Below are 72,089 nucleotides of genomic sequence, written 5' to 3' on the forward strand. Positions count from 1 at the left end.
AAACTGTGTAACATTTCAACAGACTCCATCGACCCTAGTCACTGAAACAGAAAACATTACAATCAGTTGTAGCCATGATGACAATAACTTAGATCGTATGTATTGGTATCAGCAAAACAGCCGTACAGAAATGGCACTGATCGGATATACCATTACAGCTACGAGTGATCCAAAGTATGAGGACAAATTTAACCATCGGTTCAAACTGAGCAGACAGAGCACACTTGCAGGAAGTCTGACCATCTCTAATCTTCATCAGTCAGACTCTGCTGTTTATTACTGTGCAGCCAGTAAGCACAGTGCTGCACACTTACACAACAGCCTTACTAAAACATCACACACATCAGAGGTTTGTTATCTGAAGTGTTTTTTTCTATTACCATCTGGTGTTTTATATGCATATGGTTACTGAGCTCCACTATAATTATTTTAATTTTAATACAAATGAAGCTAATGATGTTATCTTGTAAACAATTGTAGATCTTGTTTTTTTTTTTATTCTCTGACTTTAATTGCTTAGTTCTTTAATCCTGAATGGGCAAATCCCAACAGCCATGCTCCAAAATCTAGTGGAAAGCCTTTCCAGAATAGTGGAGGCTGTTATAACAGCACAGGGGCAACAACATATAATTAATGCCCATGATTTTAAAATGTTCAATAAGCACATGAGTGGGATGGTCAGATGTCCGCATACTTTTGGGCATACAGTGTACATGTTTTCCAAATATTATGTGTAAAGGGAATCTTGTTCATTCATAGTCCACTGTATTTACCATGCAGTGCAGTATAAAGGTCACATTAATTAATGAACATCATATTCCATGCTGGCTTACAAAATGGTATATGTGGCATATGAAGATCCACATATACCATTTATTTAAGATCCACATATATCCACATATATAAAATATATATCATTTGACAGTCACTGGAATGTCAACATATGAATATATTTAGGACTACTAAGCCTATACAGCCTAGCTGAACCATGAGTGTTACATAACTGACCATATGAAAATGCTCTTAAAACTGCATAAATAAGCTGTATGTAAATGTTTTGTCGATGTGACAAAGTTGGTTTCAGGATTGTTAATACACAGGTTCCCAACTCTCGTCTTAGAGTACCCACTCCTGCACCTCATGTTTTCTCTGGTCTCAACACACCTAATCAGCTGATTGACAGCCCTGTGTGAGTTGAAGTAGGTGTGTTAAAGCAGGAAAACACTAAAAATGCAGGACAGGAGGTTCTCCAAGTCCACAGTCAGAAAACATAGTGTTAACAGTTTTATTACCATTTAGTGTTTTTATTCAATAAAACTCAGCACCATTTTAAAATGTTGTTTTAAGTAATTACTCAAGTTATTTAGAGAGTCCTTGTCATTTGAGTCTTAATCAGTTATTCTGTAGGTAATGAATTTTGAAAAGGTTCACTTGCACGTCTCTAGTATAAATGTAGTTTTAGGTCAATAGGGGGAGATGTTTCTCAGAATACTGGGATCTACTCTCTATCTCTCCTCTCTTTCTCTCTTACTCTCTTTCTCTCTCTCTCTCTCTCTCTCTCTCTCTCTCTGTTTTTTATATAATTTCAACAGTGAACAAAGTTCTTGTTCTTAAATGAACTGCCTCCTCCTGCTTCATGTAAATAGTTCACTATTTTTAATAGCTCTTTTAAAACTATAATATATTCAGAGTCTTAAAAAATTGATTTTTGTTGCTTTTTGAGGACTTCCTGGTTTAAATGTGGAAGCTTTTCAAATCGGCACACCCCACCCACTTGTAGTAGTGTAAAGGAAATGCTCTAATTAAATGCTCTAAAATGAGACAGACTCACTCAGGCTCTACATCAGAAGGATGTATTGTACTTGTGGACTCTGCGTGTTCTTCATTTTGTTTTTCGGTAGGACATTTTTAAAAAGGCATATAACCACAACTCAGAAGAAGATAAAGCAGTTACTGAAATTGAATTAATGAATAAATATCAGATAATATTGACTCTAATCCATTGAAATTATAGTGTTTATCTTTTTTGACAACTGTTTCTTTTTTGCTTCAACAGGGAAGACAAACTGTGTGACATTTCAACAGACTCCATCGACCCTAGTCACTGAAACAGAAAACATTACAATCAGTTGTAGACATGATGACACTAACTTACCTCGCATGTATTGGTATCAGCAAAACAGCCGTACAGAAATGGCACTGATCGGATATACCATTACAGCTACGAGTGATCCAAAGTACGAGGACGAATTTAAAGATCGGTTCAAACTGAGCAGAAAGAGCATGACTGAAGGAAGTCTGATCATCTATAATCTCCATCAGTCAGACTCTGCTGTTTATTACTGTGCAGCCAGTAAGCACAGTGCTGCACACTTACACAACAGCCTTACTAAAACATCACACACATCAGAAGTTTGTTATCTGAAGTGGTTTTTCTACTACCATCTGGTGTTTTGTACGCATATGGTACCTGGTACCTGAACACCATTATGATTACACCTTTTATTTTTTTACACCTATGAACCTAATGATGTTATGTTGGAGATAACAGTAGAACTTTTTTTTATTCTCTGACTTTAATCCTTCTCAAAAATGTAGGTCTGCAAGCACACCTCCTAAACAAAAACTTACATGAGCTGGACATCAATTACAATGATAATAGCTCCTAACATCCCAATATTTATCCTTGCAATGTATTACATTTTTAGATAGACATCAGACTTTAAGTTCCTCTGCTTCAAAAGTTAATACTTAGAAATCTAAAGAATACAGAGACATTGCAAGAACTGCATGCTAATTTTAACAAAATTATAATTTAAATACTATGATTTTGTAGAGACCTCAAAATGTTTTGCCTTTAATGCTTTCAGAGGATTTCCTGGTTTGTATGTGGAAGCTGTACACACCCCACCCCTCTGTAATGGTATAAAGTCTCATATCAGTGTGCTCACTCAAGCTGTGCCTCATAAGGATGGATGGTTCTTGTGAACTCTGTGTGTTCTTCATTTTGATTGTTGGTAGGACATTTTAAAAATGCTGCATCACATTGATTTTTGTCTTTGATTTGGATTCTTATTGAAGATTGACAACTATTTCCTTTTTTCAACAGGGAGAGTAAACTGTGTAAATTTTCAACAGATCCCATCACTGCTAGTCAATGAAACAGAAAAAGTAATTATCCAGTGTAGTCATGATGACACTAACTTATATAATATGTTATGGTATCAGCAAAAAAGCATCACTGCCATGGGTCTAATCGGTTACATCTATGGGGAAACCGGGGATCCAAACTATGAGGATGGATTTAAAGATCGGTTCAAATTGAGCAGAAAAAGCATGACTGAAGGAAGCCTGACCATCTCTAAACTCCTCCAGTCAGACTCTGCTGTTTATTACTGTGCAGCCAGTAAGCACAGTGCTGCACACTTACACAACCACCTTACTAAAACCTCAAACCCTGCTTCAAACTGTGTGCTGTTCACGTAAGACTTAGGTAGAGATAACCAGACTGTGGCATGCTCTGGAGAGCTTATGAAACAGAAAACAGCCAATCTTGTCCTTGTTCTTTTTTTTAGTTCTCTGATTTGGTTTTGATCTCCTGAAAAAGTTATATGAGAGGGACCTACATTATATTAGAAATAATCTCCTATCAGTGTAATAATTTCACTATTTCATGCATTTTTTGTATTTATTTTGAAGAGATGTGTTTTTCACACCCTTTCAAAAGCCTTTTTATCTGATGAAGATTTATATTCCCATCTGGTGTTTCATATGGAAACAAATGACATCAAGCTCAAGCAAATATTATGAACAGCTTTTTCTGAAACTTTTCCTTGAATACGATGTCTCTGCTCAAACTCTAAAGTTTAGAGAGTAGAATAACCTACTCTAGTGTTCTACTACTAGATGTTAGGATATTAGATGTAATGTGTTCTAACCAGATTTAAATACAGGTATGAATGCAAATGTTTTAATGTAAACTTGCCAGAAAGGTTCACACGGCATCTGTTTAATATTAGATATCATCTTTATGTAAACGCCACACCCACATCCCCCTACCACTAATTGCTACAACTCTATGAATAACCCACAGAGCTAATGTCCCTGACACCCAAAAATAACCCTCACAGGTGAAAATTCCCATATCCACCAATTATCCCAATAGCCAGTTGCCCTTACACCTACAAATACCCCATTCCTTATGCCTGGAACACCACAGCAACAACCAAGCACCCCTAGCAATCACACACACAATATACTGTGCATCTTTGTTGTTCTTCCTCTTTCAGCTGCTCCTGTTAGGGATCACCGCTGCAGATCACTGGTCCACATATTTGATTTGGCACAGTTTTTACCCCAGATGCCCTTCCTGACGCAACCCTCCCCAATTTTATCCGGGCTTGGGACCATTACTCAGAGCGCATTGTTGCACACCGCCCCAGTGGCCAGGGTTGGTTCCCTGGCCGGGAATCGAACCTGGGTCACAGCACTCTCAGCGCTGTGGCCTAACCACTAGTCGGGACCCGACACAATACACTGTGTATAATTTTCTAAAATTTTGTTTAAAGGGAGTTTTGTATGCAGTGCACTATGAAATTTGCAGTAATTAATGCAGTTTTTCAGGTAAGGTTTCACAGTTTTTTTTCTTGAACCTGTTAGTGGATGGCAGTGGATAAAATGTTGGTATGGCAGTGTAGGGGAAGATCAGGTAAAGCCACCTAAGCTATACGTAATGTCTTTTCTTTTCTTTTTTTTTTCTATGTGACAGAGTTGGCTTCTGGTTCGTTAATATAAAAGTTCCCAACCCTGATCCTAGAGTACCCCCTGTCCTGCATATTTTAGTGTTTTCCCTGCTCTCAACACACCAGATTCAGCTAATCAACTAATTAGCACTCCTTCTTGAGTTGAAGTGAGTGTGTTAGAACAGAGAAAAGACAGTGCAGGACAGGGGCTTGCACCAGGGGTCCAAATCAGGTTTTCCATAAGCAATTGATTTTGGTATATCTTCAGGTTCAGTTACACTTTTCTAAGGATCAGTGCAGTTTGGGGTCAATAGGGGGAGATGTTTCTTAACCAGAACACTGAAAGTCTCTTCCTCTCTTCTGAGGACTTCCTGGTTTATTAAATGTGGAAGCTCATCCCATCATCATACCCCGCCCACCTTTAATAGTGTAAAATAGTGCAAATGAAATGTAAATGCTCTAAAATGTCAGACTCACTCAGGCTGTGCATCAGAAGGATGTATGGTACTTACGGACTCTGTGTTGTCTTCATTCTGTTTTTCGGTAGGACATTTTTAAAAAATGCATATCACCCTGAACAAGATAAAGCAGTTACTGTAGTTGACTGAATAACTGAATTAATAATCCACTCACATTGACTTTAATACATTAAAATTATATTATAACTATTATAACTTTTTTTTTTTTTTTTTGCTTTAACAGGGAGGGCAAACTGTGTGACATTTCAACAGACTTCATTCATCCTAGTCAATGAAACAGGAGACATAACAATCAATTGTAGCCATGATGCTAGCAGCTTACAAACAATGTTATGGTATCAGCAAAAAACCCAAACGGTTATGGATCTAATTGGATATACTGCTGGACGGACAAGTGAGCCACAGTATGAGGATGGATTTAAAGATCGGTTCAAACAGAGCAGAAAGAGCATGACTAAGGGAAGTCTGATCATCTCTAATCTCCTTCAGTCAGACTCTGCTGTTTATTACTGTGCAGCCAGTAAGCACAGTGCTGCACATTTACACAACAGCCTTACTAAAACATCACACACATCAGAAGTTTGTTATCTGATGAGGTTTTAAATTACTTTCTGGTGTTTTATATGGATAAGGTGGCTGAACTTTACTATGATTATTTGAGTTTTTTTACAAATGAAGCAACTCTTGCTCTTTGCATTTGTTCAGAAAAGGTCTATGGATTTATTTCTAGGCTGATCATTATGTGATCTTTTTTTTTCTTTAATGAAAATAGTTAATTATGCCTATTTTCAAATGGTTTTATTTGTATTATAGTCATATGTTCCAGTATCTGCACTGGCTAGTCAGCTAAACCACCAATCAAAGATCTCATGTATCTCTTTGTATTCATGGCATTTTGAATCGTTATTATTCTGTTTTGTTGCAAGACATTCTGCAGATGTGGTACAAATAGGAATAACTGCACATCTCTAATCTGCTTCAGGGTTTTCAAAGACACATTCAATATTTTGGCTAAAAAGATTATTATTATTATTATTATTAATAACTTAATAAAAAAAGTAATTGGATAACTGGCTGCTCAACTGTTCCATGGCCAAATGTGTTTTATTCTCTCATTATTTTACTTACATAAGCAGGTAAGTTGATTTCAGGTGTGGCATTTGGACTTGGAATCTGTTGCTGTTAAGAATATGAAGTCCAAAAACAAATCCATCAGAGAGATAGCAAAAACATCAGGTGTGGCCAAATCTAGTATGTTCTTAAAAAGTAAGAATTCACTGGTGAGCTCAGGAACACCAAAAGGCCAGAATGACCACAGAAAACAACTGTAGTAAATGACAGAAAAATTCACAGTGCAGATGGACCCAAAGTATACTATGAAAGCAGCCCCAGACTTTTTTAAGGCAAAGAAGTGGACTGCAGTGGCCAGATCAATCACCTGACTTGAATCCAATTGAGCATGCATTTGCTGAAAGCAAAACTGAAGGGAAAACACACCAAGAGCAAGCAGGAACTGAAGACAACTGCAGTAAAGGCCTGGCAGAGCAACATCGTGGAAGAAACCCAGTGGCTGGTGATGTCTGTTCCAGACTTCAGGCAGTCATTGACTGCAAAGGATGTGCCCCCAGGAAGTAAAAATGACCATTTATTTATTTATTCACCAATTATTTTTGGTCCCGTAAAAATTGGGGGACCACTTATAAAAAGTGCTATAAAAATGCTACAGCGTTTTGGATGTAAATACCCTCAAATTAAAGCTGAACATCTGCACTTTGAGCTCGTATTCATTATTTAATTTCAGCTCCAATATACTGTGGGTTAAAATGTAAAAAACAGTTACAATAACAATAACTTTTTCAATGTCCAAATATTTATCGAGCTAACTGTATCTGTCTAGAGTGGGGAAGTAACCAAATATGAATACATTATTCAGAATGAAGAGATAATGTGTTCTAAATAGATACAGATGTGAATAAATTATTTTATGTAAACTTGCCAGAAACCTGACTACTGTAAAACTACAGTAATTTGGGGACTTCCAAAATTTGACTTATATATACTTTTTGAAAACCTCCTGATTTACTTGTGGAAGCTCATCACATCATCATACCCCACCCACCTTTAATAGTGTAAAGGAAATGTAACTGTTTTAAGATGAGTCAGACTCACTCAGGCTGTGCATCAGAAGAATGTACTGTACTTGTGGACTCTGTGTTTTCTTCATTTTGCTTTTTGGTAAGGCATTTTTCAGAAAGCATATCACTCTGGCCCTGAACAAGATAAAGCAGTTACTGAAGTTAACTGAATATCTGAATTAATGAATGAATATTGACTCATATTTACTTTTATCCATTGAAATTATAGACTGATTTGTTTTCAATTTTGACAGCTTCTTTTTTTTGCTTCAACAGGGAAGGCAAACTGTGTTAAATTTCAAGAGACTACATCACTCCTAGTCACTGAAAAAAGTGATGTAACAATCCATTGTAATCATGATGATAGTATCTTACTATATATGTATTGGTATCAGCAAAACAGCCGTACAGTTATGGCACTAATCGGATATACCGCTGGAGCATCAAGTGATCCAAACTACGAAGATGGATATAAAGATCGGTTTAATCTGAACAGAAAGAGCGTAACTGATGGAAGTCTGACCATCTCTAGTCTCCGCCAGTCAGACTCTGCTGTTTATTTCTGTGCAGCCAGTATGCACAGTGCTGCACACTTACACAACAGCCTTACTAAAACATAACACACATGCACCAGAGGCTTGTTATCTGATGAGGTTTTGGACAAAAATAACATCTGGTATTTTATATGTATATGTTGACTGAACTTGATGATGATTATTTGAGTTTTTATACAAATCAAACTACTAAAGATTTTAACAGCTATTTGAATTTGTTCAAAAAAGCTGTGAGGGTTTATGGCCAAAAGTGTATGGATACCTGACCATCACACCCATAGCATGTGTCCATTCCAAAACCATGAACATTAACACAGAGTTGGTTATAGCACAAAGCTGTTATAATAACCTCCACTCTTCTGGGAAGGCCTTCCACTAGATTTTGGAGCGTGGCTGGGGGGATTTGTGTTCATTCAGCTACAAAAGCATTAGTGAGGTTGGGTGAGGAGGTCTGGGGTGCAGTTGGGGTCAGGGTTCTGTGCAGGACATTCGACTTCTTCCACTCCAGCCTTCGAAACTCATGACTTCATGGACTTTGCTTTGTTCATAGGGGCTTTGTCATGCTGGAACATGTTTGAGCCTTTTAGTTCCAGTGTTTTATCAAACCCCTCCATGAGTTTCCTAAGTTAGAAATACTTTTATAGCATATAACTTTTACAATTTAATGTAAATCATATTCACCTTATATACCTTATATCAGTGTATTTATCTTTGGATGGTTGGAGTCTGTCTGCTGCAAGTGTACTTGGACAGTAAATCACAATTCAAATTCTGATTGCACATAAAGTCACTCTAATAACAGCATAGTAATAAATCTGAAGTTACATAACTGAAAGATCAATAATAACAATATTAAACAAAAATTACATAAAAACACAAGTTTTTATAGAGTTTAAAAAAGATTGTCAAGCTAAAGCTAAAATGACAGACATGACCTCAAGCTACTTCAGCTGTCATTATGTCATTAAGTCATGTTGAACGTACCAGAAAAATGATACTTAATTACAAATCTACAAAATATTAGCTAAATTCCACTACCCACTAGCCCACTACCGACAATAACTATTAATATTAGCTAAGAACATAACTGGCATAACTCCAGAATATTGTCAAAGCTTTATCGTCACCTGTAAAAATTGATTAATGTCTTAATGCTGCCGAGGTGTCACATTCTTACATTAAGAAAAAAAATCATTGGTCCAATAAATGTGCAAATGAGCAAACATAATCTAAAAGATAATAATTGCCAAAAACCTATCATTAATAAGAGAGTCACAAAGTTTGTTTTAATTGTTTTTAGAGAGTTTAACCCCGCCCCATGATAGTATTAAGGCAATGTGAATGCTACGGAACAAGGCAGACCCACTCATGCTGGTTAACAGAAAGATGATTGGCACTTATGAGCTTTTTGTGTTGTTTATTTTGTTATTTGGTAAGAAATATTGAACATACATTCATTGACTTTCCACGATTTGGAATTAAAGTAACAGCTTTGACAAATATTTTCTTTTTTTGTGTGTGTTTTTTTTTAACAGGGAGGGCAAACTGTGTCAAATTTCAACAGATCTCCTTGCTCCTAGCCAACGAAACAGGCGAAGTAACAATCCAGTGCAACCATGATGACACTAACTTAGCAGTAATGTTATGGTATGTGCAAAACAGCCGCATGGCACTGATTGGATATACATTTACTGCTACAGGTAAACCAAATTACGAGGACAAATTTAAAGATTGATTCAACCTTACAGGAAAAGCATGACTGAAGGAAATCTGACCATCTCTAAACTCCTCCAGTCAGACTCTGCTGTTTATTACTGTGCAGCCAGGAAGCACAGTGCTGTATATTCACACAAACTCATTACTAAAACCTCCAATACACTGAAGCACAAATGCAACATCTGTTTCGACCTCAGTTTTTTTTTTTTTTATCAGATAAGGTTTTATATTACCATCTGGTGTTTCATAAGGAAATGGTAACAATGCACTCCAGTGATGATTATTACAGCATCTCCCATAGTTTTAATAACTATTTTGAAACCTTTTCCTTGGTTATAATGTCTCTGTTCAAACTCTAAAGATCTATGTAAAGTAATAGACTGTTGTGTAGTAGGTAGTATTTTAGCCTCAAATCACCATGGGCTGGGGTTGGATCCCGGTACTGATACTGGCCTCCGTTTTCTGTGCTACCCTCTGTAACCTCTTCTACTATTATGGCCTCTTCAATTTTTCTCCCTTGACATTCTCAGTGCCTCAAGTTCCAGATTTATACCTGACTTCTTGGCTGCCACCTTTGCTGGGTCAGACCAGCCACTGATATCATCTTTTCTCATTTAATCCTAATCTGTCTGCTGCTTCTACTGTTGCTCTATTCAGACTTTTGGCATTTTAATGTAATCTATTATACATATGTATCCTTACTATTACAGTTAACAGTGTATCTAACTTAAAAACCATTTGTACAGTATAATTTGGTGTCTGTTTCTTACCAGTAGGGGGAGATCTGATCCTGAGGATCTTCACACTCTATAAATGCAACATATACTACAAAAAAATCAGTCACACAGCTAAATTTTACCCTACCCTGAGAATATCACTATACTCAGAGGGTTTTAGACTTGAAATTGTAATATCCAGTATATTATTGTATCTGTATTGTCATTTTTAGAAATCCTACAATTAAATCCTACAGTTTATGGTTATGCCTTATCATAATACATTTATAAGCACTATATACATTTATAAAGTAATGTGGTAGGATTTGTGTAATATATGTGTAAGATTTAGGTACGATCTATATCGAGTGAGAGTTATGTGGCTATTATACAAAAGAGAAAAACACTACAATTATTATTATACAGTATATGGCCAAAAGCTTGTGGACACCTGACCATCATACCCATATATGCTTTTTGAACATCCCATTCTAGATTTAGTTCCTCCACTCTTCTGGGAAGATTTCCCAATAGATTTTGGAGCTCGGCTGTGGGGATTGGCCCCTTCAGTCTCAAGAGCATTAGTGAGGTCTGGCACTGATGTTGGGCTCATACCAAAGGTGTTCAGTGGGGTTGAGGTCAGGGCTCTGTGCAGGACACTCGAGGTCTTCAACTCCAGCTTTGCCAAACCATGTCTTCATGGACCTCGCTTTGTGCCCAGGAACATTGTCATGCTGGAACAGGTTTGGGCCCCTTAGTTCCAGTGAAGGGAAATTGTAATGCTACAGCATACAAAGACATCTTATACAATTGTGTGCTTCCAATTTTTGTGGCAACAGTTTGGAGATGGACCACATATGGGTGTGATGGTCAGGTGTCCACAAACGTTTGGTCATATAGTGTATGTTGACTGTTGTAGACTGTTGTATATGTAATTTCTTATCCTTATATTACATGCTTATATTACATGCTAAGTTTGTTTTGCACATTCACAAAGTGTGGATGAGGAATGTTCAATAAGTTTCCACATCTTACCTTCTAGTGTATTTACATTATCTGCATCATAAAGAAGCAGAATAGGATGTTCATCGACTGAACTGTTGGTGATTGATTTGCATTAAATCTATTAATAAGCACAATTTCAATGCTGTTTTACTTATATAAAGCCCATATCTCAGCCAGGTGAGTGCATTTTATGCCTTCAGAGTAAAGTGATAATCAACTTCTACAACTGTACTTATTTAAGAAGTTCTTCTCTCATACTACAGAAAACCTCAAATGTCACCTTATGAGTTTCGTCATAACATGAGATTAGTCTGCCATTCATACTTCACCCAGATAGAATAAATGAATGGTCATGATAAGCCTTTCTTAAATCATCCAGCATTACTTTACGAAGGATAAAATATATATTTTATATAATGCTTATGAATGTGTTATGAAGGCCTGTTGCAGGTAGCCTTCAAATAAAGCATTACACAAATTTTAGTGCAGATAACAGTATGACTGAACATATATTCTGAACAGACAACAGATGGTTAATGGTATACGCATATATTTGTTTAAACAAACAAACAAAAAACATATTAACAATTAATAAAACATCTAACCAAGGTATACTATGATAATTAAAGATGTGAAACACATTCACTGAACAGTGCACTAAAGATGGCCATTGGCATATTCTCTACCCTAGTTCCTTCTAATAAATGGCTTTATCAGGTTATGAAGAGACAGATTTTATAGTTGAATGCACATCATAAACAGACCGAAATGAATATTCCTTCACAATGAAGCATGAACACGGAGTCAGATCAGTGTCGCGTGTAAGGGACCTCCTCTCCATCCATGCAGTGCCTGAGTCTGTGACTTTACTTCTTGCTTCTGTCTATGCTAAAAAGGATGTTCAGAGAAAAGAAGTGAAGAGCTGAAAAATGTTGTCACTGGGCGTGCTGGTGTTGCTGCTTCTGGGCACTTGTGCGTGTTTGTTTATTATTTTTTTTTTTTTTACTTTTTTAGACTGCTTCACTGGAGAAAAGAATTGAAATCTGCAATTATATACTAATAATCTGATTTGTATTTCAAGCTGTGCACAGATGATTAAAATATATGTAAGGACTTTTTACTGTTAAATAAATTTCACACTCTTTTGAATAGGTGAGACTTCAACTGTACAAGTGCTCCAGGAAAAATCCTCAGCGATGGCTCATGCTGGGAGTTCCATGTCCTTTCACTGCACTATAGAGGCAAGGTTTGGCATGAGCAGCTACACTATGCAATGGTACAAGCAAGCTTATTATGGCGCACCTGTACAGTTCCTTATGATGGAGTACGAACAGGCTACAAAGAAAATGAACATTGTCCTTGTCAAAGCCGAGAATAAGTTCAGCTTGCACATTTCAGACCTGACGCTGCAGGACAGTGCCATTTATTACTGTGCTGCCAGACACAGTGGAGCAAAAGTTGGGTTCAGTCTTACAAGAACCCAAATCTGATGTTTGTGATTCCTCTGATTTAGTTTTTACAACACAGCATAATGCACTGGATCAATTGTTTTTTTCTGAACCACTTTTTGATTTGTAAAGACACTTTAATTGAGAACTCCATGTCACATCATGTAAATGTCATGTCTCTATCAGCTCCTGTCTCAACTTCCAAGTCCCAAAATTCTCAGTGTGCTGCATCGGCCAACACAGTGAGCTACCATGAACTCAATATCTCACACAATAAAGCCAGAGAAGATCATTTAAAGATACTACATGTATATATCCCTCAAATGAATAGCAAAATTCTAAAAAAGTTATTTTGGATGCAGCTTTTGTCAAGTAGAATTACTGTATCATCATTTTATTGGTTTTGTCTGTAGATTTGTAAGGCTTTTTGATTTTCTTTGCAAAGAAATTACATACAAATTATTATTTAAAGTTTGATGTAATATTCTACTTCTCATATAAAGAGTCGAATAGTCCATTGTAAAATTCTGAAATTACTGAGTAAATATGTAACTGCAAATTTTTTAACATTATTAAAATTATGTTAACATTATTAATGTCACATTATGTTTTCTTTTACAAATTGTATGTAGTTATTATAGAGTGTACGTGGACATGGTGTACGTTTGGGCTTCACTGAAATTTATTTCTGTCATCCTTGTTCACTTTTTTCTGCTATTTGTAACTTATCTATCTGTAAATCAGTATTTGTTGTCTTTAATATAAAAACAACTCCATAGCTATGATTTTATGCATTGTGTTACAGATACATTATCAGAAGATTGCATGAATGACAAGGTGCAGGTGTTCCTATTAAAGTGGACAGTGAATGTATCTTCTTGTGGTCCTAGTGAATAAGGAGCGTGTGTGTGGGTGTGTGTATGTGTGGTGCAAAAGGCTCTTCTAAAAAAATTCTGTAAAGCTCACATTGCTTTATGAATATTTTTTTTATTATCAAATTAATTATTATATGGAGCAGTAAACACTAAAACAATAAAAAAAATTGTATCAAATTGCAATTTGCTTTTGCATTTAACAGCATAAAGCCTCTTACATATAGTATATACAGTACGTACTCTCTGTATATATGGTAGAGAAAAATGTATGACTGATCAAGAATGAAGATCTAACTCTGCTGTGTTTTTTTCAACAGATTAGTGATGTCATTTCCTGTTGCTGATGAGAACTGATAAAATGAGAAAGTGAAGGAAAGAAACAGAAAGGCTATCAATTTCCCAAATATCATGGAGCAGGTATATATGCCCTACTCATCATTGCAAGTATGATATTTATGAATTAATGAACAGGCTATTAGATCTGTATTAAATGAAGTATGAATCATGATTTAAGTGATGTAACAGGATTTAAGGACGTGACAGGACATTTTAAGTAAGAAATGTTATTCTTTCTCTTACAGAATCTTTACATGGAGTAAGCATTATTCAAAATCCAACTTTACTTATCAAGAAAGGTGGTGATTCAGTGGAAATTGGATGTCAGCATGATGACGACACTCATTACTACATGTACTGGTACAGGCAGAGAAGTTTGGGTGAAATGGACATGATCACTATGTCTGTTGGGAAAGATATGGCTCAAACAGTTGAACCATTTAACAAGAGTAAATACTCTATGATCCGTCCTGAGGTGCGACACGCGACCCTGCAGCTAAAGGGACTAGAAGTGAATGATTCAGCTGTGTACTTCTGCACATCAAGTAGCACAGTGTTTTAGCTGAGCTACACACATGAGCAATAACCTCAGCATTCACGTCCCTGAAGTGTCAAAGCATGCAGCAGGGGGATGTAATTAAAGCTGTTTATTTTCTAAATTAATTTTCCTTCTTCCCATTACAGCACAGCCTGGAAGAAATAAATATCTTGTAATTACCAGAAATATAATCAACATAATTACTGAAATCTGGTGTTCATATCTAACTTCTATAGTGTTCCTAACTGACGTTACTCTAAGATGTCTATGTGGTTACTAAGCGAGAGTGATGTAATTACAGTGCCATAAAGTGGATTATAGATCATATGCTGACCTCTGCAGGATGAAATGAGGAAATCAGCAACATTTACAGTAACCTACAGCAGAGAAATACATGAGCCAACTGAATCACATGTTCTAAACTTACTATAGTATTAGCAAATTAAAGACTATTCAATCAAAACATAAAAATATTTTTATTTGTGATATATTTAGATCTTTTGAAATTACAATATTTCTGTTACTTGCGGTTACACTGTTATATAAAGTATACATTGGGTTGAGAAATAATGCAAAGTTATAACAGAGAACTTTGCTGTATTTTTCTTTAGATCTTTCAGACCTAAGACTTTATATATATGTATTAATATCTTATTAACTTATTCTGTTAATTATAATACCATATAATTATAATAATTATAATAATACCATGACTTGTCCATGACACTAAAAATAAGTCCACAAAAATTAGCAAAAAATTTATTACAACCTAAACATTCCTAAATGTTCAGAATTTATTGATATCTGGGCTCCAGGTGTAAATATTGGAACTTGCTATTCAGCCTCAGTTTTCAATTTTATCATTTAACTTTAAAATTAATTAAACTTATTATAGATTTAATTTTTTTCACTGATGATATGAACATTGATTAATGAAGACATTGATTATTTAATTTATTTATTTTTAAAATTCGTTAAGTCAGGCAGCAGAAACAGTGACAGTTGCAGGTTAAGATTCTTTAATTGAGCACAGGCAAACAAATCCAAAACACAGAGCAGAATCAGTGTCAGAAACCAGGCAGAAGTCAGGTGATATGCAAACAGAGTTACTTGGGCAAAAGACAAAGACATAAACCAGGAACCAGAAACGTAGTCATAACCATAAACACAATAACTGTAGAACATAAGGCTTGTTATTGAGAGGGACGTAACACTGAGCATACACTTCAGACTAAACCATTGTAAAGTGAGTCCTTATATACTGTGGCAGTGATAGAACAAATGACTCCAGGTGTGAATGAAGGTGAATGTGAACGTGAGAGAGTCTGTGATGGCTGTTGGGTGCTGTAGTCCTCGGTGGCCATGTTTGTAGGCTGCTCTTTGGTCTGGGAGTTGTAGTTGGTGGCCATGTTTGTAAGCTGCTCTGTGTTACCTGGTGTGGGAAGCAAGGTTGTTTCTGATCCTACAGAAAATCCCCATCTCAGACATCTCTACTCATGAAAAATCTGGAAATTTTGGAGTTGTAATCTAAACCCAAGTGATTTTATAAGGGATTGCCAAGAAAATCAACTTGCATAAACCAACTAAGAATACGAGGAACATTCCCTGCATAAAAGTAAAGTTGATTGTGCTTAACTGAGACACAAATCTGTTTTTGAAAAACTGTAACTGATACTTTTCTAGAACTTTGTCCTGGACTTGTTTTCATAGCTTCATGCTTCTGTTTGTTTAGCTATTTTCTCTAACAAATCCTGAGTCTTTCCAGGAACAGGCCGTGATAGAATGAAAAATTCGGAGGCTCTGACGGCAGGGTGAGGCAGGGGGCTCTATGGGACAGGAAGGAGGCGATTAACAAGGCAAAACTATATCACCTAAAAAAAGTTATTGATACGCACGTGTGTTTTTTGCACATTTATAATTTTTTGCTAATGTTCGAAGTCCAGTTGCATGATGATTACATGCATGATGGTTCATTTTTTGTGTCCTACACTGAACCCTCTCCCCCTCCCAACACACGTCTCCAACCCATAGTGCATGTCTTGCATGCTCCTCCCGTATGCCACTGGGAACAGGTTTATTAATATTGATACCATATTCAAATTTGATTGCACACCTGTGAACTCCAACTAATTATGTGACTTCTGATGATAACTGATTGCTTTAGGAAAAAATAGGTGTTTCACAGCAAGGAGGGTGAATACTTTTGCAATCACAACTTTCACATTTGTTCTTTGTTATTGTTAGTGGTTGGAATTTTGGGTGGAAGGGGCAGAGTGGCCCAGGAGGGTTTCATTGTCCATCAATATGCAGAATAAGGGTGTATGAACAAAAATCTGTTTGATCAAACTATAATGCTCAAAAATATAGGCATACTCACCTTTTGCAATTCATCAGCTATAATATTACTCCTATTTTAATAGGGAGTGTGTGGTATAATTCTTAAAGCAATATTAAATATTGCACTAGAGTAATTAGTCCCGGGCCTGGGAAATATGCGTGGCAGACATGTTCATGACAAAATCTCAATTATGTTCATTTCAGTTAGATTTTTTTATGCTACAAAATGTGGAAAAGTCCAAGGGGGTGAATACTTATGCAAACCACTGTACATCATCAGTATTTCAGGGCTTTTTCAGCATCAGTAGGTAAATGAATATTTGTAATATAAGGCTTCTGTGTCTCCATCTCCTGGTGCAGTTACAGTGAAGGCAGCAGAGCCTGTAATCGGTCATACTTTGATACAGTTACAGGAGGATGTGGGTGGGGGTTATGACACAGGAAGATTTTTTTTTTTGATACAATGCACCTGCTCAATTTCTTGGTACTCACAGAAATAGCAACATTCAGTTTAGATTGCACTGCCTGCTAAAACACCTGACAAAATTATAATAGTGTGCGAAGTGTCCGATGAGAAGTAAAGATAAAGTGAGGTGTGGGAGGGGTACGGGTTAGAGGCAGAATACACAATTTTGTTTTTGTTTAATGCTTTAACACCGTGGGGACAGGGGGCCACGATGATACATTTCCATAGAGCCGCCGTACAAAAACCTCCCTGCTATTACTGGTAGTGTCAGTGGATCCGTGAACAGGAACGTGTGGTTTATTTCACAGTGATTTAAAGCTCCAGACTCTACATATCCTTTTCAATATGCAACTTTCTTTTTCTACTCATTACTGATCATTTTATTTTTTTTTTTCCTTCATGGAAATGCACACTGTTGCATCTCAGCTCTTCATAATTTTTGTAACGACACATCACTTAAAACTTTGCACCAAAGTGCCTTTAAATTGGAAATCATTCTGGATATGCCTGGTTTCGTGTTTTTATCTTTTATTATGGAATACTATGGGGACTGGATGCATATTTTGAAGCACTGCTTTACAACGTGACACTGGCACTCAAGCATATTTTGGAAATGGGACAAAACTGACCGTTTTAGGTAAGTCCACTAGATTCACATTTTAACATGAAGCTTGTGACTAGATTTTTTAAATCTATTTTTATGCGTTTGTAACTCTACAATGCGTTTTTATTGAGCCACATCAGCCGTAAGTAGGTTTATTAATGCAATTATGCCAGGTTGTTAAAACTAGCATTAGATAGATCTAAGAAATTTGTCTGCACAAGTGTACTGTGCCAACGCCTATCAAGCATACTTTGGAGCTGGAACAAAACTCACAGTTTTAGGTAAGAAGGTTTTGGCTCTGTAATTGTCCTCAATTTTTAATTAATGTAAATGCATGAAGAGATCATGTATTAGGTAGTGGGGAAAATAACTTTACTTTGATTTAATGGATGCAGATTGTTTCTTTAAGTGCCAATGACCCTATCTAAGTCAGTAATGTTCTCTATTTAATGTACCATTTCACTTAGCCATAGAAGCACCCAGGAGAAATTATGTAGTTATATAATTTACAGAGTAGAGGAAAAATTAGCATTGGAAAGATCTAGGAAATTTGTTTGCACAAGTATACTGTGCCAATGCCAATCCAGCATACTTTGGAGCTGGAACAAAACTGACTGTTTTAGGTAAGAAAGTTTTGTTCTTGAAATGTTGATCAGTGTTAAATTTATTTTACTGGTAGTGAAAATTCTGAACTATTCAGGATGTTACGATCTAATTAACTGATTTCAGACCTTCACTGTGCTAGTGGTTCAAATCTAGGTTATTTCCTACATCTAAAGTGCTGTATCACCAAGCCATTGGGGCACTCAAGATGGTTTTTCTTCCCAAAGTTATAAACTCGCAAATACAATGCGAATGTATGAGAAATGTTGTCATGCTAGGTCCACAGTATTAGCATTAGAGAGATCTGGGAAAATTGTTCACACAATCATACTGTGACAGCGGTTATCAAGCATACTTTGGAGATGGAACAAAATTAACTGTTTTAGGTAAGAATATTTTGATCTTGTAATTATCACCAATATAAAATTGTAAAAATGCATTGTTAATTGGAAATCTGAAGTGTTCATCCATTAGGCATTGCAGAAAAACATTGTTTTGACTTAACTCTTAGAGAACTTTTCTTTAAGTAAAAATGGTTTCTGTCTAAGTTTGTAATTTTCTATTCACTCAGCCTTAGCAGAACCCAGGTGATCTTATTTTTCTATTTTATTCTATAAAAACTAGAGAGTTGATGCAAACATACTGACAATTAGCATTAGAGAGAGCTGAAAAATTTGTTTACACAATCATACCGTGATAACCGTGATCAAGCATACTTTGGAGATGGAACAAAACTCACAGTTTTAGGTAAGAAAGATTTGGTCTTAAAATCATAGCAGTCAGGTTTTATTTAGAGTTAAGGCTAATATATGAAAAATTTGGTCATGTCAGGTTGACACAGTTAGCATTAGAGAGATCTGGGAAAATAGTTCATGTGATCAGACTGTGACCTTCAGTGATCCAGCATACTTTGGATATGGAACAAAACTCACAGTTTTAGGTAAGAAAGTGCTTTGACTTGAAATTATATGACAAAAAAATACAAAAAATCTACTAAGCAGACAGCAGTATAAAAGTTTTATCTAGTGGCATGCATAACTGTAATTATATAAATAGTCATTAGAGCATGAATCTAGATACACTTTTTGATATGACAACCAAATGCTGTGCCAATTATGAAGCCTATTTCGGCAGCGGCACAAAATTGACCGTTCTTGGTAAGTATTGCTTATATTTTGTTTGAAATATTTCTAGCCGTTCTTACTGTAGGAAGTGTACAAGTGGTATTACGAGAACTCTTGAAGGAAAGCAGGTAAATCTGATCATGTTCAAAACCAAGTAAGCCAGTTAGACAGTAAAGACCCTGTATTTAAGTCATTTTCACCACAAGCTTTCACCTTGTGCCTGTGGAAATCCAGCTCACTTTGGTGAAGGGACAATAACTGTTCTAGGTCAAAAATATAAACTTACTCTATAAATGCTCTGGATTGTTAAGGTTCACTGTGTTGATTATACGAAAATGTGTGACGTACAAACATAGAGTGCATTAAATAGAGATTAGAAAAGCAAAGCAGGCAGTAATTCTCTAAGATAAGGTGTAGACATTTAAGATACAGCCCTGAAACTCTGTGCTCATATTCAGAATCATATTTTGGAGCAGGCACCAAACTCACCGTTTTAGGTAAGAAAAAATCCAATACATTGTGTACTTATTGTATAACAGCAGGGTTACATTGAGGGTCACATTCATTTTGCACAAAGACTGGAGGTTTTTCAATAGCTTAGTGTCAGTGTGACGAACTACAATCCTGCATTCTTTGGCAGTGGGACTAAACTCACAGTAAGAGGTGAGAAAATTTGATTAAACTTATAAAAAGCATGATTATGGTTTCTTAGAAGACTTAAAGCAATCTGAAAAAAATTATCTTAGATTCAAAATTATATAGGGGTTTTGTGCTGTAATATTATGTCCTTTCTTGGATTATTTATGATAAACTTCTGCTACAGTATCATATATCCATTTGTCACAGTGTACAATAATATTATAGTAAATTTTATAACACTATAGAGGTAAGTGGAAGTTTTTCAGTAGCTTAGTGTCAGTGTGATAACTATGAACCTGCTTTCTTTGGCAGTGGAACTAAACTGACAGTCAGAGGTGAGAAAGCTTAATTATATATATATATATTTTTTTAAAGTATGATATATATAAAGAGTTAAATTTCATTGAGACTATTTATTATGTTTCTTGAAAGAGGATGTTCATTTGAGCTGCATTTTTAGAAATCTATCTTGGGTGATTTCATTAGTGAGTTTGTACGCTGTGCCACTGGTGGCAATCCAGCTTACTTTGGTGGAGGAACCAAGTTAACAGTTCTTGGTAAGAAATATCATGTTACTAATCAGTTGCAATTAGTCTTTAATATTATCAGCATTAAGCTTTGCTGATCTATGAAAAAAAGGATGAATATACAGTTGGTAATCCTTTTTTAGGGCATAGGTTCTTATCAGTTTTATTTATTATTATCAGTAAATCAGTAAATTATGTTCAGTAAAAGTAAAAATGTTCAGTCCTTAAGTACTTTTTCAGTAGCTGAGTGTCAGTGTGACAGGCAGCTATCCTGTTTTCTTTGGCAGTGGAACTAAACTGACAGTCAGAGGTGAGAAAACTTAACTATATATATGTAATTATGTATTTTTTAAAGTATGTTATATAAAGGATTAGATTTCACTGAGACTATTTATTATGTTTCTTGAAAGAGGTTGTTCATTTGAGCTGCATTTTTAGAGCTCTATAATTGAAAAGCTGTTCAGAGGAGTTAGCTTCTTTATAGATTTGATAAACTTGCTATAAATATATACACAGGATGTAAATGTGCTGCACAAAAATAATTAAGCAATAGGCAGATGATGGATGGTATGGACTGTTTGGCACATGATGGTTGGGTGATTTCATTAGTGAGTTTGTATGCTGTGCCTATGGGACCAGTCAAGCTTACTTTGGTGGAGGAACCAAGTTAACAGTCCTTGGTAAGAAATATCATGTTATTAATCAATTGCAATTACTCTTTAATTTTATCACTGTATAGCTTTGCTGATTGTGAAAAAGAAAGAAAGATATACAGTTGGTAATCCTTTTTTAGGGCATAGAAAAATATTCAGTCCTTAGGGAGTTTTTCAGTAGCTAACTGACAATCAGAGGTGAGAAATCTTAATTGCACAAAAATAAGTAAGCAATAGAGAAACAATAGATTGTATAGACTATATGGCACATGGTTGGGTGATTTCATTAGTGAGCTTGTATGCTGTGGCTCTGGGGTCAATCCAGCTTACTTCGGTGGAGGAACCAAGTTAACAGTTCTTGGTAAGAAATATCATATTACTAGTCAATTGCAATTACTCTTTAATATCATTAGCATTTGGCTTTGGTGATCTGTGAAAAGAAGGAAGAATATACAGCTGGTAGTCCTTTTAGGGCATAGAAAAATATTCAGTCCTTCAGGAGTTATTCAGTAGCTTAGTATCAGTGTGACAGGCAGTTATCCTGCTCTCTTTGGAAGTGGAACTAAGCTTACAGTAAGAGGTGAGAAAGTTTCATTGACTATTTTAAAAAGCATGGTTAATGTTTAAGTTTATTTCTTAAAAAGCTTTAAAACAATTTGAACAGACCTTGTCTGATTTGCTGAAAAAAATGTATAGTTATAAAGAACTTCTGGCCTCCTTTAAGACTAGACAGACCTGCCATAGACATGATATGCAGGGCATAGATATTATGTACATGATATACATATGATGCACATAAAATAGTGATACACATGTGATAAAACATGATATACATGTGATGCACATAAAATAATCATGCATTAGCCGAATGATAGATTGTATAGACTATATAGGACATCATGGATATATGATTTCATTAGTGAGTTTGTACACTGTGCCTCTGGGAACCGCGAAGCTTACTTTGGTGGAGGGACCAAGTTAACAGTTCTTGGTAAGACATATCATGTTACTAATCAATAGCAATCAACTGTTTAATATTATAAAGATTGAGTTTTGGAGAACTTTAATGCATTGTGTGAAAAGCAGGCAAATCCTGAAGGCTAATGTTTAAAAAAAAACAGCAAGCTAGTTTGTTCTACAGTCAAGAGCATGCAATGCAAGCTGTTTCTTCAATAAGTGTTCATGTTGTGCCAGTGGAAACTATCCAGCTTACTTTGGTGAAGGAACAAAACTAACTGTTCTTGGTAAGAAATATGAACTTGCTCTATATTTTCACCAAACTAAGTCAGCTTACACTCTGCTTATTTTAATGTAAATGTCTGATATTGTAAATAACACTGCAATATAGAGAGTAATCCTCTAAGCTGAAGCATAGACATTAAAGATACAGCTTTGAAACTCTGTGCTCTGCTTCGCAAGCATATTTTGGAGCAGGCACCAAACTTACTGTTTTAGGTAAGAAAAAAAATCCATATCTATACTATGTATCTTCTTAAGAGCATAGAAATGTTGCTATTATATAGTAGCAAAGCTATATTAAGGTTCACATTCGTTCTGCGCAAAAAGAGTGGAGGTTTTTCAGTAGCTCAGTGTCAGTGTGACGAATACAGATCCTGCATACTTTGGCAGTGGAACTAAACTCACAGTTAGAGGTGAGAAAATATGATTTTTGCTTGATTACTGTTTAATTTTATTTGTGAGGTATATTAAAAGGCCTACATTTAAAGCAATGTGAACAGTTCTTTTTAGATGAACTACAATCATAATCATAAAGGGGTTTTGCTCTTCTTAACAGATTCAATTGGCATGCTATATACATGAGAAACATTATAGTAGGGGTTCTGTAGAAAATTTACAATTAAAAGTACAGTGTAAATAGTTCAATGTTAGCATCCATTCAAGGTTAAGTGCTGCAGGCTGTTTTAATCTTACTGCTGTTCAGTGTGAACACTCAGCCTGCACACTTTGGCCAGGGAACCAAACTCACAGTTCTCGGTAAGTTTATCTATTTTATTCAGGCATTGTAATTGCTCTTAGGCAGTTTAATGTCAACATACCATTCTTGGTATCAAATCTCTCTATAAATGTCCAGAGCTAATACATCTTTAAGAGTGCAAGAAGTACATAAATTGTTTGATGTAACTGTCTGATTTTGTAAAAAAACACAATGCTATAATAGACTAAGCTAAGTGTAGATGTTAAAGATACAGCCTTGAAACTCTGTGCTCCGGCTTGCAAGCATATTTTGGAGCAGGCACCAAACTCACCATTTTAGGTAAGGAAAAACAAATCTACAGAATATTTTCTTACAAGCCCCTAAGAATTGTGCCAGTGTGTAATAGCACAGCTATATTCGTTTTGCACAAAGAGTGAGGGTTTTTCAGTTGCTTAGTGTCAATGTGACAGGCTACAATCAAGCATTCTTTGGCAGTGGAACTAAACTTACAGCCAGAGGTGAGAAAGTTTGATTCAGTGTTTTAAACATTTCTGAGGTTTCTTGAAAGGGATTATTTACTTGACTTAGATTTTAATGCAATATGTATAGATGTCTATTTAGCTGAAACATAATAATAAAGACATTCTGGTCTCCTTTTGGTTAGATGTGGAATGATAAAATAGACATTATAGACATGTCAGTTGCATGATAATGCACTAAAATAATTAAACAATAGGTAAATTGTAGATTGCATGGACTATTTGGCACATGATACCTGGCTGATTTCATTAGTGAGCTATTAGTGTATGCTGTGCCTCTGGGAGCCTCCAAGCTTACTTTGGTGGAGGGACCAAGTTAACAGTCCTTGGTAAGAAATATCATGTTACTAATATCAATCACTGTTTAATATACTAATCACTCAGCTCTGGTCATCTGTAATGGATTGTCTAACTATTTGATATTGGTTTGTACTTCCAAGTGGTAAATCTATAAATGTTTACTTTAACTGACATGTTGCAGTACAGTCTGTTACAGCTCCAGTGCAAATATTTTTGCCTTCCTTCTAACTGTATTGCTAGAAGTAGAGTAGTTTTAAATTAAATTAACCATCACATTAATTGCCTTCAAAATCTTGATTGTTGGTGTGTATCAGATCATGTAGTGTAGTGTACAGAGTACAGAGTAGTGCAGGTTTTCTCTATAGCATGATATCAGTGTGAACTACAACAACCCAGCATACTTTGGCAGTGGCACCAAACTCACAGTAATAGGTGAGAAATTCAATACTCTTTTTAAAAAAAAGTACCTTTCAGCATTAGGTTTTTTTGTTATTACCTTCACACTAACATTTACAGTGTTCTTTGAGTAATGAATATGTTGGAACTAGGCATTTTGTGAGTAAACGTACAGTATAGTATGTAGATAAAAACATTGATGTGGAAGGATTGAACTCTGTGCTATGGTGAAAAAGCTGTGTTTGGTCCTGGTACTAGGCTCACCGTTTTAGGTAAGAGTTTCTAGATTCATTGTGTTTACTTATGTTCAGACTTGGAAGTGGAAGTTTTGTTTACCTTAGTTTTATTGCATTTTTGTATTGACCCTTGAAGGCAGTTCCTTAAAGCTCAGCTCAATATTCTTACTTCTTTATTAGAAAAATTATAAACTTTTTGGTGTCATTCTTGATAATAGAATGATTAATTAAATTAAATGAGGCACTTTAGGCCTTTGAGATGCTCTGTCAAGTTATTATCTATCAGTACATACTTTCGGAGTTCTGCTTACATTTATGCTGCATCTTCTACTTCTATCTTCAGTTTATAGCAGATAAAAGCACATGGTAGACAAATTTATTTTTAGTACAGTATTTTTAAGAACCCAGGGATTTAAAGTGTATGATAGATGGATAGAGAAATAGACTTCTTTCAAGCGTAGGAGCTGCAGGTTGTTTTACTCATACTGAAGTTCAGTGTGAACAACCAGCCTGCATACTTTGGCCAGGGGACAAAACTCACTGTTCTCGGTAAGATTAAGATTATGTGTTTTATTCAAGCATTGTAATGGCTTTTAGATAGTGTTATGTTATGTCAGATAAGTTAGTAAATAGCTGAAATCTTTAAAGTAATATTATTAGAATGACTACAGATCACTGTAAAATGCTGTGCTTTTTTGTATATAATGCAAGTGAAAGCGCTGAGAATTAAGCTTTATTCATCTGTGTCTATGATAAATGTATAAAAATTTAGAGACTTGAAGGCAAGTATGCTTGAAATGGTTTGTACGTTGGAATGCAAACATACAAGATCATTGTAGTTTCTTAGAAAATTGCTTGTGGTTTTCCTGCCAAGGAGTCAGTTGAGTTCAACATACAACTGTAACATCAGATGAATAATCCAAGAAAGTACAATTCAAGAAATGACACTGTGTGTTTGTCAAAATTTACTTTTTGTGTTAGAAAATTTAACACTGATTTGCCAGTGTTTGTACCATTCATACAATAATATATAAATGTACGTATTATTCTGTTATATATTATTCTTTAGGTGACTGTCCCCATTCCCTATAATAGATTCCCTATTTTTATTCTACTGGCTGTAGTTAGCTGAGTGGCAATAATCAATGTAATTCCTTATTATGAATCTGAATTGATTTTTAAGTCAAAAAATAACAACAAATGGTCTTAAAAAAAAGTCTTGTTTTGCAACTGAGTTAAACAGACACTCTCAGTTCATCGTCTAGGGCAATAACGTATTTCCGGAGCCTTTTCTATTTGATTATAAATACTTGATAAATATCCATAAGAGTTATGTATTTTATCAAATATAATGGTTATTATGTGATTATCTTCATCATGTTACATTCCATGTACATGTAAATAATACTGTATGTGTTGCTTTTTAATACATGTTTAAAACAACATTTATCTTGCCATGAAGTACAACCAATCAAAAAAATTCTATTTTTATTTGAGTCATGTGTGTATGAACAGCATGTTGTATTCCTTTAAATCAAAGGCTTCTTTACAGACAGCTCATGTAATACAAACAGGCTGGTTCCTGAAAGTAACTAGAGTATCAAGGTCTAAGAACAAGCGGTTTCTTAAAGGAGGTGAACGTAGGAAAATAATTGACTTTAACCATGTAATTGTTTATACTTAATAAGCACATACAGTCCCCCCTGAAAGTACTGGAATGGCAAGGCCTTTTTTTTTTTTTTTTTTGAGATTTTTTTCAGAATTTCAGCTTTTTACTGATATTTACATCTAGATGTGTTAAACATCTTTGATGGCAGACCACCCCATTTTTTTTAGCAAAATTATTGGGACAGATAGTCTTAAAGTAAATCACACTTAATATTTGGCTGTATATCCCTTGCTTCAATCACTGCATCTAGCTGGTGACCCACTGACATCAGTAAACTGTTGCATTCTTCTTTTGTGATGTTTATCCAGGCTGGTACCACAGCTTCTTTCAGTTGTTGCTTGTTTTGGGGGGTTTCTCCCTTCAGTCTCCTCTTCAGGAGGTGAAATGCATGCTCAGTCGGGTTAAGGTCTGGTGATTGACTCTGCCAGTCTAAAATCTTCCACTTTTTTTCCCCTGATGAAGTCCTTTGTTGTGTTGGCAGTGTGTTTTAGGTCATTTAGGTTGTATTGATTGTGCAATGGCTCTGATCTATTTCCCTCCTTTCTCAGCTTCAAAATGGCTTACCTTTCTTCCATAGGCAGTTCTCTGGTCTTCATGTTGGTTTATCCTTTTTAACAGCAAATGCAATCTTCACAGGTGAAACCCAGGGCTCAAACCAAGAGTAGACATTCAGAGCTATTAATTCATCAGTCAATCTATCTATCTAACATAATCAATCCATCTAAGAGGGCACACCAGGGCAACAAGAAACAGCTGTCAGTCACATGTTCCAATAATTTTGATCACTTGAAAAATGAGTGGATTTAAACAAAAGGTGCCATGTTCTAAGTTGTTTAACACATGTAGATATAAATATCAGGATAAGAAAGGTGAACTTCTGATCTATTGTCTAATATTCTTTTAATCTCAAACCCAAATGTCAAAAAAGAATTGGCCTTGCTTACTTATTTTCAGAGGAGACTGTATTTAAAATTAATCATATTAAAGATAAAGTGTTACACTTGCCTACTGGCCTCTTAAACAGCTCTTTAGGAAGATGATTGATTCTGAATTCAACAAAAAATTATGTGAAAATGATTATGTGCCAAAGCACTGATGTGTAGTTATATTATTTAGAAAGAATTGTCAAGCTTTAAGCTTGAGGGTGAAATGTCTATACTAAAGGACCTTGGAATATTTCTACCTGAAACTGTACACAGTGTGGTCAATGTAGTCTTTGTTGTAGATTTAGTTTAAAAAAAAAACAAAAAAAACTGAAGCACCTTTTGGGCATAGTTTGGGCATTTTATTTATTAAATACATAAATATTGCATAAATTAATCATGAATACTCAATAAAATAGTATAAAAAAGAGTGATTTTTATATCTAATAATTATAACTAATAATTGAATGTACTGGGGCATGTAGGCTAAAACCACAGAAAGTTAACTTAACCTTAAATTGACAACCTGGGTGAAAATGAGTTATATTTCTAAAAAACAAAATAAAATAAAACACTTAGATTTGGAAAAACATGTAAATAAAAGGGGACATTTTATAATTTTCTCTCTTTGTTATACTATACCATTCAGTTGCTTAAAATAAAGAGCTCATTTAAAGAGTATGTGTACAATAATTTCATGAATCTTTTGTGACCTTGTCTTAATTATTACTCTGTAACACTGACAAATAGCAAATGTTCCATTTTTTGTGTTTTCAGATCCAGATAGAAATGTCACACAACCAACTGTCAAGGTGCTGAGTGTTTCAAAGCAGGAAGAGTGTAGAAAGGAAAATGTCACACTAGTATGTGTGGCTGAACATTTTTACCCTGACCATGTGAATGTGAACTGGAAAATTGATGGAGACAACTGTACCACTGATGTTAGTACAGACGAAGCTGCCACCCAAGGTAATGACAAGTTCTACAGCATCACCAGCAGACTGAATGTCGATTACGAAGAAGAGTGGGCTAAAGGCAAAACATTCACCTGTACTGTCTCATTCTATAATGGGACAGATTACACATACCATGAAGCCTCTATAATGCGACCTAACAGTAGGCATTATTATTATTATTATTATTATTATTATTATTATTATTATTACTATTATTATTATTATATCTTAATAGTAATGTGTGTAATTTTTTTTTTTTTAAGGCGATGGTGCTGGTAAGATCCTTCATTGCAATTCATGGCATACTGTATAATAGGGTTATCTTTTTGATCAAATCTTAGATAAAACACCCCTCTTTATTTAAATCCATGCACTATTTTTAATGCTTTTGAAACAATTGAATTTACAATTTTCTCTTTTGTCTGATTTTAGAAAAATATGTTCGATCAGCGAAAACAACTATGCTGGCCTATGGCATATTTGTTCTCAAAAGTTTTGTATACGGCTTAGTCATCCTTCTCATCATTAAGAGACAAGTAAATATCCTCCTTCTCTGCTATCATATTTACCTTTGTAATGTTACTGTCCGCACATTACACTAAGGATATGTACAGTCACTATTAACTGCTTAAATTGAGTGAAATCATTTTATATAAAGTTTTTTTTTTTTTTTTTGCACAGGGTTTTATTTCAAAGCAAAGGCGATGAGTCTGGTGTGGGCATGATGGAGAGCTGCCATGTGGTCATGTGACAGAGGAGGATGCACAGTTTATACATTATCGATATGCTGACAGCTAGTTCAGATATGAGCTCTGTATTTAAAAGCATGATTATTTTCAAGTGCTTAGCTAATTTTGCTCTACTTTGTTGTTTTTACTTTTGTTTTCTTCAGCTTAACAAAATTTACACACACACACACACACACACATATATATATATATATATATATATATATATATATATATATATATATATATATATATATATATGTACATATATATATTTTTTTTTTACTATATTTTATTATAAATATTTGTACTCAGCACTTGTTCTTTCATGTGATGTATAAAACAAGAATCTTTTGCAGTTTTTATGCTTGTACACATTATTCAAGCTTGCTTGTAATGCTTCATTATAGCAATGATTTTGGTATTAAAATAAAACATACATAGGTTCATGGCATGGAATATCGTTGAAGAATTTTTGCAACATTATACACATATATTTCACATACATTTCACGTGATCATATGATTTAAACATGTGATTATGTGAGTAATGTGTGATCACATTTGAAAAACATGTGAAAGTGCATTTCAACATGTTATGGCCTGAGATTGCACATGTGAATTCAAGTAAACACATGTGATAAATAAAACCATGTGTCCTACATCATCTTCATCCTTTATCTTCATTAAGTGCTTTGTCCTGGTCAGGGCAATGGTGAATTCTGAGCCAGGCCCTGTAACACTGGGAGAAAGGAGGGAGAATTCAGCCCGGATGAGATGCCAGTACATTGCAGGGCACCATTCACACACACACACATTCACACCCTGGGGTAGTTTAGCATAGCCAATCCACTTACCTGCATGTTTTTGGGTATTAGAACAAAATCTGAGAAAACAGAGGAAACCCACATGTGCACATGGACAACATGCAGAAGTCCACTAGAAACCCTGAGGCAGCAACATGATGGCCTGTGTCCAACATATGAAAGATTAAAATGTGTAAATAATTGAATCATGTACAAAAAAAATATCTGGAAAAATAAAAAACACATGCACTACATGTGAAAGGTCCACATAAAATATGTGAAACATATTACATGTCTGAAATCCACATGTATATATTTTATTTGATTATTCACATCTGAAGATCATGTGACTTCTAAGAGGCAGCAGCAGCAATTGCTAGCAAACAGCATCCCAGCTAGCAACCCAACTAAGCCCACACTGATCATGCTATAAATAATGCTGCAATCTCTATAGAGAGCTTATTAAAAAAATGAAAATGATCCCAACAAACATTTGGCACAAATCAAACCTAGCAGATACTGCAGATAGTGCACAATTCTAAAGGTTATGAGAGGCCCCTCTTAGGTTGTACAGAGGAAAGCTTTGTCTTTTCCAGTCTCTAATAGACGTGGGGCCTCAAATACTGATAGCCATCAGTGCGTTTAAGCTGTTGCAGTTTATGTCAGGACTTGTGTCAGTGTGTCAGCTTCGCCGACTTGAAATTTGGCCCTGGGACGAGACTAACAGTTCTAGGTGAGTAAGTTGCTTAAAAACCTCAAAGGATTATCCTTGTGTTCTTCACTGTCCTCTTCTATTCCCTTGTACTAAAAGCATTTACCTAGTCATAGTAATAGTGTATAAAGTCAGTTCGATCAGCTATTCAATAACCTCAGCTGTGATTTATAGCTTCATGGATTAAAACTGAATTTTCATGACTGCCTCAATAACATTCTCTCACATAAATCTGATATATTATGATATATTTAGCATGTACAACTTGGGCAACATGCCACACAGTTTTTGTATCTCTGTTGGAAAACTAGTGATCAGCTATGCAATTACAATCCACTGCTAAAAGTCAGTTAATATATGTTTTACAAAATCCACTTTATGTTGTTTACAATCAAGCTCTTTACAAGTTTGCAGTTACGGAGTTTTTTATTGATTTAATGGTAATTTAATTACTGAGATAGAAAAACCCCAATAAAGATTATTGCTGCAAGTTTGGTTTCTGTCGTGAGTTAAATCAACGTGTACTAGTTACGCAAAAGTGGAATTTGGACCAGGGACCAAACTAACAGTCCTGGGTAAGTTAACTACTACATTATTATTATAACATTCAGTGATCATTTTACAAGTACTATATACACAATGCACTTTTACTAATTGACTAGATGCTACTATTCATTACAACTCTCATTTTTAACCTATAAAATAATCTGTCCAAGCTTATAGTTAAAGTTTAGTAGCTCTACATAGAGTAGAAATTAGCTTAATAGATTTTTTTTTTTTCTTAGGCAATTATCATTAAGAATTTAGCTAGTTGAGAAGTAAGAATAAATCTTTAATGTAGCACTGAATTTTGTAATTGTCAGGTTAGTTTTAAATCACCTTTTTCTTTTTTTATTTTCTTATAGTACTCTACCTAAATATACAAGCATAAAACATATAATATAAATATACAATATAAAATATACAATATAAAAGCATTCGGTAACACTTAGTGAGTTAAGTATGTATATGTATATGACTTACAAATATGATAAACTAATACATGCACTAATCCTTGGCCCATCAGGAAAAAAAATGAATGTGTTTACATTAACAGCTTGGTCATATATGAATAGCCGTTAGTAATGGTAACATCTTGGTAACTCATCCCGCTAATTAAAAATACTTACGCAGCATTAATAAAGATTATTTACATTGCCTTTTTGTGCATAATGTAGGTTAACCAAAACCTTAGGTTGTTTAAGTAACTTGAAAAATTCATAATTTGAAGCCAACACCACTAACAAATTGTTTTGATGTCAAGAGTCTCAAACTTAGACTATATGTTTAGACTTATTGCCTATAATCTGAGTTATCCGAGATTGTTTCCTAATATACTTTCCATAATGCAAATTATCTTTATTAATACTGTCAGAAGTCATGATACTAATTAATAGAATAAGTTACAAGATTTTAATATTTAACTATTATTTTTTTTCACTGCTATTCATATACAGTCCCCTCCGAAATTATTTGAACGGCAAGGCCAATTCTTTTTTTTTTTGCTATACACTGAAGACATTTGGGTTTGAGATCAAACAACGACCATGAGATGATAGATTTAGAATTTCAGTTTCTTTTCTTGATATTTACACCTAGATGTGTTAAACAACTTAGAACATGGCAGCTTTGGTGGCAGACCACTCAATTTTTAGATGAGCAAAAGTATTGGAACAGATAGTCTTAGAGTAAGTTGCATATCCCTTGCTTGCAAAAACTGCATCAACCCACTGACATCACTGTAACACTGTTGCATTCTTCTTTTGTAATGCATTTCCAGTCTCGTACTGCACCTTCTTTCATTTGTTGCTTGTTTTGGGGGGTTTCTCCCTTCAGTCTCCTCTTCAGGAGACGAAATGCATGCTCAGTTGGGTTAAGGTCTGGTGATTGACTTGGCCGGTCTAAAACCTTCCATTTTTTTCCCTTGATGAAGTCTTTTGTTGTGTTGGCAGTGTGTTTTAGGTCATTGTCTTGCTGCAAGTTCCTCCCAATTACATTACAAGCATTTCTTTGTAAATTGGCAGACAGAATGTTTCTGTAGACTCCTGAATTTATTCTGCTGTTACCATCATGACTTACATCATCAATAAAGATTAAAATAGAAGGTCTGTTCCAAAAGCAGCCACGTAAGCCCAAGCCATGACATTATCTCCACCATGCTTGACCATTGTTTCACAATGTTTCTGTCATCAACAGCTGTTGTTTTCCTTGGCCGATCTGTTAAATGTCTGGTGGTTGCAATGGCTCTGATCAATTTTTCCTCCTTTCTCAGCTTCAAAATGCCTTGTTTTTCTCCCATAGACAGCTCTCTGGTCTTCATGTTGGTTTATACTTTTTAACAACAAATGCAGTCTTTATAGATGAAACCCAGGGCTCAAACCAAGAGTAGACATTCAGAGCTATTAACTGTTTAAACAATCTATCTAACAGGGCACACCTGGGCAACAAGAAACACCTGTCAGTCACACGTTCCAATAATTTTGATCAATTGAAAAATGGGTGGGTTCAAACAAAAGGTGCCAAGTTCTTAGTTGTTTAACACATCTAGATGCAATAGAAGTAAATAACAGGAAAGAAAAGCTGAAATTTTGATCTATCATCTTATATTCATATTTTGATCTCAAACCTAAATGTCTTCAGTATATAGCAAAAACAAAAGAATCGGCCTTGCCGTTCCAATACATTTGGAGGGGACTGTATGACTCAGAGCCTGTAAATGTAAACACATCATTATTTCCTGATGTGCATGTAAGTGTTTATACATCGCTTAGTTTTTGACTTCATAGTAAGTTGTTACCAAGGTTCCAAAAAAAAAAAAAAAAGAAATATCACCACTGAGCATCAGGAAAATATTCAAATATGATGAGGACTGAAAAAGGGATAAAGACTTAAATGTCCTTCCTGATCACTTCTTGCAGTTCTACTTTAGTTTACAAAACAATTGTGAGGATAAAATATCAAGAGAAATTGGCAAGATACCAGTGAAAGTCAGTTTAAAGCCAATCAACACTCCATGCATTTTTATGTGAGTGAAGTGACTTGTGGCCAAGTATGGTGACCCATACTAGGAATTTGTGCTCTGCATTTAACCCATCCAACTGCACACACACAGTAGTGAACACACACACACCGTGAACACACACCCGGAGCAGTGGGCAGCCTTTTTTTTTGCTGTGGCGCCTGGGGAGCAGATGGGGGGCCGGTGCCTTGCTCAAGGGTCTCACCTCAGTCGTGGTATTGAGGGTGGGAGAGAGCGCTGGTCATTCACTCCCCCCCACCCACAATCCCTGCCGGACCTGAGACTCGAACCCACAACCTTCAGGTTCACCTTCGGGTTGCAAGTCCGACTCTCTATCCATTAGGCCACGACTGATGTGAATCAATATTTATTAGACATCACAACTTTTATGTGATTCTTTATAAATGATCGCAGAATTACAGTGATTGACACATGAATCATCACAATTTTTTTCTTTTTAATAATCCTGTCTTTTTTTTTAAATGTCACTGACGAAATTCATGATAATATATTCACCTAAAACTTGTTTCCTTTTCCTCTAAGATCCCAACATGACCATCACCAGTCCAACAATAAACATGCTGTCACCTTCTCCAAAAGAGATCTGCAACGCCCAGAAATATTGGGACAATGTTACTTTGGTGTGTTTAGTCACAGATTTTTATCCCGATCATGTTAGCATTATTTGGCAAGTGAATGGGAAAGAGAGAAACAATAGTGTTGCGACAGACCATGCGGCCCAACAAGATCCAAACACTAGGCTTTACAGCATGTCCAGCAGACTGAGTGTCAGTCAAACTGTGTGGACCAACGTCAAAAACAAATTCACTTGCATCGTTACTTTCTACGATGGAAGTGACTACGTGAAGCTTTCACACAGCATCATATATTCACCAGGTACTTTAATCATGTTTCAATACTGAATCTAAGAAAACATGCATTTTACCATTCAATGCATCTCCTGCAACAATACCTCTTTTTTTACTATGCTATCGCTGACAATTGGCTGTATTTTGATCTTATATGAGAAACAGTGTTAAAAACTAGCAAATATATAAAATGTGGCTAACTAGCACCCATGCTAATCACATAATGACATCAAGTACATTCTAAATTTTTTTAATTAATAATTTACATTCAATTTATAAACTAGGTAACAGGGTTATACTATCAAAGAAAGAAATAAAGTCTTCTTATGCTTTAAATAAATTTTTTTAAATCTAAAAGTAGGACAGTACCTACGTGTAAAATGTTTTTTACCTTTACTTTACATACATATTTATGAATGTAATATCAGTGTGAAAAGAAAATGCAATCAGTCAGGCCACGTTCTGTTTCCCTGAACATAGTACACTCATCTGCTTTTGTGATGTTGATTAAGTTGTGTTAGGGCAGTAATAACATGTCCGGGGGAAAATGAAGGCCTGTAGCACCTCAGTAATGGAATTGAGAACCCATATTTCTGGTTCTTTAAAAATACTTGGTCCAGTATGAGATGCATTAATTTAAGTTGTTTTGCTTTGTTTGTTTTTCAGGCAAAATACCAGGTAAGTTGAAATGGATATCCAGGATATTTTCATAGGGGTTTATATTATGAATGTACATTAAAATGAAATGTAGCATTGATTTTATATATATATATATATATATATATATACACACACACACACACACACACACGCACACACACATACATACATATATATATATATATATATATATATATATATATATATATATATATATATATATATATATGTATATGTTTTTTTTTTTTTTTGCTAATAAAACTGATATTTAGCTATTTGTGATTTTAGTGAGTGTGTATGCCACAATGCAAGTTGGATACTTGATGTTTCTTAGCAAGAGTCTGCTGTATGCTGTGTTCGTCAGCCTTTTGGTGTGGAAATTCAAGGTACAATGCCACATAAAGTCACAAACACAATGTAGTCGGTATATAAAATCTTGTTTACATAGTGTACTTATACATATACATATTGTGTAACTATGTTAGCTGCACACATAACCTACCATACAGCTGCTTATTAATGGATGTATTCACGTTGACTTGTAAGATGTTTACACCAAAAAGGTAATTAATAATTAATACACTTAATTAATATGTATAATTAATGTATTAATGTTTATAGACACAAATGAATTAAATAAGTAGCATAATATAACCCTTAGGAGAAGTAAAACAGTTGTAGCAAATAGTTTAGTTTTCTTTGTTTAGACTTTGGTATTTAATTAAGGATGCATATTTTCCCTGCAGGCTACAAAAGAGAAGACACTGATGACAGAAAACAGAGACATTATGATCAGCTAGATAATATTCAGCTAACATGCCTATAAATAAAAGTGTCAAGCACTGTCACAAATTACGGAAGTTTTAGCTAATGTATATGATTATATTTGCATTCCGCAGCTTTGATAGATGTGATTTTAGTGCATTAGTGCCATTGTTATAGCTGAGGATAAAAGTTATAGTGCATGCTAATATGTTCTGCATAGTGTATAACTGTACTATGTAACCTTTCATTATTTGCTATACATTTCTTACCATACAATATCATTTTCCCTTTAGTGACATCATTTAGTACATTAGTTAGTATACAACAAATCATGACCTTCAGCATTAATATGCCATAAGTAACATTAACAAAGTAATTAACAATTGTATCCATTCTTTTAATAATTAACCAAATAAGCCAAATAATCAACACCTGAGTTAACTAATGTTTATATATTCAATATACATTCATACATCATACATTCAAAGTAAAATAAGTCCACAATGTTGAACATGAACACCTTAGTTCACATGTTTGCAGTTGATAATTGGCTTAAAAAGTAAAAGTTCAGAACTGAGGCCCCAATATTTCAGTATTTACATAGTATGTCATAGTTAGTCAGCATTTAGGAACTGCAATATCATTTTGCTTATTTGTATGGACTTATTTTTAGTCGCTGATTGAATAAACAGTAGTCAATGCCTGAGTATTTAGTTAACATTTAAGAAACATTGATTAGTACATGTGTTATTTTACTTTGTTACTTTTATAACCATTGCAGTTCATTAATATTAACTCATGCAGTAAGTAATGTTAGTTAAAGGAACCTTAATGTAAATTGTTACTAAAAATGTTCCTTAGTCTGAAGAGAACAATAAAGCAATACTGACTAAAACTGTTTTCTGCCCACATTTTCTTTCTATTACATTGTACTGCTCCCATTACTGTAAATGAATGTTTTAATGAAAAAAAATATTTTGTTGCACAGCATAATGGCTTCTCAGAAACAGCATTTCTACTAAACTCTGTATTTCTACAGTGGAAAGTCTGCAGATTTGAAACTGTGTAGGTGTGTTCGATGGGTCATATCTGAATTTTCCAGCTTAACATGAAGATTATTAATGCTGTATGATTGGTACATGCACAGTATGGTGAATGACTAATGGAAATGTAGTTCATATGTAAATCAGATGTTATAATGCCAGAAAAACACATCAAAACACATATGTTTATGTGGAAACTTACTTTTTTCAGTTTTACTGAAATTGCCTTGTGATAATATAATGATAATATAAAATGTTTTTTTTTTCATTACCAAAAAGCACCCCTAAAGAAAAAACAGCAGGTTTGTACATGCACTGTTATTTTTATTCACTTATCGAAAATTTAAGATCAACCCCAATGTAAGGCCTATGTGTTAAAGTATGTCAGTGAGGGCTGAGGGCAGGATGTGGTAGCTGCTTGCTGAGAGCAGGGTGAAGGTGTAGGGGCAGACAGAGGAGAGGATGTGGTAAGAGCAGTGTCAGAATGAAGCTTTTGTTCCACCCAGTTCTTCACCACAGAGCTGCTTTATGCTAACACCTGCTGTTGCGAACAAAGCCTCAGAGCTCACAGGGCCCTGCAAAGTAGAAAGCCTGCAGTGAGGAAACTGGTGCAGAGCATTTTCATTTGTGAAATGTGTGTACAACATTTCAAGTTTGCTCATTGTTTGTGTCACACATGTCAACATGACATCTTTAGTCTACCTAGTTTGAAACACAAGACAAAACATTTTTGTTCTGCAATAATCAAATGATTATTGTTTTGAAATTTAAATGAGGTTTGCATGTTACATCTAGATTGATGTTTTTAAAAATGCTCTTTGATTTCTGTCAGAAGGACATATATTCTCCTCAGCCAAAACATGCCAGATAAAGCCTAATGAAATAAAAACAAGTGCAAATTGAAATATGACTTTGATTCTTTACTGTGAGAAAGGGAGCACATGAACAAACATAGCTGTGGTCCTTCCAATCAAGGTCATGTGGCCTTAGAAAGTAGTCGTCATCCTAATGACTTCTTGTGGTTTTTGTACAGCTCTGTGATGACACTGGGATGCTGTGGGGACTGGCTGCACAGTACCACACTGCAGAGCCGATCTCACTCACTCCATCAGACTCCAGAACAATATGAAGCCTATCAGGTCTGTGAGATTTAAACTCACCCTCGCTGGACGGATTCACTGAACCAGCATTTATAGAGTAGAATATCAGTGTGAACCCTTCTGCAGGAGTCCAGCGGTACCAGTAAAGATATGGGTCATTAGTACCACTTATGAAGCAGGAGACCTTTAGTGATGATCCTTTTGAAAGAACCAGGTCCTCTGGGTCCTGATGGACCTGTATGAGCTCCAAACCTGTGGTGATGAAAATGAATTAGTTTGAATTCTGTTGTAAAAGTTCTCAGTAATTCTGAAGCAATCATGTTATTAGCTTACATGTAGTCAAAAGCCAATGTATTGTCAGAATAAAAAGAGTTAAATGCAAATGCATCCTGTTAAGTAGCACAACATACAGTATCAGTTGTAGTAACTAGAACTCAGTGCTGAAACAGACTGGTACTTATTAATGGGGTGGCACCCTGTGCTACTTCACCCCTACTATCACAGCTAGTGAATTACATATGCTGTTGTTGATCTCAGCCTTTTTTGCTTTTACGGTTCCTGGAAATGCATATAAACTTAGCCCATGTTCCAGTTGGCTTAAACTGGGCCGTTAGTGCATCTGCAAGCAGAATGACTCCTCAGATCATTTCTAAAGATTTAAATTAATCATGCTTTTTCAGTATTTTTCTTTGTTATCCAACATCACATTACTTTGCTTTTAAGCTCTGAGAGCAAAGAACCTAGCAGATATCTTTATTTCTATGCAGAACACTAAATATTAGTATGGGCAAATGGACTTTCATTTAAAGGACCTGGTATTTACAAAATTTTAGTTATTGGATCATTGAAGCTGATCATTTGTCATTTAGAAATCCAATGAATTTTAGCTTCCTGGAATATATTGTCAGGTTTTTCTTTAAGTACTCCATAATGCTATGAACACTAACGTTGATGTTATCTACTATTTTCTTGTTTGTATTGATTATATGAGAGAGTAATTAGGGATGACCCTGTACATAATATATGTGTTAGCAGAAACATTCTTAATTACTAAGATTGGTGTAATCAAGACCAACATAAATTAACTTGGAAAATAACTGATTTAAAAATGTTATTTAGAGGGAAAATCATATGTTAAAAATTGTACAGATTTTACAGACATTTCCAGGAAGTTTTTATTATTTTATAGCATTAACAGTTTTAGCCATTAAGCCTCAAGATATGCATACTATTACATCAATTGTCAATTAACTTAGCATAAATAGCTTAAAATTAGTACAAAAATGAGAAATTCATTTTTTAGTGTTTGCTTGATTCCTGTTGAATCTTTCAGTTGTCCTAGATCATGGATATTTTATGGTTTTTAGTTAAAGTCATAGTGTTGGACAATATAAAATGTATTCATAGCTAGCTATTTTAGCAGAAGCTCACTCTAATGACTTGTCGTGGTTTTTGTACAGCTCTGTGATGACACTGGGATGCTGTGGGGACTGGCTGCACAGTACCACACTGCAGAGCCGATCTCACTCACTCCATCAGACTCCAGAACAATATTAAGCCTGTCAGGTCTGTGAGATTTAAACTCGCCCTCGCTGGCTGGATTCACTGAACTGGTCCTTAAAGAGGTGAAAACAGTGTGAAGCCTGCTGTCTCGTTCCAGTGGTACCAGTAAAGATATGAGGTATCAACACCGGTTATAGAGCAGGAAATCTTCAGCGATGATCCTTTGGAAAGAATCAGGTTCTCTGGTTTCTGATGGACATGAATGACCTGCAGACCTGCAATGGTGAAAAATTATGATTTGAAAGTTGCTTTTGAAACATTTGAAACAATACAGTATTGACAACATTATAAGCTTACATGAAGTCACTAGGCATTGTCAGACTATTTTCTGTTTCAGTGTTTCTGGAAACCATACTAAAACAGTAATCATGAAAATCAGGATATTTTAGAGCAAAATGTATATGCCAGATTTAGTCCAAGTTTTTTTATTGTGGAAATGGAAGAGTGTTTATAGTATTAAACACAGTGGTTCCAATGATTGTTACTTACATCTTGATATTTTTTGGAGAATAAACAACAACATGTTTTATTCAGCGTTTTGTATAAAAACAATTTTATGTAATTGTGATTGATGAATGTGACTCTTTTAATTCAAATTATTTTGCAAAGGATACATCAGTAACACTGGAAAAATGTGAGTTGTGAGTAATCCATCTCCATGTCTGTTACAAAATTTCAGTTTTATTGTTTGTTTGCTTCCTGCTGAATTTCTCACCCTAAAACTTCAGCCACATAGATTCCTCACAGTTTAAGCAAACGTGGGACTACATTTACAGCTGTGCTTCACTCTGTTAAGGTCCTATAATCCTGATAATGTGAAATGCATACAAAACTATATAGTTGACAAGCCCATTCTTAATGAGATGTTGTGGTTGAAAATGGGTTATTAATTTCTGGATATAGAGCACAATAACTTCAGCAATGATCCAGAGGAAAGAAACATGTCTTCTGGTTCCTGATGGACTTGTATGAGCTGTAGACCTGCAATTATAAAAATTAATTATACGAGATTTAATAAAACAGTTCACAACAATATTTTATTTGTGAGATTATAGTCTTACATGCAGCCAAAAGCAATTGTACTGTCAGAATGCACAGAAATAAACATAAATGCCTCATATTAAACAGTGGAACATGTACTAGCTTTGGTATAGTTCTGAAATAGACTGTTACTGGTTATGGGGTGAGACCATATACTAGCTCAGCCTGTAGCAGGGGAGGAGGATTGAATATGCTGATTACACTTCAGAGCATTTGGGCCATCAGAGTTCCTGGAAACTTCTTTAGGACATAGTATCGTAGAAATCAGGATATTTCAGCACAAAGTCTTACTCCATATCCCAGGAGACTAAACCTGTGCCATTGTTGGATCCTTGTTGGATGAAACAGGGCTCACTCACCAAAACATTTCTGAAATGAAAGCCAGTGAATCCTGTATGGTGCAACTGTGGGATCTGGATATGTTCTTCACAATAAAATGTTCTCAGATTACCTTTGCTTTAAATTTGTTCTTAGCTAGAAAAAAAATGTAAAAAGTAAGAAAGATTTTTTTCATTATTTTTTCATAAAGTACTAAAACAGTGTGCTAATAACATCTTTTTCTTTCTATTTTATTTTTCAGAAAGACATATTTTGTGTTAAAATTTGCTTTTCTGCAATGTTATTACAAGACAATATCATATTTTATATTCACTGTTTTGCATAAAAACTATAAAATCCAACACCACCATCACTGTTACAAAAAGAGAATTTCCTTTTTTATTGTTTGCTCACTTCTTGTTGACTCTCTCACCTTAAAATGTCAGACTACACTCATGTATTCTTCACTGTTGGTGATGGAAACACAAGATTACATTAATTATAACTATAACTGGCATGAGTAATCCAAACCTGTACTGGTACCACTAGAATGAAACAACAGAGTTCACACTGGTCTTCACCTCACTGGGTACTGGGCTGATGGACCCAGCCAGTAAGGGTCAGTTTAAATCTCACAGACCTAAAGAGCTTCACACTGTCCTGTGATCTTAACAATGTGAAATGCATGCAAAAATGTGTATATGATGGTAGTTATATTCCTACTGAACAGTTGTGGTTTTTGTACAGCTCTGCACTGGCTGCACAGTACCACACTGCAGAGCCGATCTCACTCACTCCATCAGACTCCAGAACAATATTAAGCCCGTCAGGTCTGTGAGATTTAAACTGACCGTCACTGGCTGGGTCCATCATTCCAGTACCCACTGAGGTGAAGACCAGTGTGAACTCTGCTGTTTCATTCCAGTGGTACCAGTATAGGTTTGGATTACTCATGCCAGTTATAGAACAGGATATCTTCAGCGATGATCCAGGGGAAAGAACCAGGTCCTCTGGTTCCTGATGGACTTGTATGATCTGCAGACCTGAAATGATGAAAATTAATTATTAGAAGTTTGCTATTTAAACAGTTCAGAATGACCTTGTATGATGACATTATAATCGTACATCCAGTCAAAAGCCATTGTACTGTCAGAATGCACAGAATCAAACACAAATGCCTCATATTAAACAGTGGAACATACAGTAGCACTGGTTTAGTGCTGAAATAGACTGTTACTGGTTTTGGGGTGGAACCCTGTACCAGCTCAACCTACACCAGAGGAGGAGAATTGCAAATGAGATTATACATCAGAGCATTTGGTCTTTCAGAGTTACTGGAAACCTCTTTAGGATACAGTATCATAGAAATCAGGATATTTTAGAGCAAAGCCTTACACTATATGCCAGGAGACTAAATCTGGACCATTGTTAGATGATAATCCAAAGCACTCTTCCAGATTTACATAAACCTGGTTTCCTCACCAAATAATATAATTTTCACAATGATTAGGTTTCTTTAATGAAACCCCACTAAAACCCCATTAAAGCTAAAGAGGACAGGTTTTAAAGAGATTATCTTAACTGTAGAATGATATCCAATTCACTGACATTTGCAAAGTTACAACAAATGTATTGCTGTCATCTTGGAAAAGTGAAGTGTCCTAATAAATGTTACTCACATCACTCACATCAAGGAAAAATAGGATTACAGAATAATGCAATTTACTCTTAGTAAAATTATTTTATGGAATTGTGACTCATTAATGTAATTGACCTAACTGCAATATTAAATGTAGGGTTACTTGGAAAAAATATGTAACAGGCAACATGTTTGTTCAAAATGAGAATTTTGTTTTGTGTTTTTCCTGCCTTCTGTTGAATCTTTGAGTCTGACAACCTAAACCAAATCTTAATTACAATTGCTGTGGTTTTTGTACAGCTCTGTGATGACATTGGGATGCTGTGGGGACTGGCTGCACAGTACCACACTGCAGAGCCGATCTCACTCACTCCATCAGACTCCAGAATAATCTGAAGCTGTTCAGGTCTGCGAGATTTAAACTTGCCCTTACTGGGTGGATTCACTGTACCAGTAGCAAAAGAGGTGAAGACCAGTGTGAACCCTGCTGTTTCATTCCAGTGGTACCAGTACAGGTTTGGACTACTCATGCCCATTACAGAGCAGGAGACCTTCAGTGATGATCCTGTGGCAAGAACCAGGTCGCTTGGGTCCTGTTGGACCTGTATGAGCTGCATGCCTGTGAATATAAAAAAAATGTAATTAGCTTGATATCACTGTTGTAAATGTTTTCAATAATGCTGAATTACTCACATTATTAGCTTACATATATTTGAAAACCAGTGTACCGTCAGAATAAAAAGAGTTAAATGCGAATGCATCATGATAATTAGCACAACATACAGTAGCAGTTGTAACAACTAGGTCTCAGTGCTGAAAAAAGCTGTTACTTAGCAATGGGGTGGGACCCTGTGCTAGATCACCCAGCGTCACATCTGGAAGATTACATATGCTGATGTTTATCTCAGGTGATTTTTTTTTCAAAGTATCTGAAAACCATGATTTCACTCACAGAAAAAAAAAAAAAAAAAAAACTCTCCAGGCCACTAAACTTCATATTTAGCTTTCCCCACAAGGATTTAATCTAATGTAAAGATTGATCAATCTGAAGGACTGCTTTGGATCATTTTCTTGCTAAAAATTTCAATAATGGTTCAGCTTTAGGCTCCTAGAATACAGTGACAAATTTTGCTTTATAATAATCTAGTACTTGACAAAGTCTAAGATACAATAAACAATAATACAAAAGTTATTTATTATTTTCTTTATTGTTTTATTGGACAAGCAAGTAATTCTGGTGGGAATTGTACTTAATATGTTTGATTGAAAACTATATAGCATGCAAAACTGTTGATATGTATGATATGATAAAACCTTGTGGTTTTTGTACAGCTCTGTGATGACATTGGGATGCTGTGGGGACTGGCTGCACAGTACCACACTGCAGAGCCGATCTCACTCACTCCATCAGACTCCAGAATGATCTGAAGCTGTTCAGGTCTGCGAGATTTAAACTGACCTTCACTGGGTGGATTCACTGAACCAACAGCAGTAGAGGTGAAGACCAGTGTGAACCCTGCTGTCTCATTCCAGTGATACCAGTATAGGACTTGACTACTCATTCCAGTTACAGAGCAGGAGACCTTCACCGATGATCCTTTGGAAAGAACCAGTTCACTTGGGTCCTGTTGGACCTGTATGAGCTGCAAGCCTGGGAATATATAAAAAAAATGTAATTAGCTTGATGTTGCTGTTGTAAAAGTTCTCAATAATACTGAATTCATCACATTATTGGCTTAAATATATTTGAAAACCAGTGTACTGTCAGAATAAAAAGAGTAAAATGCAAATGCATCGTGTTAATTAGCACAGCATGCAGTATAAAGTAACTATGTAGTAACTAGAGCTCAATACTGAAAAAGCCTGTTACTCAGCAATGGGGTGGAACCCTGTGCTAGTTCACCCTGCATCACATCTGGAGAATTACATAAGCTGACGTTGTAACCAGGTGTATTTTTTTTTGTTTTGTTTCAAAATGTCTGGAAGTCATTCCAAGATATCATTACTTAGAGAAAAAAAAAACTTTCCTGGTCCCTGAACTACATATTTCATTTTCTCCAAAAGCATGCAATCTGATTTTATTTAAAGGTGTGATTCTCCACATAAACATGGCTAACTAACCAAAGAATAAACCTTTTGCAAAGGCCAGGTTTCTTGAATTATAGTCAATAAAACATGTATAGTGGATTTATGGAATCTGGACATGTTCTTCACAGCAAAAAATTCCTTTTACCTGACATTTTTTCTCACCTCAACTATTGTAAAGTACAATATTTATTCCACAATATGTTAATAAAGTACTTAAACAGGGGAATAATATTTTTCTTCTTTCTTTTTTCCAGAAACAGATTTTGCGTTTAAGTTTGCATTTTTGGTAATGTTATTACAAGACTATAATTTTGTATCCATACACATAGAAACATCATGTGATAGTGACTAATGAATATTATTATATTGGGGGAAAAATCAGATAGCTTGGAAAAAAAGCATCACTGGAACATAAATGAGCTGTCAGTAAACCAACAACACCACCTCTGTTATAAAATGAGAATTTCACTTTTATTGTTTGCTTGCTTCCTGTTGACTCTCTCACTCTCAAACTTCAGACTGCAATCTTCACAGTTTCTTCTCTGTTTAAGCAACCACTGGACTACACTGATTACAGACATGCTTCACTCAGTTGAGGTCTTGTGATCTTGACAATGTGAAATGCATGCAAAACTGTCTATTTGAGAATTTCAAACTTAATGACTTTTTGTACAGCTCTGTGATGACATTGGGATGCTGTGGAGACTGGCTGCACAGTACCACACTGCAGAGCCGATCTCACTCCATCAGACTCCAGAATGATCTGAAGCTGTTCAGGTCTGCGAGATTTAAACTGACCCTCACTGGGTGGATTCACTGAACCAGTAGCAACAGAGGTGAAGACCAGTGTGAACCCTGCTGTCTCGTTCCAGTTGTACCAGTAAAGATACGGGTTAGCAGTACCAGTTATAGAGCAGGAAATCTTCAGTGATGATCCTTTGGCAAGGACCAGGTCCCTTGGTTTCTGATGGACCTGTATTATCTGCATGCCTGTGATAAACAATTGTAATTAGTTCAATGTTGCTGTTGCAAAAGTTCTCAATAAATTAATAATCTGAATTAATCACATTATTAGCTTACATATAGTCGAAAACCAGTGCACTGCCAGAATAAAAAGAGTCAAATGTAAATGCATCATTTTAATTAACACAACATTCAGTAGCACTTGTTGTAACTAGGTCTCAGTGCTGAAACAGGCTGTTACTTAGCAGTGGGGTGGGACCCTGTGCTAGATCACCCTGCGTCACATCTGGAACATTACTTGGTCTCAGGAGATTTATTTATTTTTTTTGTGGTTTCAAAGTGTCTGGAAGCTATGACAGGATATTATCACCCATAGGAAAAACACACACACACACTCACACAATCTCTCCACGTCCCTAAACCACGGTGAATATAAAAAGTCATACCTCTGTTAAAATTGTAGCTTTTTGTTATGTAAAAATGAAACCAAGATACATCATATCAGATCTTTTTCCAACAAAATTCAAATGAAAAACAAATATAAACATTTCAGGGGAAAAACAGAAAAAGAAAAAAATTACCCTGTTTGCATAAGTGTGCACACCCCTTATACTAATACTTTGTTAAAGCACCTTCTGCTTGTAATTCAGCACTCAAACTTTTTGGTTAGGAGTCTACTAACATAGCACATCTTGATTTGGCAATTTTATTTCAATATTTCTTGCAAAAGTGCTCCAGATCTATCAAATTGTGAAAGGATCTGTTGTGTACAGCCCTCTTCAAGTTAATCCACAGGATTTCAATAGTATTTAGATCTGGGCTCTGACTGGGCCATTCCAAAATATTGATCTTCTTCTTCCGAAGCCATTCCATTGCTGACTTGTATTTGTGCTTTGGGTTGGTATCATGCTGGAAGGTGAACTTGTTCTTTGTCTTCAGCTGTCTAACAGAGGCCTTCAGGTCTTTTTTTTTTTTTTGGGCAAAAGAGATTGGTATTTGGAGCTATCCATGATTCCCCTGTCTTGACTAAAGCCCCAATCTTAGCTGAAATGAAGCAACCCATAGCATGATGCTGCCACCACCATGCTTCACCATGGGTATGGTGTTCTGTGGGTGATAAGCTGTCTTGTTTTTGTTCTGAACATATCAGAATTATGCCCACAAAGTTGTACCTTGGTCTCATCTCATTGCCGCATGGTTTTGAATGATTTGGGCAGGCTTGGGTGTTTTCATTTTTTGTGAGAAAGAGTTTCCATCTAGCCACCCTACCCCATAGCCTAGATATGTGAAGAATATCTTTTGCTTTGATTGTTGTCACATGCAGAGAGAGAGAGAGGTATTTGCTAAATATTCCTGCACCTCCTTTAATGTTGCCTAGGTCTCTTGGCAGCATCCCTGATAAGATTTTGTCTTGTGCTTTCATCAATTTTAGAGGGATGTCCTGTTCTTGATAATGTCACTGTGGTGCCCATTTTCTCCACTTGTTAATTATGGTCTTCACGATGTTCCAAGGTGTTGGAAATTCTTTTGTACTCCTCTCCTGATTGATCCCTTTCAACAATGAGGTCCTGTACAGATTTTGTAAGCTCTTTGTAAGTCATGGCTTCAGCAGTCTGAAACCAAGAAGATGTCAAGAAAATCTTATAGTAACAGCTGATCTTTATTTGGGGTTAATCAGAATAATTTCATTGATGACAGGTGTATGATAAGTACTTTTGAACATGAGTTTGAATGTTGATTGGTTAGTTCTGAGGACAGTCACATGACCTATTATAAAAAGGTGTGTGAACTTATGCAACCAGATTATTGTATTTTTTTTCTTTTTGTTTTTTCCTAAAACGTTTCTATTTATTTTTCACTTGAATTTTGTTGGTTGCTATATAACATTAAAGGTAGAAAAGATCTGACATGATTTTTTTACATCACAAAAGTTACAATTTTAACAGGGATGTGTAGACTTTTTATATCTACTGTACATACTGTATTTAGCTTTCCCCACAAGGATGCAATCTGGTTTTACTTAGCAGTGTGACTGATGAATCTGAAGCACTACTTTGAATCATTTTCTTGGTTAAAATGTTGTCTAAAATAATCTAGTACTTGACAACATCCATGATACTGTAAACAATAATTCAAATGTAATTTATTATTTTCTTTACTGTTTTATTGGACGAGCAAGTAATTCTGGTGGGTATTGAATTTGATATGATTGTTAGAAAAGTATATTCCTAGCCTTTAATAACCAAGTAAAGACTTGTGCAATTAATCATTAAGAAACTTTAAGACAGGTAATGAAAAAAAGATTCATTGGGGGAAAAAATGCAGACTGCAAGAACTACTAGATTATTTCAATAAAGCAAACATGCGACTTTACAGATCTGTCAGGCTTCTATCAGTTAAGGTCATGTGCATATCAGAACTATATATCTGAGCATAAACCCAAGCTCGACTTGTTGTGGTTTTTGTACAGCTCTGTAATGACACTGGGATGCTGTGGGGACTAGCTACACAGTACCACACTGCAGAGCCGATCTCACTCACTCCATCAGACTCCAGAATGATCTGAAGCCAATCAGGTCTGTGAGATTTAAACTGACCCTCACTGGCTGGATTCACCGAACCAGTAGTTAGAGAGGTGAAGACCAGTGTGAAGCCTGCTGTCTCGTTCCAGTGGTACCAGTAAAGATATGGGTTAGCAGTACCAGTTATTGCACAGGAGATCCTCAGCGATGATCCAGGGGAAAGAATCAGGTTTTCTGGTTTCTGATGGACTTCTATGAGCTGCAGACCTGCAATGGTGAAAATGTATTTGTTGAATGTTTATTTGAAATTATTGGACTTGTTTTTAAACTGCTCTAAATAATGCAGTATTGACAGCATTATAAGCTTACATGAAGTCAATAGCCATTGTACTGTCAGAATGCAGAGAATCAAACACCTCATGTTGAGCAGCGCAACATACATTAGCACTGGTTAAGTTGTGGAATGGGTTGTTACTGGCTATGGGGTGGGACCCTGTGCTTGCACAATGTGTGTCACATGTGGAAAATTGAATATGTAGATTACTTCACAGACCATTTTCTGTTTCAGAAATTCTGTTTCTGTTTGTTCTTACTTCTTACAGAAATGTAAATAGATTTATTCTATGATTTGTTCATAAAGCACTAAAACAGTGTTGCCTATAACATCTTTCTTTTTTTCAGAAAAACATATTTCATGATTTTGTTTTTTTTTCTTAATGTTATTAAAAGACAATATAATTTTGTATTAAATGTTTTGCAGAGAAACAATATCATGTGATTGTGATACATATAAATGATTATATTGGGGGAAAAATCAAGTAATGTTGAAAACACATCACTGGAATAAACATGAACTGTGAGTAAACCAACACCACCATCTCTGTTACAAAATGAGAATTTCATTTTTTTATTGTTTGCTTCCTGTTGAATCTCTCACCCTGAATCTTAAGACTACACTCCTAGATTCTTCAGTGTTTAAGCAAACATGGGACTACATCTATTACAGTTGTGCTTCATTCAGTTATGTTCCTGTGATCTCGACAATGTAAAATGCATGTTAAACTGTGTATCTGAGAAGCCCAATCTTAACGACATGTTGTGGTTTTTGTACAGCTCTCTGATGACATTGGGATGCTGTGGAGACTGGCTGCACAGTACCACACTGCAGAGCCGATCTCATTCACTCCATCAGACCCCAGAATGATCTGAAGATCTTTATGTCTGTAAGATTTAAACTCGCCCTCACTGGGTGGATTCACTGAACCAGTACTTAAAGAGGTGAAGACCAGTGTGAACCCTGCTGTCTCGTTCCAGTGATACCAGTAAAGATATGGGTTATCAGTACCAGTTATAGAGCAGGAAATCTTCAGAGATGATCCAGGGGAAAGAATCAGGTTCTCTGGTTCCTGATGGACTTGAATGACCTGCAGACCTGCAATGGTGAAAAATTAGTATTGTTTTTGAAACTGTTCTAAACAACGCAGTATTGACAACATTATAAGCTCACATGAAGTCACTAGCCATTGTACTGTCAGAATGCAGAGAATCAAACACCTCATGTTGAGTAGTGCAACATACATTAGCACTGGTTAAGTGGTGAAATGGGTTGTTACTGGCAATGGGGTGGGACCCTGTGCTAGCTCAATGTGTGTCACATGTGGAGAATTGTGGAGATTACTTTTGTTTCAGAGTTTCTGGAAACTTTTTTAGGACAGTAAACATAAAAATCAGGATATTTTAGAGCAAATTGTATATATGCCACAAGATTAAAACTAGGCCATTGTTGGATCATTGTTGGGTGATAATCCAAAGCACTTCAGCAGATTCACATAAGCATGGCTTGCTCACCAAAGAATAAAAATTTTGCAAAGGCCAGGTTTCTTGAATGATAGCCAATGAAACATGTAAGATGGTTTTGTGGAATCTGGACATGTTCTTTACAGCAAAATGTTCTCAAATTCCTTTTACCTGACATTTTTTTCACCTCAAATACTGTAAAGTAGAAAGAGCTATTCTATGATCTGTTCAAAAAGTAGTAAAAACAGCTGTGCGAATAACATCTCTTTTTTCCGGGGAAAAAAACATTTTGTGAAAAAGTTTGCTTTTTAGTAATGTTTTACATAGAAACTATGTTTGTGATTGACTATTAAAAAAATACAGGAGGAAAGAACAAGCATCACTGGAACAAATGTGAGCTGTGAGTAAACCAACAACACCATCTCTGTTACAAAATGAGAATTTCAGTTTTACTGTTTGTATGCTTCCTGTTGACTCTCTCACCCTCATGCAGACTCCACTCCTAGATTCTTCACTCTTGAAGCAAGCACTCGACTACATTGTTTACAGCCATGCTTTACTCAGTTAAGGTCCTGTGATCTTGACAATGTAAAATGCATGCAAGACTATCTATTCAAAAAGCCCAATCCTAATGACTTGTGGTTTTTGTACAGCTCTGTGATGACACTGGGATGCTGTGGGGACTGGCTGCACAGTACCACACTGTAGAGCCGATCTCACTCACTCCATCAGACTCCAGAATGATCTGAAGATCTGTAGGTCTGTTAGATTTAAACTCGCCCTCACTGGCTGGATCCATCATCCCAGCACCTCGAGAGGTGAATACCAGTATGAACCCTGTTGTTTCATTCCAGCGGTACCAGTAAAGATACGGGTTACTAGTTCCAGTTATGGAACACAATATCTTCAGCGATGATCCTGGGGAAAGAACCATGTCCTCTGGTTCTTGACGGACTTGTATAAGCTGCAGACCTGCAACGGGGAAAATTATTTTATTTTATTAATGATTTGCTATTAAAACATTTCACAACGATATTTTATTTATGACATTAATCGTACATGCAATGAAAAGCCATTGTACTGTCAGAATGCACAGAATCAAACACAAATGCCTCATATTAAACAGTGGAACATACAGTAGCACTGGTTTAGTGCTGAAATAGACTGTTACTGGTTTTGGGGTGGAACCCTGTACTAGCTCAACCTACACCAGAGGAGGAGAATTGCAAATGAGATTACTCATCAGAGGAGTTGGTCTTTCAGAGTTCCTGGAAACTTCTTTAGAATACAGTATCATAGAAATCTGGATATTTTAGAGCAAAGGCTTGCACCACATGCCAGAAGGCTTAAACTGTACCACTGTTGGATGATAATCCAAAGCACTCTTCCAGATTCACATAAACCTATATTGCTCACCAAAGAATATAGAATTTGAAAAAGGTAGGCTTCTTTAATGTAACCTCATTAAAACTTGTGAGGAGAGCTAAACAGGGCAGTTCTTCAAACTCTGATCTTAACTGAAAAATGATCTCACATTGCTTGGCATTGGCTTTCTCGTGAATGAAAAGTGTACTGCTGGTCCCAACAGTTCTGACTGTCATCACTCACATCAAGGAATGATAGTATAACAGAATAATATAATTCATTGCTATTGTTGTGCCTAGAAATAATTTTGGAATGTAATTAATTAATGAATGTTTGATTAATGTAACTGATCTAACTTGCAAAATTAAATGTCATGTAACTTGGAAACACAAACTGTGCGATAGCCAACACCGCCATCATGAGAATTTCCTTTTGTGTTTGCCTGCTTCCTGTTGAATCTTTGAGTCTGAAACTTCAGCCTACACTTTCTCACTGTTGATCACAGTCATGGCTTACTCAGTTAAGTTGCTTTGGAACCAAGAAAAATGTTTGCAAAACTGATTACTTGAAACCAGGCCTAATTCTAGGAGTTTTTGTACAGCTCTGTGATGACACTGGGATGCTGTGGGGACTGGCTGCACAGTACCACACTGTAGAGCCGATCTCACTCACTCCATCAGACTCCAGAACCATCTGAAGATCTGTAGGTCTGTTAGATTTAAACACGCCCTCACTGGCTGGGTCCATCATCCCAGCACCTCGAGAGGTAAATACCAGTATGAACCCTGCTGTTTCATTCCAGCGGTACCAGAACAGGTCTGGATTACTCATGCCGGTTATAGAGCAAGAGACCATCACCGATGATCCAGGGGAAAGAACCAGGTCCTCTGGTTCCTGTTGGACCTGTGTGAGCTGCTGACCTGTGATAAAATAAATTTGGTGGAAATTACTGATAAAACAGCTCACAGCAATGCTATATTGACAACATTATGATCTTACAGTTAGTAAAAACCCATGCGAATGTTACAAAGTAGAGAATCACATGAAGACATGCCATTCTGAAAGCGACCATATGCATTAGCAAGAACTTAATACAGGAATTGGAAGATATATGGTTAAGAGGCGGGACTGCCAGCACGCTTCTTCAATCAGGTCATTGCTAGTTTCTAGCCAGATGATGTCAACACTGTCATTTTATCCACTACACATATTTATCATGCTACACATTTTTATTCACTCATACTTTATTAAGTCATAACTAATTACCTTATCATTCATAATTAAAGACTCTGTAAAGATTTGCAAATATTGTTTACATTTAAAGACTTTTTTGCTTTCAATGTCCTTGAAAAACATATCAGTGATTAGGTATACTCAGATATCTAAAATGTACCATCACTCCAAAGAATTTCTTTAGATTTATATTATTTATTGACTGCATAACATTTGCAAAGTCTTGAATAAAATAATAATAATAAATAAATAATAAAATCTGAATATGTGTTCTACAACTTATCAAGCACTATAACAAATAAACAGTATTGAGAAAGGGTCTTTTAGTGATCTGGATCATTTTCAAAATATTCCCTCTCCAGATAATGTTATATTTGCTTTAAAATCAATTAAATTTGACTATATTTTACTTATTTATGGATTGTTAAGTGAAGGTGGTGATCTAATTCTGGTGCAAACAATACACCACCATCATCACCACCATCTCTGTTTCACTGTTTGTTTCCTGTTGTGTCTCTCAGCCGGAAACATCAGGCTACATCTGTAGATTCTTCACTACTGTTGAAGCAAACATGACACATTATAGATACAACAATATATAGATAGATACTAACATAATTATGACAAGTTGTAGAGCAGCTTGTTATGTTGGACCCGTACGACCTTTCATACTATAGAAATGAAAATATATTTGGTTGAAAATTGAAAAAATGATTCTGATCATATATCTTACACATGAAGAAGGGCCACTGAACTCTCCGAATGCAGAGAACCAAATACAAATGTTAGATTTTTGTAAAGTAGCAGCTGCTTTATGCTTACAGATTCTTCACTCTGTAACTGGGTGTGTTGGCATAAACTGCATTTAAAAATGTCTTTAAGTATAGAAAAAGACTCCTATCCTGTTTATTACTTACATTTGCAATTTTCAGCAGATACAGTATTTCCGGTATGAACAGAGCCTCCCAGTGGTAACAATGTTGAATTTTTACTTTTACTGCCCTCTGGTGCCCATTTTTTTTTCAAACGATCCCACCATGCATTTTGGGATAAGGGTTAATTCCATGAAATCCATGAAATTGGCAGTAAAAATCGTCGTGCTATTCAAAGTATATTCTTTCAAAACTAGGACATGTGGGAAATTCATGGAGCCTCTGTACCTGTAACTTTAAGAAATACTATTAATACACAAATAACTGACTGATCATAAGTGTACTAGACTATCAACAGCAGGTATTATATATATATATATATATATATATATATATATATATATATATATATATATATATATATATATATATATATATATATATATATATATTTCTTTACATGACTGGGATTTTAAATAAACACTTTTTAATATTGAGCAGCACTGGTTTTGAGGGTGCCTGGGGCCCTGGTTCGAGTCTGAGCTCAGGTTACTGTCTGTGTGGAGTTTTGCATGTTCTGACCATGTTTATGTGTGTTTCCTCCAGGTTCTCCAGTTTCCTACTCAAATATCCAACCTCCAAATAGGACCAACCAAAAAAAATGCCCCCTCAACTTGGAATTCCTATTCGGAAAAAGTCGGGGAGGACTCCTCAACCCCGAGTTCAAAACAACATGGCTGCTATCATAATTAATAGTAAAGAAAGTAACATTTCTTTACTTGTAAATGAGTTATGCTAAATAAACAAGTATTTACTTTAGATCAATCAACATACAGACAGATTCACTTCTTAAATCTATAACACTGACTATACATTTCTCTGTTTTGAGGAGAGAAATGTACATCACTTGTCACTGTTAACTTGTTGGAGTTTAGCTATCAATAAACGATTGTGGGGGTGTTCATGTGTTTTTTTCCCCACTTTGAGGTAAAAAAAAATGATTAAATTCCAACTTCGCACTTCTGAGATAAGTTAAACTCAGCATAAATTGCCTGCTAGTGTAAGAATGGTGCCCTACGATCGACTGACATCACATCCTGGGTGAATTCTCCCACCTTGCTCCTAGTGTTCCTGGGTTAAGCTCCGGATCCACCGCGACCCTGAATTGAATTCGTTGTGTTGTAGTAGTAGTAATTTGAGACCTTATTAGTGATTTCACATAAAGTATATAAAATATACTGTATGTGACAAAGTAGGCCTATGTCTTACAGCAGCACATAACTGTCACTGGTAATAAGACATTACGGTTATGAGTGACTGCAAATGCTAGAACTGATAATCTGAACTTGAATAGAGACCGTTAAGATATATTAAAATATCAATTTGTCTGTGTGTTATTATCCTTTATGCAGTTTCTCAGACAAAATTCCATGATTTGCACAATAAAAACACAGCACATTCAAAACATATAAAAGTATTATACATCATTATAAATAAAAATATACAGGATTTCTGAAAGTCAGTTCCTCTAAACAGAGAGCAGTATAGAAATGTAAAGCCAAAGCTGCTGAAGGAGGGTCTGTCTGGGCCACACGAATGAGAGTTTCCCAGCATTCAATGGCATATTCAGAAGAGAGAAAACAGTCCAGATGACCAAGCGAGACTGTTAGTTGTGAACGCTGATCCCTAGCCATGTCTCCCAGGCCTGCCCTTCCCTATAGAGTAGTTGTAACAGCTGGCACAGCAGAAGCTGGAATAGTACTTGTTTGTGTGTGGGGTTAGGGTTAGTGTTTAATATTAGTTCATATTGAGTTATTCAGCGCGCGTTAAAAACTGTGAATATTCAAAGTGTTGTTTTAATACCCTATATTCGGAAATCTACTTCTTTGAATTATTTTGACTTTCTTTTTTTATTCTAATTAAATACTTTGGTTTTTTTTTTGTTACTTATCTAAGAGTTTATTTTTTTGTAATTTTTAAATATATTTGAGTATACTTTCTAAAGAAAATAATTCATTTAGTGACGTCAGAGGGGCCTATCTTCAACATTTCTGTAGGCATTTAGTTATTGAACCTGGTGCGCTATCCTAAAATTCTAATCACACGTAGGGGCGCTACATGGATTAAAAAAACTTACTGTTATTTAACAATAAAAGGCTTGTAATATTTGATAGTGAATTATTCTGTCAGGAAACATTTACTTAACATTAATGGAACGAGACTCCAGTGTCAGTACTTTACAACAATCAGAGCCAAAGCTGTAACTTTACGTTTTCCACCATGGGAAAGTGTAAGGACAGAGGATGTTATGCACTGTGAGTTCTCAATAACAAGCTTTGTGATTTCTCTGTAGCAAGCTATAAACTGATTTTTTTTTTTTTTTTTTTTTTTTTTTTTTTAAATCGCTTGTAGAGTCATGTTTCTGAACGGTACAGATGCACACTATAGACCAGATTATAATCAAATGGTGTAAGGAGACAGCTGGCTCGGCCTTGTGCCAACACTAGAGGGAGGAAGAGTGCCACCAGAAACATTGCTAGACCGACTTCTACCACCAGAGGAAGGCAGAGAACACCTTCTTACTTATCACTGGAAATCAGCTCCACCTGTGCCTAGGTCTATTTAAGGAGAGTTCTCCAATCATCCAGTGTTCAGTCTTTGGTCAGTCATGCTATGTGCTGGTGGCCCAATTCTCAGCTGGTAACTCTGGTAAGAATCTCATGGGCACATCTTGGTAATTTCTCTGGCTTCTCTAGCCAACTCTTGAGCTCCCTCAAGCTCTCAGTGTAAGTATATACATAAAGAAACATATTAGTTTCAGTCTGGGCTTTTAGTGGGCCTGAACTTTCAGTTAATTCTTGGGCATTTTAGCTTGCTCTGCAATTGGGTCTATCCCTGTCTCTGTGGGTGGCTTACTGGGTTGAGTTCTCACTTCTGATTACTGGAGACCTGGGTTCACACTCTGCATGAAATAACCTCACCATTACAAAGGAGTTGACCTAAAAGTACCGTGGCCCTGATTATTGATCTTGGGTATGTTTCATGGACAAGGATCTCAGTAAAGAGGAACAAAACCAGTGGTTATTTTAATTTGTTCCCCATCTGTATATACACACATTTTGTATTTTGAGAACAGCTCCATTTTTTTGTCCACTGTATGATGACTGAATTAGCAGCAGAAGAAGGGAGGATAGCCTCCCTGCAGTGTAGCCTGGCACTCTGACCTACATGTGTGTTTACCAGCTCAGATTCTGATCGGTCAATACTGAACCTAAGATAAATCAGAACGGAGCAAGTGCACAATAAGTGAGTGTTTTGGTGTATACAGCTGTTGGTGTGTGTGGTGTTTGGTTATTTTTATTTTTTTTTTATTTTTTTTTTACACCACACAGCACAAAACAATGAAGTGGTACAGAAAGCTATTTCTACACTTCTTGGTCATTGCTGCCACCAGTGCCTTTATTGTACACAAAGAGCTTTACGGCACCATGAGCCATAAGGAGTTTATGGAAGAACTAATTGCAGAGCTCTGTGGTGTGTCACAGAAAATAACACCAAAGCGGACCAGTGTTGACCATGTGCCAGTTCCAGGAGCTGAGCAGGCCTCAGATGGCACTGCTGGTCGCCGGATCTGTGTGCTTTGCAAAGCAAAGCATGGTAAGAGGCAGGACACTCCTTGGAAATGCCAGGCATGTGATGTTCACTTGTGTGTTCGGCTGAAAAGGAACTGTTTCCTAGAGTGGCACAAAGATGTATAGATGTATAGCTGTATAGCTGTTCAATTCTGTGGGCTTCAAATAGTGGGCTTTTACTATATTCTAAATAAACTACAAACAAAAAATATATAAATTTCTTTTGTTCTCACATTCTTTTTCATAGCACTTCCCTCTCAGCCACATTCCTGACTCAACGGCTCATTATGCAGGTCATTATGTGGGTTTTTGTCTTCTTAGGTGTCAATCACATTATTATTCGTGATCATTCATGCCCTCTTGCATATGCCCTTTCGAAACAAAGTGTCTTAGAAAATTTAAATAAGTATATTGTTTACTGTGAATGAGTGAACAAGATGATTATCACATCATTTTGATGCAAAAAATCTAGGCTACAAGATCCAGTCCTCGAAAGTCTTGTGAACCAATGTTCTGTATATGTTTTATGGCCTTATTTCAGTGACTTAATTTTAGTTTTTCACTAACCACGCATAAACGCTGTTTTCTCAAACACAATCATGTATAAACATGCTGCTCATATTATTGTAGCCCAGTTTGTGCTGATTACAGTCTTATCAGACTTTAGCCATTAATATATTTAAAAGCAACTGAAAAAAGCACAAATGTCAGGGCATGTCAAAATTTGTCCAGGGCCCCAAAACACCCTCAGACCCCAGAGGGTTAAACCCTAAACTTGTTTTGATGTAATGTTTTATCAGTTGTGATACATGTGCAAAACAAGCTAGTACCTGTTCTTGTCACAAATGACCTCTTTTAAGAATGCATCATGGGTCCTAACATGGTGCGCTCTGCTTACATGTCATTTTTTTCTCATTTTTCCATGTGCTTTTGTGTGCGAGCAGAGGCCATCCACACTGGATCCACGCCTTCTAAAATAATATCAACAAATCTTTGACTAAGGTGTGTTAAACAACATGTCAAACATTCAGCTTGTTCAGTGTGTTGAGTGCAGGATGTTTAGTCACTCTTCCTCCGTCGTTAGTAATAGCTTTATTTGTGATAAATGCATGTTAGTTAGGTTACTGACGGAGAAGATTGCAGCATTAGAGGTGCGCATCCAGATTCTAGAGAAAGTTAGTGAGAGCAGCGTAGTTTCTGTAGGGGAAAGTCTGGATGCCTTAGGCGGAGATAGTAACCCCCAACTCCGGCATTAGAGTCCTCACAGCGGGGCAAATGGGTGACGACTCGGCGGCATAATCGCAAAGCTAACGCTAAGGCTCGCCCACGGGAGCACTACGCCTCTCCACTTCACATATCCAACAGGTTTGCTCTCCTCAGTGAAGCGCCCGCTGAGAAACCTGAAAGAGCTCTGGTTATAGGTGACTATCTTGCGGCACGCGAAATTAGCTAGGCCTTTAGGGGCACCAGCAGCTTTAGTTAGGTGTATACCGGGAGCCAGGGCGCCGGACGTAGCAGGTAATCTTAGGGTCTTAGGCAAGCACAGGTTTTGAAAGATAGTTATTCATGTAGGAGCTAATGATATACTCCTTCGTTAGTCTGAGGTTACTAAGAGTAATATGGTAGAGATGTGTAAATTAGCAAAGGTGATGTCCGATACTGTAATATGCTCTGGCCCCATCCCAATGCGGGGTGGCGATGTAGCTTACAGCAGGTTATGGTCGCTGAACTGCTGGATGTCCAGGTGGTGCTCCGAAATCAATGGGCTTTATAGATAATTCGACTAACTTTGAGGGCAAGACTGGCCTTTTAGGGCCGGACGGTGAAGGTGCTGCTCTCATTTCTTGCAGCATAGCACATAGTTTCAAATTATAGACATACTCAGTTTTTTTTTTTTAGTAACCTAATTTACATAAATTAAATCAAACCGAATGCGTAGCCAGCACCATTGATCTGAAGCTAGGACTGTTGTGTAGTAGATCTGATGTCTAAAGCGCTTATTGTTAATGAAACCCTTACTGATCAGGAGTTTGATGTATGGTGTTTAACAGAAACGTGGATTAAACCAAACTAGTTTGTAGCATTTAAATGAAGCTAGTCCTCCCGGGTACAGTTACATACATCAGCCCCGTCTAACTGGCAAAGGAGGAGGCATCGCAGTCATCTATAATGATAATCTAGGCATCACACACACACCTAGTTATAAATTCAACACACATGAAGTTCTTTATACTAACATAACACTGTAGCCACTAAAAATAAGTCTACTCAGGTGATTCCAGTAGTTATTACTTACAGACCCCCAGGGCCATATTCAGAGTTCCTACGTGAATTTGCGAATTTCGTCTCAAACCTGGTTGTTTCTTTAGACAAAGCATTAATTGTTGGAGGCTTTAATATTCATTTTGATAATCCAGATGACCCTCTAAGAACAGCAGTTGTGTCCATTCTTGATTCAGTACCGGTTAATCAGAATGTAATAGGACCCACCCATAGTGGTGGTCACACTCTTGATTTAATACTAACATTCAGATTAAATATAGAAAATATAGTCCCATTTCCACCGTCTGAAACTATCTCAGATCATTACCTCATCTCATTTAAAATGTGTCTTAATCATAATATATGCACCTTGCCACGTCACCGTGTCAAACGTACTTTCATGTCAACAACTGCAGTTTTATCAGTAATCTCCCAGATTTATCAACCATGATTGGATCACCGTCTGATCCCGAAGACCTTGACAAGGCAACTGAATGCTTAGAATCAAAGTTCTGCAACTCGCTAGATAAGGTAGCTCCACTTAAAAGAAAAATAATTAGGGAGAAAAAGCTAGCACCCTGGTATAGCGATCACACACGAACTTTAAAACAGACCACTTGAAAACTAGAATGTAAATGGCGTCAAACTAAATCGGTAGTATTTCAAATAGCATGGAAGGAGAGCCTTTTGAGCTATAGGAAAGCTCTTGGAAACAATAGAAACACGCACACAATCATTATATAGCAGTGATGACTTCATGAATTTTTTCAATGGTAAAATTGAAAATATCAGGCAAAAAATTCAGACTATTAATTTAAAACCAGACAGTTTTATAACTAACCCTGTAGATGATAATATAATATCAGATCAACAATTACAATGTTTTACTCCCCTTGAAGAGTGAACTAATTTCACTAATTTCATCATTAAAATCATCAACCTGTTTACTAGATCCTTTACCTACTTTTCTTCAAACAGATAATTCCTGAAATAATCAAACCTCTTTTAAAGATAATCTTCCCTTAGCATTGGCTATGTTCCTAAATTTTTTTTAAACTAGCCCTTGATTAAAAAAACCTATATATAATATAAACCTAATATAATAACTCTGGATGGCCTTTCTGTTTCATCATGTGCAGCAGTAAAACATCTTGGTGCGATTATCGACTCTAGTCTTTCTTTTGAAGATCTTAGATCAAAAGGTGCAGGCTATTTGTTGGTACCTTGAATAGTGCAGGCTACAGCTGTGAGTAGAGCTTTCTCTTACAAAGCCCCACAGTTATGGAAGAGCCTTCCACTTAGTCGATGGTGGAGTGGCTGGCTGCCTTATGTCCCAGGGTGCCCTCATGTCTGTGTTAGCTTCTGGCTCTCCCTTTTAGTTATGCTGTCATAGCTAGTCTTGCCAGAGTCCTTGCTTGCACTCTGCACACAAAGTACATTGTCCTTGACCATTAGAGGACAAAAGCTTACCTAACAGTCTCTCCCTCTCTCTCTCCCTCCCTCACTCTCTGTCGAGCTCTGTTGACCCCTTCTGCTCCCCAGACCTTCCTGACTCATGGTTGGAGCCCTACTTCTGGTTGGAGTTCTCATCGGTTGAGTTCACTCGCTGCTGCTGGGGATGGCCCGATATGGACGGCCTGAAGAACCATTTGGATTGCTGGGAATGGTGCCACCTGGGGGCTGTGGAGATGGCTTGGCGATCACATATGGCGAGCTGTACTATAATGGCTTGGGACTGCGATTGCTGTAGTGGCTTTGGGGCTGCAGTTGCCACAAGCACCTTCATACTCAGGACTCTATCATTGGACCAACCGGACTTCTTGCAAAAACTGTGATGAATTTACTGGTTGCACAATTGCACTATTTGTCCATATAGTGCACAATAATAGAAGAGATTTAGTTATAATTGCACTATCCATTGCACCCAGATGAGGATGGGTTCCCTTTCGAGCCTGGTTCCTCTCAAGGTTTCTTCCTCATATTGTCTCAGGGAGTTTTTCCTTGCCACATACATTCACATTTACAATATATTTTTTGTGAATCCATGTATTTCTGTAAAGCTGCTTTGTGACAATGTCCATTGTTAAAAGCGTTATACAAATAAAATTGAATTGAAGTATGGAGCTCATAGTGTTCACTCCCACCTATGGCACTTCAGACTTTGGAAGATTCAGCCAAAATAAATTTTCTGCCATTAAAACAGTTCCTGAGAGTGGCTCTTTCACAGTGACAGATGTGGATTATAATGACAGCTCTGTGTATTTCTGTGCTGTGAGTGAACAGTGTTTTAACCACAGGGCAGAGCTGTACAAAAACACTGTGTGTGATTCAGGAAAAAAAAAAATAGACACCTAAAGAGGGCAGTATGGCACAACAAATCTGCAGCCTCTCAGTATAAAATCAAAAATTTTTACCAAGGATACACTTATTTTTAACTTACAAACACAGAAATATAGAATAAATTCAGCTTACTGATTGTGAAACACTATTTTCATGAGTCACTGTTTGATTTACATTTCTGGAATGAAGAATCATTATACATAAATCTCAATCTTTAAAGTCTAAAACAGAGGAACACAATGTATTCATCTCACAGAGCATAAATATGGTCATTGTAGTAGAAGTACTGGCAGTAACACTTTACTTAAAATCTGCACAGACACAGAGATAACCATTGTGTAGAACCCTGGCATGTTTGGGTGGGAAGGAGGACTCAGGTGACGTTTAAAGCTTTGTGCTCCTTTTATTTTAATTTATTCGGCAAGAGATTTCAATATTTCAGCATTCACTCGTGGACACACATGTGCGCGCACCAGTCAGTTGGTAGGTCACATTAGAAAATTAACCTGCACTTTCTGACCAGAGAAAATATAGCTTTTAACAGTGCTGTAGTATAAGAGAGAAGCTATTAATAAATACTTTGACAACTGTTAGAACACCTGATAATATAACGTTGTATATTACATCATAAAATCTCTAACATATTAGTGGTACCTTGACATTTCCTTTATGATGTTGTGATAGTGTGATAGCGTGATAATGTATGTTGGATGTAACGTCATATTTAGCATATTTCGTTTACCCAGAAATGTTGGCTTCTGGAGTCATTAATTTCAATCATTACTTTTCATTTAAAAGCTGATATTTATTTCATGTTCTCACAAATACATTGTTTGTGGTTTCATGCAGTTTCTTCCAGTCAATATAAATAACGGCCACTTGTCCACATTATTATAAGTACAAGATTTTATAAAATGTACTCCCAAAATTGAATGCACTCCTTCATTTTATACACTTGATTGCTCTCTTTTTCTCTTCACAGGTTCTGCTGTTTGTTCTGTAGTCCAGAATCCTCCTGATCTCATAAAATATCAAGACGAGTTTGCTGAGATCAAATGTGCACACACTGTACGGAGCTATGAACACATACTGTGGTACAAACACAGCCCGGACACAGGATTTACACTCATGGGATACCTTAATATACTTGATCCAAAGTCAGAGGCAGAATTTGAAACAAAGATCAAACTGAGTGGTGATGGGAGAAATGACGGCTCTTTGACCATAAACAGTCTTTCAGTGAACGACAGCGCTGTGTATTTCTGTGCAGCTTATTACACAGTGCTGTAGATCAGCTCACTTAATTACAAAAACCTTCATCTGATCCACGTTACCCCCAAACCAGAACACCTGCAGCTGTGGGCTGGATTTGATTTGGTGCCAATAAACCACACACAGACGCTCAGTACTTAGGTCAATATATTTATTTGTATTTTATACACAGTAATCACCTTAGCAGCCTGATTTAGTTTAAAAAATACTTAAAAAAAAAAAAAAAAATCACTTCTTAAATATTGTATACATTAATACAGTATGTGACTGATGTATTTTTACGCTGTCTCTGTGGGTGGAGTTATGATGTCACGTTACATCACTGACTAGGATCTGAATAATCTTACACAGTCTTAGTTCAGTCTGTAGCCTCGTTAACAGGAGTCACCATGATCAGAGTTCTAATCTTTTTTTCAGTCATTCTACTGGATTCAAGGTAACTAAAAAAAAAGCTCTGCAAAGCACCTGCATGATTATCAGTGTAATAATATAACAATTTCTTAGTTATTCACAGGAGTTGCAGGGGCAAATGATGTCTCTCAGTCCAATATAATCTGGGCTAAAATGGGCCAATCAGCCACAATAAACTGCTCCCAAGAGTGCATCTTATACACTGATGTACTGGTTCCGTCAGTATCATGGAGAGAGTATGGAGCTCATAGTGCTCACTAATGCCTATGGCACTCCAGACTTTGGAAAGTTCAACCAAAGTAAATTTTCAGCCATTGAAACAGTTGCTGAGAATGGCTCTTTCACAGTGAAGGATGTGGATTATAATGACAGAGCTGTGTATTTCTGTGCCGTGAGTGAACACCGTGTTATCGCCATAAGGCAGAGCTGTACAAAAACACACTGTGTGTCTCAAGAAGAACTGGAGATGCCCAAAGAGGGCAGTATGACACAACAAATCATTCTCTCAAGGAGCCATAAAGAGTTTGATTTATATTTCCTGAATGTAGAGTCTTGCAGGATTTTGGATGTCTTATCTTTTGTCATTTACCTACAAAAGGGCTAATATGTGTTGGCACTCTCAAAGATACTGCACATTATTTCTGTTTTCAAGTACTTTGTTTTCATCAGCATTCCTGAGGTAACATTTTACTGTACATCATGCAGTGCAATAGAGCCATTGTTCTCCGAGTGGGGTCCAGGAACAACATGAAGCACATCTAAAGGTTCTGTGATTTTAATTTTTTTAAATTCTGTTACAGTGGTAGAAATCACCAGCATTATCAAAGTTAATATATTTATTACTGACTTGTATATTTTTTTCTATTTGACCTGAATTAAACAGGTTTAATCCAAATTTCAATAAAACACATTTAGCTAGAAGCTCAATATCTGAAAAACAGTATTATGTTTGCAAAATAGTTCTGTGCTGATGGAGTCAGTAGTTGTAGATTTTTTTAAAAGGTAAATGCATCCTTGGCTGTAAAAGGTTTGCACTAGAGGGAGCCCATTGATTACAACTGGCAAAGTAACATATTACTGGTACACGACAGAATGAAGAAAAAAGAGGAGTGACGCACTTGTGTTGCCTCTTATCTTAATGCAAAGGAAACACACACATCACAAAAAGCCAACATGATCAGTGTTCTCGTCATCATATTTTCTTCCACACTCTTGTGTTTTGCAGGTACAGTAAATACACTGAATGTGTAATATTCTATAAAATGTAGAACTAACAATGTCAAGCTTGATTGTTTTTTTTCTCTCCACAGGTTCTGCTGTTTGTTCTGTAGTCCAAAATCCTGCTGATCTCATAAAATATCAAGATGAGTTTGCTGAGATCAAATGTAAACACACTGTACGGAGCTATGAACGCATACTGTGGTACAGACACAGCCAGGACACAGGATTTACATTCTTGGGATACCTTTCAGATACTTTTGCAAAACCAGAGGAAGAATTTGTAACCAAAATCAAGTTGAGTGGTGATGGGAGCAAAGACGGCTCTTTGACCATAAACAGTCTTTCAGTGAACGATAGCGCTGTGTATTTCTGTGCAGCTTATTACACAGTGCTGTAGATCAGCTCACTTAATTACAAAAACCTTCATCTGATCCACGTTACCCCCAAACCAGAACACCTGCAGCTGTGGGCTGGATTTGATTTAGTGCCAATAAACCACACAAAGATGCTCAGTATTTAGGTCAATATATTTATTTGTATTTTATACACAGTAATCACCTTAGGATCACCTGATTTAGTTAAAAAAACAAACATTATTTTATTTGTTTCTCTTAATAACAGATGTAAAAGAATCGTTTCCTAAATATTGTATACAGTAATACAGTATGTGAATGATGTATTTTTACAGCGTCTCTGTGGGTGGAGTTATGATGTCACATCTTACATCACTGACTGAATCTGAATAATCTCACACAGTCTTAGTTCAGTCTGTAGCCTCGTTAACAAGATTCACCATGATCAGAGTTCTAGTCTTTTTTCAGACACTGTACTGGATTCAAGGTAACTAAAAAAACACTGCAAAGCACCTGCATGATTATCAGTGTAATAATATAACTGTACATGCCTATTAAACAAAATGAGACAATAAACAATTACTTATTTATTCACAGGAGTTGCAGGGGTGAATGATGTCTCTCAGCCCAATATAATCTGGGCTAAAATGGGCCAATCAGCCACAATAAACTGCTCGCACACCGAGGGTGCAAATTATAATCTGATGTACTGGTTCCGTCAGTATCATGGAGAGAGTATGGCGCTCATAATGCTCACTAATGCCTATGGCACTCCAGACTTTGGAAAGTTCAACCAAAGTAAATTTTCATACATATATACAGAATATGGCCAGTGTAGTAGAAGTAATCCCATGTGAATTCTTACAAAATTGCTGATATTATAATCATGAGGTACATACTCATGATTATATGATTTGTTTTCTCTTGTACAGTTTGGTACCTCACCAAAAGGTGGCACTTTTGTGTCTGAACTGACTCTAAAGTGTGATGACATATTTAATTGTTTCTTCTAGACAGTGTAATGATTTAAATTTCAGTTGTATTGCTTTTGTTACTGCTACTGTCAAACTGATTCAGGAATGAATAAACTCCTATTAGATGAAAACATTGATTGTGAAACCTTGATTTATTCTGCATGATAGGGAATGGAGACAGTAAAGGCATACTGATCATTAAATCCCCAACACCTAAAGACAGTGCAGAATATTTCTGTGCAGCATTTCCACAGTGTCTCCTCATCCCCTTCATTTTTATTAAGAGAAAAAAACATGACTGTAATTTGCTATGCATTTTTACATGTTAATGTATTTTGTATCAGGCTAAACTCCAGTTACAGTGGTGCAAATTACGGAATGGCGTTAACAAAGTTATTATATTCATTACTGGCTTCTTATAGATATTTATCTATTTGGCCTGTGAATAACTTCTAATAATGTAGCACACCCCGCTCGACAGCTTTCGGAGGTGGCAGGTCTACCGGTAGGTCTATTGGCTGTATACTTCCTAGAGGCGTAAATCCTAACATAGGGCCGGTCTGTCCCCTCTAACTCCATCAGACCTTCTCCAATGTCTATTTGAGTTAACAATGCACTCTCCTCACTGGATTCGAACAGCACTCCTGGTTCCACGTGTTCCATGTCAACTGGAACTTCGCACATCACGAGTCACCTGACCTGGTGGTACGACAACATCTCTAGGACTTACTGTGACAGCAGCTCCTGGGTTCACATAAGGTTGTTCCTGAATGAAGCTCACTATCGCGTTGGCTTGGTCACCTTTGATGTCCAGGGCCGTCTTTGAGTTCTTTGTTCCGCAAATGCACACAGACCACGCTCAGTGTCCTCCTTCCCCCTTAACTCCTCTACGACATTAAATCCCAGTAATGGCCGCTCTAATGGCATCTTCCCGACGAGGAAAGGCACTTGGATAGCCAAACTTGGATCATCATTACCGAGCAGGATCACTGTCAATTCTACCCATCCCTCGAATTTGTTTTGGCATAATAGACAAACAAATAGATACAAATAAAAAATAAACTAGACAAGAAGAGAGGTATTCCAGAAGGTAATATATACAATGGTTAGTGCAAAATATTGTAGTGCACGCTGGAGCAAATTAAACAAGAACAACAGTGCAGAATACAGTATACATAGTGTTGTTGTACACTCTATGAATGTATATCAGGATATATGAATAATAAACATAAGTGTAACAGTATAAGATTTGTGTAAACATTTGAGGGATGTTCACAGATTAGTGCAAATATGCGGTGTGGTGTGTGCGTGTGTATTATTGCACTTGTAGACCTGAGACATTGATTTATTGTTCGATAATGCTTGGGAGCAGAAGGAAGGAAGGAGGAGGATTTATGCATTTGACTGCCTGTGGAAAGAAACTGTTCTTTAATCTGTTAGTCCTCGTTTTGATTGTTCTTTATCTTTTCCCAGAGGACAGAGGGGAAAACAGGTGATGTCCAGGGTGAGTGGGGTCCATTATGATACAACTGGCTTTCTTTCTGAGACGGCCAGTGTAAATGTCTTTGAGGGGAGGTAGTGTTGTGCCAGTGATGTGCTCGGCCACCCTCACCACCATGTACTCATTTATTTACTCTTCTAGTTGCAATCGATTATACTAACTTGTGCTCCTGTGTCTAATAGAGCTGTTACTGCAAAACCATGAATGTGGCACTTGAGAATGGCTTTCTTTCCAATGAGCTGGGCGACTTGGTCACAAGGACATTGTCTTTGATGCACCGAATCAGATGTTCTACCCATTGGAGCTTCTTTCTCCTTAGGCTGGGGCTGTGGTTGCTCGGTCACTGTTCGCCCCTCTTCAGTGCCCGCTGGTCATTTCCGACACCCTTTCCTTTCTTAGACAGCCCACTGCACGATGTCAGTTTTTGTAAGAGCTTCAATTTGTGCACTCAACCTGTGAATTGTCTCAGTTTGGTCATTTTGTTTACCTCGGCTGGACTCACACTGGGCACTGAGGGCATTCCAAATTCTCGGGCGTGAAGCTTGTCCCAACCGACGTTGTCTTTCACTCTCGTCACTGGCTATCTGGGTTACTTGGCGGAGAAGTGCTTCATATGTCACCAGTCGGTTCATAAGCAGGGGTTTCAATTTGGTGCGAAACTGATCGTACTTTGCGGCCATGCCCTGATAAATCGTTCTCAGAAACACATTTTGAATTGTTTGTTCATCATACTCCAGGTCTGTGATGGCTTGTTTGGACAGGAAAATGAGTTTTTGTTTCAGTTCATTCAGTCTATACAGGAACTGTTGCGGAGTCTCATTGTCATTCTGTTTACCGCACATTAACTCCTGGAAGAGCTCAGAGCTACTTCTATTATTCAGGTGCGACTGCAGGAAACTCTTTAACTCTGGGATGGACAGTCCCTCCTTGTTTACTAACATGTCCTTAAAGTTTCCTGGCTTAATGACTCTCAAGACCCCTCTGATGATGCCATTTTCACTGTGGTTGGCTGCTAGTCCCTTATCTATCTGCTTAGTTACACTTCTGTAGCTTATATCAGAGGTACTGTCACCAATCTGCCCACCCAGAATTTTGAACTCTGTGCTGAAATGGCAGTAGTTGAAGAACACGGAGTGAGATCATAGTTTCCCTTTTCCCACCACTGGACTCATCAGCTACATTCACAGGTAAGCTAATGCTAGTTTTGGGAGTTTCTGAGTTACGTTGGTTCCTATCAGTCTTGTATTGTGTGAGTTTTCGGCCTAACTCTTCGTAGCAGTCTACCAATCAATTATACTCCATCTGCGGTGTGTGTGTTTTAGTGGTAAGTGTCAGTTGTTGCTGTGGTGTAAGTGATTCAGTGTTTTGCAAAGCAGGCTTTACATTACACTTCTGGATTAATGCATCAACATTGTCTTTCAACAGTAACAACCGAGACAATCCCCCATCTTCTAACTCAAGAAGAGAGTCACTAGTCATGTAATCAGCAATGAACTCAAAGCAACACTCCTCATCAGTCAAATCCAACCTGTGCGTTCCTGGGTCTGCAGCTGGATCCAGACAATTCACGAGGCTGAGCAGTTCGTCATGGGTGAGTTGAAGTCTTTTCTTGATTTCGCAAACTGTTGCTTTTCTCTCAGTAGAGGCCATCTCGTCGACGCTCCCGCTGCTGATGGGTTCACACTTAGCTCACGCTGCACTACTCCTCCTCAGCCAGGAAACTCTTTCACTGCCGCACCTTGGTTCTCCTGCTGCCGCTGAGCCGCCCTTAGTGGTCCTTGCGCTGATCACCCGTCACTCGGCCATTCTGTGGCTCACTTGCATTGGATCTGCGTACCAGCAGGTGGCGCTAGATCCCGGAGGAGGCCCCAAAATCTGTAGCACACCCGCTGTCCAGTAGGCAGTGCTGCAGTAAAATCTGTTTGAATAAACAAAGAGACAGACATGGTTGTGCTGCTTTCAGGAACGGAGTCGCTCTTGTAATGGCCTCCTCTACGCGACTCACCGTTAAAGACACAGTCTCTGTTCGGCACAGCCTCTCCCCCTACTGTCCACTAAGGGTATTACACATCACCATTCAGCATAATAACAGTAATTGAAACAATATCATAAACACAATAAAATAATGAAATACATGAAAAATACAAATTATTCCTGTGACTACACAAACAGGGTGTCACAAACAATGCTAAGAAATGTGTTCTGTTTGTTTATTATTATTATTAGTATTATTATTATTATTATTAGTTTAAGTTAAGTAGTTACCTGGCTGCAGAAAGTTTGCACTAGAGGGAGCCCACTGATTAGAAATGGCAAGGCAACAATATTACTCTCACACCAAAGAAAAGGAGAAGTGACACAATTGTGTCTCTTAGCTTAATGCAGAGTAAAGTCTCACACACAGCACAAAGAGCAAGCATGTGTACTGTTCTCATCATATTTTCTGCCAAACTATTATATTCTACTGGTACACTTACTGGTAAATATATTCAGTGCATAAAAAATTAAAACTAATAATATCAGGCTTCATTTGTTAATTTTATATATTTCTTACCTGCTCTCTTTTTCTCTCCACAGGTTGTGCTGTTTGTCCAGAATCCTCCTGATCTCATATCGTTTCCAGACCAGTTTGCTGAAATCTAATGTGTACACACTGTAACTAACTATGACCATACTGTGGTATAAACAGGCAGGACACAGGATATAAATACACGGGAACATCAGTAATCTTTTTCCAAATGCAGAGGCAGCTTTTGAAAGGAAGATCAAGTTGATCATGCTACTCCAAACCAGAACACATGGAGCTGTGGACTGGATTTGATTTAGTGCCAGTAAACACTTTTAGGTACATCTCATAAATTTTTACACTTCCCACTTTATATATTATGGAAAACTAAAAGATTTTTTTCTCTTTTGCACATATCCCATCCGGAAGTAAAGTTAGGGCACTTTAAATTCTGGTTACCTCCGAAGTGAAAAGGAAGAAAATTGCATTTAAAGATTTCATTCCAGTTCCACTGAAAGATGCCTCGCCTACCTTTACTTTTACTTTTATACCCTAATCTACTTATAGAAAACCAACATTACTGCTATAATTTAAAGAAATATTTATGCTTTCTTAAATTACAAACTGCAAAATACTTTATTGGCAGAAAAACTAAATTTTGATCAAAATCTTAATTTTTGTGTTTTTTGAATGTTTTCCAGAATTCAGCCTGATTAACTTCCGATGGATTTTTTTTTTGTTTTACAGACCACCACGCGCACACACACACACACACACACATTATTTATTTATATATATATAAATATATATATATATATATATATATATATATATATATATATATATATATATATATAAATAGTGTGTGTGTGTGTGTGTGGTGGTCTGTAAAACAAAAAAATATATATATTATACACACACACACACACACACACACACACAGTGGATATAAAAAGTCTACACACCCCTGCTAAAATGCCAGGCTTCTGTGATGTTAAAAAAAAATGAGACCAAGATAAATATTTCAGAACTTTTTCCACCTTTAACGTGACCTAAAACCCATACAACTCAATTGAAAAACAAACTGAAATCTTTTAGGTTGGGCAAGTAAAAATAAAAAAACAAAATAATGTGGTTGCATAAGTGTGCACACCCTTAAACTAATACTTTGTTGAAGTACCTTTTGATTTTATTACAGCACTCAGTCTTTTTGGGTACGAGTCTGTGCCTGGCACATCTTGACTTGGCAATATTCACCCACTCTTCATTGCAAAAACGCTCCAAATCTGTCAGATTGCGAGGGCATCTCCTGTGCACAGCCCTCTTCAGATCACCCCACAGATTTTCAATCAGATTCAGGTCTGGGCTCTGGCTGGGCCATTCCAAAACTTTAATCTTCTTCTGGTGAAGCCATTCATTTGTTGATTTGATTGCATGCTTTGGGTCATTGTCATGCTGAAGGATGAAGTTCTTCTTCATCTTCAGCTTTCTAGCAGAAGCCTGAAGGTTTTCTGTTCATAATTTCCTCCACCTTGACTAAGGCTCCAGTTCCAGCTGAAGAAAAACAGCCCTAAAGCATGATGCTGCCACCACCATGCTTCACTGTGGGTATGGTGTTCTTCTGGTGATGTGCAGTGTTCTTTTTGCACCAAACATACTTTTTGGAATTATGGCCAAAAAGTTCAACCTTGGTTTCATCAGACCATACACATTTTCCCCCATGCTTTTGGGAGACTTCAAATGTGTTTTTGCAAAATTTAGCCGGGCTTGGATATTTCTCTTTGTAAGAAAAGGCTTCCGTTTTGCCACCCTACCCCATAGCCCAGACATGTGAAGAATACGGGAGATTGTTGTCACATGTACTACACAGCCAGTACTTGCCAGAAATTCCTGCAGCTTCTTTAATGTTGCTGTAGGCCTCTTGGCAGCCTTCCTGACCAGTTTTCTTCTCGTCTTTTCATCAATTTTGGAGGGACGTCCAGTTCTTGGTAATGTCACTGTTGCGCCACATTTTCTCCACTTGA

The 72,089-nt window shown here is 36.5% G+C and overlaps 2 protein-coding genes, 1 long non-coding RNA gene and 1 gene segment (V, D, J or C); 3 read left to right on the plus strand and 1 right to left on the minus strand.

Moving 5' to 3' along the window:
• Positions 1-12,543: 12,543 nt before the first annotated feature.
• On the plus strand, positions 12,544-38,757 carry LOC117598357 (T-cell receptor beta-1 chain C region-like). The segment is given in 6 exon segments: positions 12,544-12,787; positions 17,931-17,984; positions 34,299-34,652; positions 35,291-35,302; positions 35,573-35,670; positions 36,031-38,757. Coding segments are annotated over 6 exon segments (816 nt in total).
• LOC117598355 (M1-specific T cell receptor beta chain) lies at positions 19,549-29,843 on the plus strand. The gene is made up of 5 exons (XM_053237394.1): positions 19,549-19,711; positions 28,274-28,612; positions 28,716-28,727; positions 28,885-28,988; positions 29,134-29,843. Exons 1-5 carry the CDS (start codon positions 19,621-19,623, stop codon positions 29,158-29,160), a joined length of 573 nt encoding a protein of 190 aa, XP_053093369.1. The 5' UTR covers positions 19,549-19,620; the 3' UTR covers positions 29,161-29,843.
• A 1,417-nt stretch (positions 38,758-40,174) lies between the features above and the next one.
• Positions 40,175-47,951, minus strand: LOC117598359 (uncharacterized). Its single transcript, XM_034308376.2, has 3 exons — positions 44,213-47,951; positions 43,187-43,372; positions 40,175-42,157 (listed from the first exon to the last, which is right to left on the minus strand). Exons 1-3 carry the CDS (start codon positions 44,313-44,315, stop codon positions 41,826-41,828), a joined length of 621 nt encoding a protein of 206 aa, XP_034164267.2. The 5' UTR covers positions 44,316-47,951; the 3' UTR covers positions 40,175-41,825.
• A 7,408-nt stretch (positions 47,952-55,359) lies between these two features.
• On the plus strand, positions 55,360-61,610 carry LOC113544985 (uncharacterized). Its single transcript, XR_008302507.1, has 2 exons — positions 55,360-58,227; positions 61,030-61,610. It is a non-coding gene; the product is annotated as an uncharacterized LOC113544985 (long non-coding RNA).
• Positions 61,611-72,089: the final 10,479 nt, after the last annotated feature.

Source organism: Pangasianodon hypophthalmus, chromosome 10 (assembly GCF_027358585.1).
Source record: "Pangasianodon hypophthalmus isolate fPanHyp1 chromosome 10, fPanHyp1.pri, whole genome shotgun sequence".
In the NCBI taxonomy this organism is placed as follows: Eukaryota; Metazoa; Chordata; class Actinopteri; order Siluriformes; family Pangasiidae; genus Pangasianodon; species Pangasianodon hypophthalmus.

Excerpts from the sequence above, each read along its gene's own strand:
- LOC117598355 (XM_053237394.1), top strand. The coding sequence starts at position 19,621 with ATGAATCTAGATACACTTTTTGATATGACAACCAAATGCTGTGCCAAT. Across the intron at positions 19,712-28,273 it reads CACAAAATTGACCGTTCTTG|ATCCAGATAGAAATGTCACA; the intron begins GTAAGTATTGCT and ends TTGTGTTTTCAG. Across the intron at positions 28,989-29,133 it reads TTCTCATCATTAAGAGACAA|GGTTTTATTTCAAAGCAAAG; the intron begins GTAAATATCCTC and ends TTTTTTGCACAG.
- LOC117598359 (XM_034308376.2), bottom strand. The coding sequence starts at position 44,315 with ATGAGTAGTCAAGTCCTATACTGGTATCACTGGAATGAGACAGCAGGG. Across the intron at positions 43,373-44,212 it reads AGTGAATCCACCCAGTGAAG|GCATGCAGCTCATACAGGTC; the intron begins GTCAGTTTAAAT and ends TTATATTCACAG. Across the intron at positions 42,158-43,186 it reads TGGTACAGTGAATCCACCCA|GTCTGCAGATCATACAAGTC; the intron begins GTAAGGGCAAGT and ends TCATCATTTCAG.